The 72,089-nt window shown below is 41.6% G+C and overlaps 1 long non-coding RNA gene across 2 annotated transcripts; it reads right to left on the bottom strand.

Moving 5' to 3' along the window:
* Positions 1 to 28,099: 28,099 nt before the first annotated feature.
* Positions 28,100 to 70,155, bottom strand: LOC142017137 (uncharacterized). 2 transcript variants are annotated; one of them, XR_012646460.1, is made up of 3 exons: positions 69,986 to 70,155; positions 32,254 to 32,436; positions 28,100 to 29,166 (listed from the first exon to the last, which is right to left on the bottom strand). It is a non-coding gene; the product is annotated as an uncharacterized LOC142017137 (long non-coding RNA). The 2 variants fall into 2 exon arrangements; XR_012646461.1 differs by having other exon boundaries at positions 32,333 to 32,436.
* Between the last annotated feature and the right edge of the window lie 1,934 nt (positions 70,156 to 72,089).

The raw sequence follows: 72,089 nt of genomic DNA, 5'->3' as shown, positions 1-72,089 counted from the left end.
CAGGAAACTTGGCCACACCCATAATAAGTAGTTGTCTGGCTAACAAAAATCATGCTGGCTTATGGCAGCTATCAGATTAGAGAGCTTCCACCTGTACTAGTGTCTAATTATCGAAGAACACTAGCTACCATTTTGTTGGTAGACAGGTTCTTGGCCTGAGATCAAGGTTGATGATGATAAAATTATGATACAGCTGGGAGTCCTAATGTGCACAGCTGCAACACTCACATTACAGGAACTCTTCTGTATTTTCAAATAGTTTAATACAAAAGTGACAGACATGAACTCTGTGTGAGAGAGAGACCACAGAATGGATATGCAGAGATACATATACTCCTACCATCCCTTGCAAGAGGACCTGAAATTTTAGCTGACATTGTCTTTATCGCATTGAGCTTCCTCCTCATGACCTCTGTCCTCTCCAAGGGTTACATTTCTTTCCCCTATACTTCTCATAGGCTGGAATGAAACTTTTATAATCTTACACATGATATCTCATGCATATTCAGCAGAGGGTCCCCCCCTTTTTTTTGTAGTTCCTCATCCTACTAATGTAGAGGTGTCCTCCTATAGAGTCATATATTGACGTGTAGCTGCCATTTCAGCTCAGGATCTCCTCCCATATTCCCTTACCCTTGCTTAAGTGGATTTGGGTTGTGGATTTCATGGTCTTGTGAGGTAACATTCTCCCTCTACTATTCAGCAAGCATCTAGTTCCTAAGATCTAAAGGTAACCATTGATCTATGCCAAGGTTTACATCCTGCTTAACCAAACTTATGCTTGCTATTGCCTTGCTAATGTCTTAAATACAGTAGGTTTCTTGCATTGCAGCTCAATAATGAAGGCAAAGCTGTACATAAAGTAAAAAAAAAACACCTGTACTCCACAGGGCATATTAAAAAGCAATAACTGGAAAATGGGGGGGAAAAAATAAAGGAAACCAAGGATGAAGATCAGAAAACATTCCTTAGGTGGGAAGCATCTACTAGACTTGAAATAATCCCCCAGGGTCATTGAGGGTATTGTGACTATCCTGGCATTTGATTATCAGGAGACTTGTCTGCAGCAGAGCTGGGCAAAATCCACTTTAAAAATATGCCCTGTGTATTAGTCATGATGTGCCCCCATTTTTATCCATAAAAGGGGAGGGGAAAAATAACCCTTCTCTTCAATCCTATTGTCTACTTAGATTGTAGATTTGTTGGGGTGGAGGCTTAATGGGTGTTTGGTTTTTTTTTTTTTTTTTTTTTTTTTTTTTTACACGTCACTAAGCACAATAGGGTACTGAACTTAATTCGCATCTTTAGGTGCTATTGTAGTACATAGTATTTAAAAAAGTGGTGGAATTACCATCTGTTTTGAAAAGGGGCTGCATGAAGCCTTTATAAAAATTAATTGCTTTTCATTATGATTGCATGTATAAAGTGCCTCCTGTTGAGTACCTTGGACACTGTCCAAACATGTTAAAAGTTAGTACAATTGGAAAGCTTGTCAAAGTTGGCCAAAATACTGCCTCATACGTTTAATAAGAATATGAATATATTGTAGGGGAGAAATCCAGCATGGTTGGAGGTGTTGTGTTAATAGCGTTTCCATCTTCTCTTGAAGTGGAGAGGTGTGCCAAAGCTCCAGGCTGTGAGCAGGTGAAATGAAATACTAAGCTGAGAACTGTGAGTGACTCTACACCATTCTCTATTTCTTTTCTTTGCCTTTGATGCCTGCTAATCAACTGTCATCTCTGACACTGACCGGGGAGCTGTGCTGCAGCCAGAATTGGTTCTAGCGTAACTTGGTATTTGGACACACTTGTTTGTCCATACATGAGCTTCCCTGTGATGAGGAAGTTCACCCCACTCTAGTGAAGAAAGGGTTAAAGACCTTTTTTTTTTTTGTTGCCCCAACAGGCCATGCCCTTGACCCCTGCTGGGCATGCTCCCAGTCGCGGGAGCATTCTAAAGGAACCCGTTCAGTTAAGTTGCAGCTGACTGAGAAGGAGAGGGGTTATATGCAGCTCCATTGTGCCATGCAGCTGCAGGGTCTCCTAGCTGCCAGGGTTGAGCTTCCTACCTGCACAATGGGAACAGAAAAGGATGACTTTCTGTTACCAACAGACAACGTCCTTGCTACTGAAAGAGAAATGAGCTATATATGAAGAGCTCAACAAATGGGTGGTTCTTTGAAAGCAAATTCTAGTTAGTTGAAGACAAATGTGTTGGGTCAGTGTAAAGTTAAAACATGTACGTGACTTTGTTTCTTGGCAAGCACACAGCTAGTCCCAAAGTGTGGTGTGGGCAGGATAATCAAAGGGAAAAAGCTTCTGTGGTGCTGAAGGGGCTACTGTTATGCTGCTCTTTTGACCCAAGGAGCTCAGGGGTTTGTAGGCTGTTCCAGATGGAAAGAAATTGATGATGGAGGTTGGCATCTGTGATTAAAAATTCAGTCCTGTTTCCATGAGCATGTGAGGAACCAGACCTGTTCCAAAAATTTCTGCCAGACTTTTGTCTGGGCACTTTTTACATACCCACCCACTTTCCTACCTTTGTTTTGTTTTCAGCAAAAACCATTCACAAAAGAGCCCCAATGCTCAGTTTAGTTGAATCCCTGAATTGGCTCATAGGTCCCATTTTGTTAAGGATATGTCAGCACCCCAAGAAATATTTAGGTATCTTACAAGAAGGATGGGGTTAAATCCTATAATACTACTATATGTACTGTTATAAATATCCAAGATCAGCATCATTTTGTGGTGATCCAAGGAATAATTGCAGAGGGGTATCACTATAATTGGAGAAAAATCAGACTCGGACTGCCAAAGGGTTGCACTGTGAGTTGAATCAGACACTGGCTGTCTCCCCTACCCCCAAAAGTTCCTGTCCTGAATTCCTTTCTGCTATGAGCCTGCTAGAGGAGCAGGAATGGAAATGCAGGACTGCGAGATGCTGGGATTATGGATGAGTAGTTCCTTAGTTAAATAGATACTGTCAGACTAAAAATCATCCAAGAAACAGATTTAAAATATTTTCCATCTTTTGCGTGGTTTGGTTAGCTGGGTGAGTCTCGCTTTGGGACTACCAACCAATAGATCAATGATGATGATCATGATTGCAAACACTGCAGGTACTTGGTTACATTCAAAGTACAAACTGCCACTACAGCAAACATATGAACAGGTATTTTGAATGTGGTGATTATATTGTCATCAAACCTCTGTTCAGACCATAAGCCGGAGACTTTTATTGTTTAAATACTATGGGTGATGGGCAATAGTATAAAACTGTAGAGCAGAAGTTGATATTTAGACACTAATGCAGAAAACTGAAACACTTAGACATCAGCCTTCCTTGAGAGACTTCTGGTATGTCTTGTTTAGCGTTGATTCAGGAAAACTGCAAGCATCACTGCTTGTGGTGTCTTGCCCTTCGACCCCACAGAAGCCTCTATTGCTCATTGTATATACACAGAGTATGCCGTTGAGTGCTTTTTCTCCAGCATTTAGTTTCTTCTCTTCAATTTGTTTGCTGTTTATTTGGCACCTCATTTTACTAGAAATAAGGTTGGAGGCTGGATTGGAATGAGCAATGCATTGTGCTTCCTTGTGTGTTTCGGCTCACAATCCACTTGTTAGCAGGTAGAGTAGTATCAACAGTGTTTTGGCAGTGACTGCAATACCTCGTAAAGATGTCGGGCTAATTTGAGTAAACTTACTGAAAGACTTTGTTGCTTTGGCAACTCTTCAGCCATACTTCCTTCCAGCAGTGCTACACGATCTGAGTAAAGATGAGCTTGGATGGACCAGTGCAGTAAAGCATAGACAGGCTACAGAATGGTTGCCAGTGTGTTTAATCATAGACACTGATTTTGTTAAAATGACTATAGTGCCCAGAGCACTTGAGTTCTGTTACAAAGAGGAGCAATTGGCTTTTCTGTAACTTGAATGCCTTTGGTATTTGTGTGAAGGGAGGGGAACAATTTCTGGAAGAGATGATAGCTGTGGCACTTCCCCCACACCCCTATTAATGAGACCAGCAGGAAATATCCCCACCCCCAGAGCTGAGCAGATGGCTATCTAATAAAGCAAATTGTTCAGGAATATTGATCACATCTTCCCCAAAGCAGGAAAGCTCAACAAGCCAGCCACCTAATCTACTATCCTTTCTCTCAAGCTCTGGGACAGGAAGCAATTGGGAAAGAATAAATCCTCCAGCTGGTCCCGTCTCCTGAAGTGGATGCAACTGTGGTCCTGCTACTTGAACCTCTGCTTCCCCAGTGGAAGAACAGAGGCTGTGGAGAATGGGGTTGCAAGCATGAGCTCCTACGTCTATCCTGGCTGGAGACTACATCTGCAGGCAGCAGAACAGCCTGACTCTTATCCTACTTCATCCTCTCATTCCTTAGGAGGCAGTCTGCTGCCCTTCTGTCCTTTCTAGATGTCCAGAGCGATGATAGCGTGTCATCTTCCTTCATCCCAGAACTTTTGAAGGCTAGGGACAAGAAGTGAACGTTCTCTCAAATCCAGCTGTAGCCAAGTTTAGAACAGAGACTTTGCTTTTAGTTTAGTGCATTCTGTTATCTTAATATGAGAACTTTACAGAGCCAGAATAGTTGCAACAGTGGGTGCAGGAGAAGGAATAGGATCCCCTTATGTGTGACTAGAGGTGGCCGGTGGGTCAGCCACTCACCGGAAGGGATGTGTGTGTCTGTTTTCCCTCCCCACCTGAGTAGGGGAAACGCTGTGTAAAATATTCAAATGGTGAGCAGGGATAGTAGGAGATCTGAGGGCCTATCTCTACACCTAATGTGACTTGTGTAAGGAAGTTCCCCAAAAGCAGAATATCTTAAGGGCAACATTGCTAATATTTGTGGAACTGAATATTAAGACTCTGAACATTTTGGCCCCTTTATTATCCATGACTAAGCTGTGGTCTTAGGTTCTCTTTCCAGAAAACTGAAAGATGCAGCACACAGTGGACAACAGGTCAGATCACTCAGTGCCTGAGGGCCAAAATCCACCTCTTCTGCTCTGGGAGTTGCATATATGCACATAAGGGCACGCCCAAGTCCTTCAACAGCAGGAAAAGGAGACCTCATGAAGAACTTCACCAAATTTCCCTCTCCCCTCCACTTTAATGCAGATCACTTTTTGTGAAGGCTATTTTTTTCTTTAGACCTTACTGACTACGCAATAAATGATAACATGAAATCAAACATGACACCTTACATGCAGGACCTGACTCTGACAGATGGAGCTGTATTTAAATAGTTTCATGTTGCCAGTTCCAATAAAGTAAAATAGGCACACGCCAGCCTAATGGGAAAAGTCAAAATGTTTAGTTCTTGGAGGTGGACAAGGAAAGGGTAGCAGTTAAGAGCAGGGAGAAGAATTTGCATCTGATATAAGAACAAGCTTGTGACTAGAGGAACAATTATGGAGGAGGAAATTAAGGTATTTGTGGTGTATTGGCACTATCTATTGTCAAAGGCAACAAGAACATCTCCAGTCAAACAGGGTGAAAGGATAGTTTCATTTTACCAAGTATTACGGCATGGTGGTGACCTGGGTCTGGGTGTAGAATGGAAACTTCCAGGATCTTTACTTGCTCTGCAAAGTGGTGAATGTCACTTACTGAATTCAAGTATGTGGCTACATCTACTTTAGCCCCAAACTTCGAAATGGCCACGCAAATGGCCATTTCGAAGTTTACTAATGAAGCGCTGAAATGCATATTCAGCACTTCATTAGCATGCGGGCGGCCGCGGCACTTCGAAGTAGGCAGGGTCCTTTTGAAAAGGAGCCCTGTCGGGACGAGGCGCGCAGCGGTGAGGCACGTCAATTTCGAAGTCCCCTTATTCCCATGGGGACTTTGAAGTAGGCGGGGTCCTTTCGAAAAGGAGCCCCGTCGGGACGAGGCGCGTCAATTTCGAAGTGCTGCGGCTGCCCGCATGTTAATGAAGCGCTGAATATGCATTTCAGCGCTTCATTAGTAAACTTCGAAATGGCCATTTGCGTGGCCATTTTGAAGTTTGGGGCTAGTGTAGACACAGCCTGTATGTGTTATGAATCAGTATAGCACCATTGAAATCTAATGGGAATAGTTAGCTTTATAGTAGCTGGGCATCTGGCCCTCCAAGTCAAAGGCCAAGATTATCAAGCGCAACAAATGATTTTTTGTGGCCCTAACCTGTTAGTCCTGACGTTGAATTAACAGGAACTTTCTGAAGTGTTGGACTCAGGCTTCTCAGGGTCCATGTTGCTTGAACATTAGAACTGGCTTTGTTTTAAGCAGGGCAACCAGAGGAGAATGTCCTGTAACATCCTGAGGAGAAGACAAAAATTCACCTATAAAGAAGGAAGCGACCTTTCCTAGTGAATTTGCACAGATGACCACTTACACACCATTCTAATGCTGTTTTGTGAAAACTGCTGGAAATGATTCACTTGGAAAATCACTTAGTGAGAATCTCAAAGAAGCAAAAAATGCTCTCGCTTTGTAATGAAATGGTGTACTACTGGTGCTTTTAGACCTCCTCTTTAAGATGGTAATTCTTATATATTGGCGTGGCCAACTGGTTAGGGACAAAGAGCCAAGTAGGAAGAGTGCAAACAGCCATGTATTACTTTTTTTTAAAAATCCATATAGATGGCTCAATGCCCCCCTCCCCAACATCTCCCTCTCTCCTTGAGCCAGGCCCTCCCACTCTCTTGCTCAAACTTGGTGCCTGCCACTCAGCAGAGCCATTGCCACCACATGCTTCTCCCACCACGTGGTGGGGCACATGTCCTGAGCAGCAGATACTACTACTGATGTGCCGCTCTAAGGAGCAACCACATTTAATGGCTCAAAGAGGCACAAGTGGCTCAACAGCCAAGGGGCTGGCTACCCCCTTATACATCCTACCCCATAGTAGGGCATGAGTGTTGCCAACTCTTATGATTTATTTCATTTTATTTGATGGGGTTTTTTAAAGCCCCAAATCCATGTGATTATGGCTTGCCTGCTTCCTTCATCCCAGATCTTTAGAGGATCGGGACGGGAACGTAATCCCCCCTCAAATCCAAATGAAGCCGTCTTCAGGAGAACAGGGATTTCTCGTTAGTTTGCTGCATTAATAAAACAGTAAGTTTCTAGTCCCTGTGAGGAAAAAGCTTGAAAATGTGGGTCAGCTTGAACATTTAAAGCTCCAACACAGCAAGCAAATAAAGCCTTATCTTTTTTTAAAAAACATACAGCTTAAAATCAAGCATCTTATTTTTTGTGGGGCTCAGGAGCAGCAGGGGCTCCCTAAAAGTAGAGGAGCCACTGGTACCCAAATTGTGGTTCTACTGCCCCATTCCCACTTGCTGCCCTCCTCTTTTGTGGCATCCCGAGTGGGGCAGAAGCAGGTCTGTGCCCTGGGTTAAGTGTTAATTTGCAGTAACAAAAAACAAGGCCAGTCTCTCAAAGCCTATAAAAGTTTAATTTTAAAAGGGGATGATAACTGGTGGATACACTCCGGCATGCATTGATCTCCCCCTTAAGTCACATCATGACTGGCCTGTTTCCATCCTGATCTCCTGTCACTTGCATTTAAAAAAACAGTCCAGACTAGAACTCTTAATTTCCCCATTGAACAATCTGACACTACTTCATTGAAAACTCCTCTTCCCCCCCCACATTCATTCCTGCTCCTTTTATTTTTGACTTCTCCCAGTCCTTTTCTCCTTTCCTACCAATCATGCCACTTCTCCCTTTGTTCCCATAAATCACCCCTCATTCTGTTCCCAGTGGACTCTTTTGTCTATTACTTCCTTGCCAACCATCGGGGTCCATGACCTACTCCAATCCAATTTCTCATGCTGTTGCTAAATTCATCTGCCTGGGTTGCTGTTCCATCCCTGTAACCCTCCAGTTCCTTTGGGCTGCCTTTTTTGTCTTGCAGCAAGTTTGAAGTAAAGCACCTTCAGTGGTGCTCTCTCCTCTTGCACGCTATCATCTGCCAGCGATTGTGAACACTTCATCTTTTCCTTTTCCACCTTAAAAACCTGTAGCTAGTGTGCTTTCATTATACAAAGGAACCTGGTTCTCTGCTTTACAGTCCTTCCTCAGCACAGCTGACCTTCCACGACAAATCTTCCAACCCTTCTTGTATAGCTTGCGCAAGAATTTGTCTGTGCTGCGTTATTCTCAATACACCGTTCCCATGCAGGATTACTGTCCAGAACACCCTCTTTCTGTGGGTTTTCATATCTTTAAACTTACATAAACAGACATCAACCTTAACCTGACTTCTTATGACTTAGGTGTTTCCAGGGGATTTATTCATCTGTGAGAATTCCTATTTGCCCCTTTAATCCCTTTGGAATCAGAGAGGCAAACACAAGTCCTTTAACGTTCCTGGACTGGAAGTAACAAAGACCTGTTTAGTCTGGCATCTGGCTGCATAAGTGTGCATGTCTATGCTGGATCTTGACAGTCTATTAGACCTTACTTCAACTTGGATTGCTGTATAAACACACATGCTCACACAGAAACACCTTAGAATTAATAAGACTTGTCCTACATAAGCATAACCACTCCCGTGTTATGTTCTTTCCTTTCTCTTTTTGTAGTATGAGCTGTGAGAAATGAAGATTCAGAAGTAGGTCTCCAAGGAGGTACACTATATACTGTCTTAAGTTCACTTGGACTCCAACTTTCTCCTACAGATCTTCCCACACCCAGCTTACTGACCTTGTAGAGGAGATTTACTTTGCATCATTTACTTATCAAGGATCCTGAAGAAGGGGCAAGTTAGTACAGCACGAGGCTGCTTGATTCTTGATGTTTGGCCATAAAATGTGATTTATAAGAGCAATGTTTAGAAGCCTCTCAGTTTTATGCTATAGCTGCTTGTTTAAGAAGACACATTTCAGTATAACGGTGTTACACGTGGAAAGCAAAACATAATTGCTGCAGTAGTTATAGCTGCTCTCCTCTCCCACTCCTTACCCTGGCTTGGATTTCTCTTTATATGTATTAGAAATAAATTCAGCAGAAAGACTCCTGATTCCCTGTCATTGTGCTAAAAAGTGACAATCAGATAAATAAAAACAGGTGCTTTCATTCAACAGTGACAAGTTGAAGAGGCAAGGGGAGACAACACCATTTTCACAGTAACAAGTTAACAGAAACCAATGCAAAATGCAATATATAATCTTTCTCCCACAGCTTCATCTTGTCAAACTGGCACAGAACCATCATCTCGGAGGCTTTTCTTGTATCTGCTCATACATTACATCTGCTTATTATTAAACCAGACTTTTCTTTCAGAAATACTACATCGATTCATTTCTGTTCTATTCCTTTCACCTCTAAAATCACTCAACAGCAAAACTAATAAAAAGCTTTTTCTTGGACAAAATAAGAGACATTACACCTTTTGAAATCACCTAGTGCTTTCTGTCCTCCCACAGGATTTCTTGCTTCTATTGATACAAACTATAGAATAATTGAGGCTGAATTTCTAGCTTTCTTCAAACAGCTATTTCATCTCTGCTTTATCTTTGACAATATAGAACTGGCAGCTTTATTCATTATTACAAGATTGTAATACAATGGAATTGTACAATTGAATCTTCTAATAACCATTTCTTCCACAGGACAGCTTCGCTATAAGTAGAGGCTCATTATACCCAGAAAGGCACTTTACATTGCATTAAAACAATCTGTATGGCTTTCATATGTGACTCCATTAACTGAGTTTTGTTGTGTCAGTGTTCCCTTGAAGGGGATTTCATTGTATTGTTATCTAAGCATGAGCATATTATTTGACATGAATCAAACATGGCACACAAGATTTGACATCTTGGGTGTCAGAGATAAAAAGCAGCCATTGCGTGCTAGTCAATGGAAGACAGTTTAGCCGAAGACAGAATCTTAGTCCTACATAAGTGGCTGCTCAATTTAAGCTTTTACATTTTCTGGTGTCTGAGCTCTGCAAGATGCTGAGTACCTCCTGAGAAGTTGCTGAGGATCCTCAGATCCAGGAATTGCCTTCCAAGAGACCCTCAGCAATTTGACAAGATTGAGGTACACAAGGACTTAGGAGTAGATGATGATGGTAAAATGTCTCGGCTGCAAGGGGCCCTCCATTAGGCAAAGCAAATGGTGGGTATGTAGCACCTTGCATAATTGGCCCATTGCTATTTTGCAGCATTTGTGGGTGCATGCAAAATCTCTGAGCAAATTGCATTTAAATATGTAGGTTTTTTTCCCCCAATGCATTTTTATTTGCATGTGCAAACTGGATTGTCAGACTCCTAATTACCAAATTTACATTAACTATAATTATGTATGTATCCTAATAAGATATGGCATATGGAACGTAAGTGCCAAAGAAATTTGTGCAAAAATCAAAGACTAGTTTGAATCCCCAGGGAAAACTTAGCCCCCCGGGGGTCATCTACAGAGCTGTGTGTGATACTTTATTGAATATTCACTGGCTATGGTTATGCTAGCAAGTTTTGCTGGCAAAACCATGGTTTTGGCTGCAACTAGTGGAGCGTGCACACTCAAAATGGGGTTTGTCGACAGTATCTTGACAAAACACAGCACTTTTGCTGGCAGCGTTCTGCCTCAAAACCTTTGAGGCAGAACGCTGCCAGCGACAGATTCTGTCGACCAAAAAGCTCTGTGGAGGCTTGGGGATGAGGAGTCTTCTCTCAATGGACAGGGTGTTCACAACAATAGGCAGCCCTGTCTTCTGTGCTTCCTGCTTTTGCATGTGGCTGCACTCTGTCAACAGCAGTTTTGTCAGGAAATCTCTACCAACATTGACTTTTGTTGAAAAGATTGCTGTAGTGTAACAGTAGCCACGGAGTGTCTTAAACTGAGGAGAGCACAAGAGTTAATACAGCTTAGAAGTCACTCTTTTTAATTTCAGGTGAGTGAACTCTAGACACCAGTGTCTAAAAGAAGCTATCTTTAAAGATGTTCAGCTTTTGACTTTTTGCAGCCTCAAGTCCATGAAGAATGTCGAAGTGCAGTAATCAAACAATTCATGGAAAACTGTGTGGGCCACATCTTCAGGATTCCAAAATGTGATATTGACACAGGGCCACCTGGCTCTCTGAGATCAAAGCTTAAGTGTAAGGATTCAAACGCTACAAGGCTGTATGCCAGTGCATTGGCAACAAGGTTAAGAGGGGGCTGGCAATAAAATTGCACAATTTTTTGAAATATTGATTTTTTTTACAAACCTGACCTCCAAAATGGCTTCCCTTCCTGTGCCCCCATGTGGCGCCTGCTAATCATCTATCCTGGAACATACCCGGATTCTCTCATCTCTTTTACTTTTGTCATTTTATACCCTGATTAGATTAGACTTGGAAGAACGGGCCATGATCTGTCAGTTATGATGTGCCCTTGACTCCTCTTCCTTCAATTCTGAGTGTGTGCTGGCCCTTGAAGGACTGGGCCATGAAAGAATAAAGATCTCTTTCTTGGTGGTGGCAGGGCAAGATGCAGAGTACCCAGGCAGCTTAAATTAAAAAAGGGGACATGGCTCTCTGAGCTCCAGTGGAAACGCTAACGTTACAAAGTCTCATGTACCTTGTTTTAAAAGTTAGGTGATCATTGCTCTTTTCCAATAGAACTAACCCTAACTCAAAGGGAAGCCCAGCCTTGGGAACAAATTATTGTTCATTTCTAATTTTCTCCCATTCCTGTCTAGAGGATGCAGGGTGCTGTGCAAAGTTCCTTCTTCGTTCAAATGGAAACTGTTTTCCAATCAAATCTCTTGCTGTGTTCTTCCCCTGAGGCAGTCGATTTGATTAAAAGGCTGTACAAGTTAACACATATTGTAAAATATTCAGCAGGCTGAGGGAATCCGTAAGTGAATATAAAAACACAACTAAATAAATAAGGATTAGCTCCTTGTGAGTACATTAGCACACTAGTTGGAGATGGCAGTCTGAGTCTGTCAACACTTCCATTATAAACTGTGCCCTGAAGGTATTATCCAGGTATTAATTCATATTGAGTTATGACTTGGAATATGACTTATTTTAAGCTCAATGCAGATAAACAGACATGGGCAAAACACCTGTGTAAGGATGCCTTTAGTACAGCAGCTGGGCTCCTGGGGTACCTTTATAAACCTAGCCAAGCAAATGACCACTGATGGCTCCAAGTTCAAATCCAAGGACCAGGTTTATTTCAGCATAGGTATAGAATGCCACAACCGAAGTGAGATAAAAATAGGTCAATTTGGCTACAGTTACATTTACCCTGGCTTCCATCAGAGTATGCTCTCTGCTATCCAAGCTAAGACCCTACATTTGTCAATACACTCTCACTTTGGCTTTGTTGTGTAATGGATGTTTGTGACCAGTTATGACATTCTGCTTATTAGCAATAACCACTGTTAGTTTTAGTCGATGGGGACTTCCCTTGTGTTCCCTGACTATGGTTGGCAAACTGCCTCTTTCTTATACCCAGGTCAGGGCATGCCAAAAAACTGAATAATGGAATATTTAGTAAGCCAAAAAGTCTCCATTTACCTTTATGAAAAAGTCTTAGTGACCACAGTAAACTACACCAACGCTTCTGCTGCTTGTATATTGCTTCTGCATCTTGTTGTGTCTGATCAGCCCATATACCTCTATTAAATAAACAAAGGCCTTTACCATGTTATGTGAAGTAAGTTCACCTAATCATGGGCTCGCTTATTCCTTACAACCTGTATGCTGTTCCCGCTGTCCAAGCCTCATCACTTCCCAAGGAATAGCTGGGGTTTCTTAAGGTGACCATCTGTCCTGTTCTGGCCATGACAGTCCTATATTTCAGGCATTAGGAAGGCATCCAGACTTGACTTAAAAGGGCTAATTGTTCACAGCTGCAAGTACCAGGTGCTGTCTGGAGAGCCCATGTAGCACGTACTGACTGGCCAGGTGTGCAGACAGCAGCAGGAGAGGGAGCCAGCAGGGGCTGTGCTATAGGGTAAGGCAGAGTATGTTGGGGTGGGGGTAGTGTGTGTCCCCCACACTCCTCTTTGCTGTACCTCCAGCCAGGGAGACCTCAAGGCAGGGATTGTAGCACTGTTCCCAACTCCCTGTGGTTGGGGAAAGCTGGGAGCCATGTGTATGGGGCTGCAATGCTATTTCCCATGCCTTGTGGCATGGGGCAGGTAGGGTGCACCCCACCTGTGGTGCAGTAGCTTCCACAGGGCAAATGCCTCTGGAGCTTGGGTATTCTCCGGCAGGATATCAGCCCCAGTTGCCAGCAGCACAGGGAAGCCAGTTCCCAGCCCCCTGCAGTGTGGAACACTCTTTGGTGTGGGGTAGCTGTGGAGGAGCCCTCCTTGCTCCTCCCTGGGGCAGCAGCCTCAATGTGTCCCACTGCTTGGGACAGCCCTCGGGACAGCCCTCTCCCCCGCCCTGCCAGACCCCTTTTCTGCTGGGCTGCATTCCGGGTGCTCCATGGCTGGGCAGCTGCTCCTACAGTCAGAGAGGACCCCCGCAGGCCTGCAAGCCGCAGCCTTCATCTCCAGGGTCCCCTGCCCCTGCAAGTAACCTGCAGCTCCTATGCCCAGTGCCACAACAGAAAGGCAGCAGCCCCCCATTCAGTGCCCCGCTGCAGGACAATACCTGGAAGTGGCAGAGCTTAATCCTGCATTACCCATGTGCTCCCCATGAAGGAAAAGCTTCTGAAGCCCCTGGGACAGTCAGCACCAGATTAACCTCCTGGGGGCCTGGAGCCCAAACATTTATGTGGGCCTGTAGGGGGGCAATGCAGCATGGTGCAGAACCAAGAGGCAGGCCCTTCTGAAGAGCAGTAACCATTTACTTGTAAACATTTAATTTTTTTACCTATTATAAAAGTGTAATAGTCTTTTTAATGGGGGCTCAGTCAACAGTGTTATTTTCAATGGTTGTACGGCATAGGTCTGATTTTCATTGAACTTGCTGAAGTCCAAGCAATTTCAGCAGGTGTCCTGTATTTGGCACAGGGAAATACGGTTACCTTAGGTTTTCTTCAATGCCCCATGTCCTGTCTCCTGGGCCTAATTTCTCTCCATCAGCATTTGCTTCATGACCATGGAGTCTCCCCTCACACCTGGAGCAAGCTCTCCTTCCTCGGCTCTGGTAGTTAATCCGTTTCCTTCATATGGAGAGTTACTTTTTTCCCCTATTGCTCCAATCCTTTTCCCTGGAGGCTATTTGGCTGTCTACGCTACAGTGATCTGTCAACAGAAGTCACTGTCAGAAGATAACTTCCAACAAAACTTCTGTTGACCGATTGAGACCACACATGAAAGCGGATCACTGTTGATCTGCTCTGTCAACAGGGAGCAGCCAGATGGCCTGGCTGCGCTCTACACAGAGCAGCCAACCAGAAGCACAGCAGGCAGGGCTGCTAACTGTCTTGGAACCCCTGTCTGACAGAGGGCCCCCCGAGCATCAACAATGGCTTTCTGTCAACAGACTCTGTTGAGAAAGGTGTTCTCTCTTCTGGGGAAATGGCAGAACCCTGCCAACAGAATTATCGTGTTCTATTGACTTGGTGGCAACAGAACACAATTGTAATGTAGACACTGAGTTTTGTCACAAAACTCTAGCGTAGATGTAGCCTCTGAATGGAACTGACACTTTCTCCTGGGTTGAAGCCACTTAATTCTGGGGTGCTCTGCTTGAAATAAATGCTGTTCAGGTAATTCTCAATTATTCTTCATTGGGGGTGGGGGAATACCTGAAACCACCCCTAGAGCAAGTGGCTGATTCAGTATGCACTTAGGCATTGAATAATACAGTAATGTCATCAAACCAGTCACAGTTGATGTTTTACAGAGACAAAATTCCTAAAGTCAGTCTTACATGCTTACAAATAGTAGCTATGCTTCAGAAATGCAGCTTGCATTTTCCCATTTATTTTTTGCTGAATTATGTAGAACATCTGGTGGACTAGAAACTTAACACGAAGTATGCTTTCTTGCAAACGTGGAGCAGTTCAAATGCATCCTAAGAATATAGACTGCAGGTGTGATGTGCCTTTTATACTCCCTTCATAGCATATTTTACTTCTCTGAATACACCATTCCTATTAAATGCTCTGGATGATGGTTTCAGGATATACTCACATGTGTACCATGGTCTTGATCCTGAATGCTGGTGTTTTTTGCAGATGTAACCCTGGGCCCACATGCACTCCATGGATTTTGGTGTACCCATGCAAAATGTGTTGCAGGAGCAAGCTCCGATGTCAGATCTATTTTAAACAGTCCTAGAATGGTGGTGCTGTAACTCTTCTATTTTTTTTTTTTTTAAACCATTCTCTGCATTAATAAAACATGGCTGTATTTTTGAATGTATTCTGATAATTCCCGTGTAGGTCATGTGCCAAACACTTTTCCTTAATCTCTATTTTTACTGATGCTGTGAGCAGCCGAGGAAAAATTCAATGGCTGTAAAATGGGCACTCTGGTTTGGGGAATGGAAATCCAGGAAGTTTAGTATTCCCAGAGCTGTAATGGAAGTTTTGATGCAGGTTTGTTGGAAAGATTGTGATTGACAAGAGCTGGCTTACTGCACAGAGGTCTCACTGTTGCTTTCTTCAGGGCACATATCAGTACCATCTTTGGACAAACACCATCAATAATGAGCCCAGATTCTCTTCTGAAATTAATCTGCTGACATTGTCTTCTGGTTTGGATTAGTGACTATGCCCCTAAACACTGCCAGTGAACATGGCTGATACTCAGCCTGAGAGAACTTTATTCTGGACATTGCTCTGGAACCAAAGCTCAGTCCAGGCTACTGCAAAACTTGGTTGCCTCCAAATGTAGGGAGTTTAGCTTGTGTCTGGGTCCCAGCTATCCTGACTAATTGGCTATGTACCTTGCTTCACTGTATATCTTCTGGCTCTCCAACGGCAAAGTTTATATGTGCTTAGACTCCTTTACTCTCGCTTACATGTATCTAAAACATGTTTTTTCCATTAGATCTAATTTCTACCCAGTTCTGAGCTGCTATGAAGTACATCCATACAGTTTATGCTAATAATGATGTGACATCTTTTGAAAGCATAACATTTGCATTATTCTACAATTGCTGTTTAGTTACAAAATTGGTGTTGCTTAGCACGAGTGTTGGTTACCCACCAAAAACCTCCTCCCTTTACGATTTTTATTTTAGGAAACTGCATTCATAAAACTCCGACGGTTTCAGATTGCACCCGTACTGCTACTGAGACCGCTATAGTAATGTATGTCTAACAAGTCTTTTAAAACGAAACATTGTACCTTGAGCATCATGTCCTCTTGACATCTTCTAAATTTAAAAACATCAAGTAGATCCATGTGTAACTGTTTCAAATTTGAACAACTCCTTGCTTCTTTAGGTTATACCCTCAGGGTACTGGGATAAGCCTACTAGGGTAAACTGGCTTGTGCCAGTGTAATAGGAATTTGGATGATAAAGAATGGTGCTCACTCTGACACAGGTACAATGTATATGGATTTAACTAAGAAATAGAATTGAATTAAGGGAATGGGGAAAAAATAAAGCTCAATAACAGGAAAAATTTCCTGTCAAAGATCTGAAAACCGTTGCTAGGGTCCATTTACATCTTCATAGCGAGTCTGGAGAGGTGGGGTTTTTGTCATTTTGTTTTTAGGGATTTTCTGCCTGTAGGCATACCCCAGGGTAGGAATGGTCTGAACTACATCATCACCTTGAGTGGAAGCATCGGGAGGCAATATGTTAGACGCACACTTCTGGGGTACTTTGTCCTCCCTGAATCTTTGCTTTGGGTTTGAATTTGGGATTAATTTATTGCCTGCCTACATAGGAGAAATGGCAGACAACTTCTTACTCTGCCTTATCCACCTGCTCTTGGAAAGGAGAATAAATAAGTTTGCAAACTTCTTTCTCCCACCCGAAGTTAAGAGAGTCTCTTACTCCATACTCCCATCCAAGACGGAATGGTTCTTTCCCTAGGCCTAGATTGGAACTTGGACAATACTCCAGGGCAGATGAGTAAGAGTCCTTGCAAAGGCTATCTGCACCTTCTGATTCTGTGTTTATGTATATTCACTACAACTGACAAAAACAAATGCTTTAGGGATGGCATTGCCAACCACTGCCATACCACTATATCAATAGATAAAGAGAAATTTACATAAAATCTGTTAGCTGTCCTGCTTATTATTTCCCTCACAACAACACATTTCCCAGGACTCCTTCAAAGGCTTTGTTGCTCTGACCCTAATTCCTTATTCTCTCTTCTTGGTGTCTCATTGGCCTCATTAGGAGTGCAGATTTTTTCTTACTGCAATATGAAAGTTTTGGGTATTTTTGCTATATTGAGATTACCTCTGCCAAGCTAGACTCTTCGTGCTTGGCTGCACTGTACCATGTCAAGGGAGATCTATGTTTTCACGAGTTTTTCATGAAGAAGCTCTTATCAGTCTTTCAACAAGTTTGCATATATAAATTGAAGCAACAATGGTCAAATGACTTTGAGCAAGGCTGGGGCTTTCCCGTGATCCCAGCAAAGCTTCACTAATGCAGATTTTCATCTTGTATATTTTGCCCTGTTTTTGAACTTGTCATTTTGTATGACTGTATCATGCTTCCTAAATATGACTGTTCAAACATTAGAATCACAATGCTAGTCAGTGGTTATTATTAACTAATTCAAAGAATCAGTGTTTTTTCCAGACATTGCCATATGCTATAATACCAACAGCTGCCATCTCAGGGATGCAATTTTATGGGCTTTATTACTTACACCTGTGGTTTAGGTTCCTGGGTGTCTGATATGAAGCCTTTGCCAGGTACCCTATATTGCAAAACTGAATTTGGAATTTGCAGACATGTTTAGTAACTAGGATAATTACATAAGTGTGGGTAAATATGCCTGAGTTTTAATTCAACCCATGCCCCATTTCAGAATCCTGAAACTCACTGACACATCAGATGTGCTCATCTGCCCTTATGGTGCTTTTAGAGGACATCTGTGTCTACAACACAGCAATAATTGAGTAGAGGCTTCTACTAGTCTGAGTGAAAAAAATCTTTGTCAAACACTGTGAGGCTCTGAGGTCAAACTTGAAAGCAAAAGTGCGTGATATAGCCTGTTAATGGTATGATTCACTGCACAGTTAACTCAAGTTTGAGCCCGAAAAACCTTTAACCTGGGTTTGGAGGTGCTTTAAGCCTGGGCTAACCAACCCAGCTGCTGATTAATGCACTTTCACTGGACCTCATTTGTGTTGCAGTGAGGATGAAGCCAAAATAAATTGCTGAGTCCTTGAGTGCCTGGCCCACAATTTGCCTTTTGGAGCAGGGGAGAAGGTTCTCCTGTTCTTGTCTTAAGGAGGAATCCTAGAGCATCTCAATAGAGTAAAAGCTCAGTTATCCAGCGTCTGGATAGTTGGCACATTCAGTTAGCCAGCCCCACAACATGCCAGTTCACTCGCAGCTCTGCAGGGGGCCAGGGCTGGCTCTTCAGCCAGCAGTAGTGGGAGTGGGGCTGGCAGCCAGTTGTTTTGGTGAATGGCAGCAGGGCCTGTGGAGTGGGGCTGCCAGTCCTGCTCCAATATAAGTCACACTTAGTTATCTGGCACTGCCAATTCCCCAAGGGTGTCTGATAAAAGAGCTTTTTAGTATACAAAGAACCATGGGATATGACTTCTGGCTAGGCTAATGCACACGTTCAGACCTGGTATTGATCAGGCAGATTCAGTGCAGATGTAGCCTTACACACAAGTAGATTTGTTATGGTTGTATATATGTAGACACCAGTCGCTATCAATAAGGACGTTGCCTGATGCATCTAACACCGAACCCCACCCTGCCACATGCCTTAGAGCTCATTTTGTTTGGGATTTGAGCAGGGTTTGTAAAATACAGCTGGTATTTTTTTTGGCCAGTTGGGGGGATGACAGATGCCCTTTTAACCAAAATGAACACTCGCCAAAAACTGTAAAATGGAGTTTTATTTTCTGGCTTTCTCAAAAGTTGAATAATTTGATTTTTAAAGAAGTAGATGATATTGGCACAAGAATTTTTGAAACTCCTCCCCCGACCTTGTGAAAATAATGTGTTTTTTAACCAGTTCTAATTATGGATCCTCAGGTTGGTCAATAGTGTGACATGATCATTCATGCTGAGTCATTACTTTGTGGCTTAATTATTTTTGTACCTCTCCTTTTTCATTGCTAATAAAAGTGGCTTCAAAAATAGTGTGTAGCTTAGATTTGTAATCAACTGATTAACACTGTCTGGAACCATATAGTGGCAATTATTGCTTCCTTCTTCCTACATGTGCATAGTTGAATCCCTTTTTGACAGTTTAGTGTTTTCCCCAGTAGCTTTTTAACCTTCTCTCCCTTTTAGTACGCTATTCCCAGTTCCCCGAAACTCAGGATAACTGTTGTGTTGTGCCTTATGTGTTAAAGGTCACAGACCTCAAAGCCTTATGCTAACTCAGGCCTGCTGATTGGGGGTTTGGGTGGGGGGAAGGAGCAGTTGCATAGGGGCACAGCATTTCAGCTCTGGGCCCCTTTGAATTGCCATGGCAGCACTACTCTGCGTGGCTGTGGAGCAGGGGCAGGGCTGTAGACTGGGTGGTGCTAAGGGCTGACTGCCACAGGGCCTGTCCCTTCTGGGCACAGCACCGTACCCCCATCACTTTGCTCCATGGCTCATGGTGGCTGCCTGCCCGCCTCACTTGGCTAACTACTTGAGACGGTAGCTTACAAGAAACCAAAACCTTTGTTTCTTGTCTGTCTTGTAAGCAAAATAAAATTCTAAAGATGGATTTATGGGGTGCAGATTCCAGTATGAAGGCAGCTGGCAAAACAGGCTCTCATTAAAATCATCGGGCCAGATATGGAACTCCATTGAAGTCCCACTGAAGTCAAGTGAAAAGCTGGTTACATTTTACTTTGGTGGATCCCCCATTGTTACCAGTCTTAGCAGAAGTGAACCGATATTTTTGTCCTGAAAAGCCACAACAATGTAGCATTTAGCTTTGCTGGTGCCTGAATTTTGCACAGCAGTAATAGTACAGTAGCATTTTGAGAAAATAGTAAACTGTCCAAGTGTCTGGGAAGAATTTAATCTCCTTTCTGTTAATTTGTACTGCAGAACACTGAAATAATTTACAAGGTTGTGTTCCTCTTAACGTTGTAACACAGTAGACTTTTGATATGATATTAATAGCAAAATAATGCTATGGTTCTGCCTCTGGTTATGTGACTCAGATATATCCTATTTGGCTTTTTGTGCTTTATTCACATCAAAAGACAATTACATTTTGTGCAGACTTAATCCTGCCAGTTTAATGGGCATTTAAAACATGCCTTGCAACTTGTCGTTTTATTGATATTAACGGAGAAGTAGCCATGTTAGTCTATATTCTGAAAAACAGAACAGTAGTCATGTAGCACTTTAAAGACTAACAAAATGATTTATTAGTTGATTTTTATGGGTCATGCATTACAACGACTGCTTTCTTTCCTTTTGATATTCATAATTATCTCAGGCAAGACACTTAACACCCCTCACCCTCCTCTTTCAGTTCCATGTATTTGATTTGTCAGGTTTTACTGCAATTTTTTGGAGCTCTGTGCTATGTAACTGGGTCTGGACTAGAAATTCAATAATCTGTAAAAGTGCGTCTGTCCCACAAAATCACCTATTAAATCATTTTGGTAGTCTTTGAAGTGCTACATGACTGTTCTTTTACCATATTAATAAAAGAACAAATAAGTCATTTCTTCTAATGGGAGGCTTCTAATGATTTTTCATCCTTTTAATATTAGGAAGCCCTTCAATGACAATCTTTTATTTTTATTTAGAATTGTGAAATGAATACTGTGACGTGATCATAAAGTACGCAAATCTCGTTTTCATTACTCAGGGGTTGTTTCAACAAAATCAATGGAGCTGTTGTGAATACAACAAAAGGGATTGTGTCACTAAGTTTTCATGGAAAACTTTCTCAAATAGAGGTGATGCTGCTTTATGTAACATAGGTTTTCCTGTATTTCTCTTCCCCTGACTTTTAAGAGACACAGGTATGAGAACAGATGCAGGGATATATGTATTGATTCCTCAAGTCTGTAGCAGGAAGCCAAGTAGCAGCAGGAAAGCTCTAGCTAGAAATTGGACAGTAAAGGGGGACAGAGTGGATGAATTGAAGGAGGAAAAAGTGTTTTTCACTGGCAGAATTGAAAAGGGAGCTGTGATTTCTTGATCCTTGGTCCTCTGCTCTAATCAAGAGATGAGTGGGTTGGAACTATTTTCCATGAAAAAGTTCAGAGAAAATATTTTCCCAGTTTTTTTCAATGAAAACTGAACTCTTTTTCACAAGTAAGAAAAAAACTCTGATTCACTCACTTTTCAAAACGTGCAATGCATGAGCATGGTCTGTTGGGTTTTTACGTGGATTTTTCCTCTGTTTTCAGCTGCTTTGGTTTACCTTGGTTGTTTGAGAGCTTTGAAAGAAAGGAATGACCATTTTTAAAAAAAGTTCTTTTGAAAACATAACAAACTTTTTACACAGTTCTATGCTATGTGCCATTCTGGTGTGGGTGACAGTGTAATTCAGCACTTATTTCAGTTTGCAAACAGTAGCCATTCAGCCTAAATGAATTTGCAAAAGTATTTCAGGAGAAGAATGTGACATCCTCTAAGCTGAGCTAGATATTAATTTGATGTCATTCAAATGGCCAGGCTTGTCTAGTCAGAAGTTGCACACAGAATTCTGTTCAGTACCAATACCGAAAATAATGGTTAGTAATTTCATGTCGTCATCTACTGTAATTGCAGAATGTGAGGGAAATAAAGTTTGCAATATTTCATCATTAGAAATGATTAATGAAAAAGTTAACTTTTCTCTTTAAAGGCATGTCACATGGAAAACTTTATGGTGTAACTTTATTTTTGGAACAAATTTAAATCTTCTGATTTGACCATTTACAGTCCATGTATTCAAGCATCTGCCTTTCTTTTTTTGGTGTGTCCTTTACTGATATAAGCTTACTAACATTTTGTGTGTGTGTGACATAGATCAGTTCACTAGTACTACATCATTGAAACCAGAGGCAAACCCATCATAGGTTTCAGGCCTTTAGAACTGCACTAAGGCCACTAACCTACCCTTTTATCAGATGGTGACAAATTTTGGCCTTTGCTGTTGTAGGCCAGATTTTAGACCTGTGGTTAAAACAAATGCAATGGCTTCAGGTTTTAGGTGTCCAGATTCTGCCCTGAAAAGTGCAGCACATCTGCCTTTAGTTTTCCTTGCTTTTTAAAGACTTCTCAAACACCAAAAATTCACTGACCCTTTTGGAAATCTTGGTCGAAATACACTGGCATAATTCTATGAAAACCAGCAAAGTGTAATTTCCCTGTTTGTATGGATTTGGAGTTCATACAAGTAGATGTTAAAATAGATCCTGATCTTGCTGTTTGATATTAATGGCAAAATCATTTTGGCCTGATTCAACTACACTAAGGCCATTTTTCATTCCTCAAGTGCATAAAGGACAGCAACTGGTGATACATTTGTATCTACATTCATTTTAAGCTTTAGAGTGCTGTATAGCATAGTCTTGGCATAAATGAAAATTCAGACTCATTGGCTTAGTTGGGAGTTGGACTTAAGGGATGTTCGTGGGTGAATTACTTAAACTTATTCACCTGTGTATCCAAGCCTTCAGAAGAACAATATCAGCTATTTAGAGAATGTTGTACACGATAGAAAAGAGTGACTATTCTAAATTCCAAAAATCAGCAGGTGGGCAGCCAAATGATCATTTTAAAGTACCTGTTTTCCCTCTGACTGTATTGTGTTAAACTGCCTAGGGAAAGGTGTTGAAGAATTTCATCAGGAAGGTGGGGGAGGGAGGAATTGAACATATAGGCTATGTCTACAGTATGAGAAATTCAGATTTAAGGCAGTTAGCTTGATATTAAAATGTCACTGTCTTCACTAAAAATGCCATTAGCTCAATTTAGGGACCTCTACTATCTATATCATAATATCGTCTGAACCTGCTGGGTGTAGCATCAAGTTCGAATTTAAAATTTCAAATAAAGGCCACCGTGGAAGCACCATGTCTTTAATTTGAATTTATTAGCCTCCAGAAGTGTCCCATATGTGTCCCACAAAGCTACATGGTTCCCCTCCAGGTGTGACTGCTTCCTTCTCTGCTGCTCTCCAAGTGTGCAGAAAGCAGATCACAGGAAGCCTGCGAATTTGAATTCATTAGCACCCAGGCCTGGAAATATAAAATAATGCAATCTCCCATTTGTGTTTGTGTGGTCACTGGGTGCTCTGAATTCTGAGGGAGTGACATCAAACACCCACAAGCAACTGGGGCTAAGGCACTGTGGGATAGGTACCCACAGTGCATTGCCTTATTCAAGTTGAACTGCATGAGCAATGGGGGCACGGAAACTCGACACGGAGAGATGGAGGGTTGAATTTCCAGAAGGTTTGTGGACACTTAAATTCGAATTCTTAAGAACAAGGTTAAAAAATGGGATTTATTAAAAGTTGAATTCATCTCGTAGTGAAGACCTAGCCATATTCAGCTGTGCTTCAGAGATCTCACTTGGCTACTTCAGTGCCACTTGGACACAGCTTTAGACATAATTTAGACACATGGGGAATGGAAGTCTCCACAGGCTTGTAAAATTATTTAAACACAAAATACCCCCTCCTGCATAAAACTATTAAAAATATACTTGGTATAAGGTCACTAAACAAAACTACTTAGTTACATTGAAGACTGAAATGGGAATGAATTGCTGAAATACAAGACATGTCAAAGAAGTAACCAGACATACATTTCCTTTCCATGGTAACAAGTTGGGGGGAACAGACAGCATATCAACCATTCTGCTATACAGAGGCTTGTAGAAATGCCACTGAATCAATCCACTTAATCCCCTTAAGTACAAACATTATCACCTTGAACTCTAAAAGAACAAACAGAGCAGTTCAGCTCTCCCTGCTTTCAAACTGCCACCAGGCTGGGAATTCAGGAAAAGGAGATGGCAAATCCCATTATTTTTTAACTTTGTTTACCTCACATAATCCCATTAGTGACCCTTTTTTATGATCTAGCACAGCCTCATTTGATCTCACAACGGTGGCTGGCTGCACTGCTTGAGCATTATCACAACAAGGACTTTGCTACATCAATTCATGGTCAATGATCTAGTTAAGTAATACTGAACAAGATACTTGCAGAGGGGACAGACTATACATGGGAAAGGGTCTGACCTCCTCCTGGGTATCCTCCATCATGTTTCAGAGGACTTCCTGAGCACTGGGGTTCTGTGCATCTGGCATGAATAGGAAAGTGATGGGTGGGTTAAGGCCAGAAACAAGAGAGAGGGAAATATTGCTTTCTACACTGCCTTTTTTTTTGTGGTTTAATAAATAAAATTAAAAAAAAAAATAAAAAGCTGGCAACTCCCCGTCCCTATCCAATCATGCTGCTGAGCTGCTGGTACTCAGCACCGGCACGAAAAAAAGCACTGGCTTTCCATCACTCCCACGGAGTTTCCCACAGAAAGCTAATCTGCCTTTCAGCTGTAATATCTTTCTGCTTCTCCTGCACACATCAGGCTTGGGTTCTGTACTGCAAAGTCTTGCCCGGGGTCAGAATGACCACGGCCTCTGAGTGCTAGTATAATACAACCAATTAATGGAGCAGGTTTAAAAATTCTCATTGTCTTCAACCAAATTAATATATTACACATATATATTATAGTCCAACTCATTCAACCCCATTTAGCTTTTACTGAAGATTACGGAGTTAATTTCTTGAACTTCAAGTTTAAATGGGAGCTCTGCATGACTAAGGCCTGCAGGATTGTACTGCATGTAACTTACCAGGAAGATGGTTTGCTAAAAGTATATTTTTTGCCTCACTGCTGATAAGTGAACACAAACTAGGGGCAAGGTCAGTGGAGCCCCTTGTCTTTAACAGGTTCTATGTCTGTTTGGTCTATCGAGCGACTTCAAGAACAGAGAGGTAGCCATGTTAGTCTGTATCTTCAAGAACAACAAGAAGTCCTGTGGCACCTGATAGACTAACAGATATTTTGAAGCATAAGCTTTTGCAGGCAAAGACCTGCTTCATCAGATGCATCTTCATCTGAACCCCCTCCCCCACACTCATGCATCTGATGAAGCGGGTCTTTGCCCACGAAAGCTTAAGCTCCAAAATATCTGTTAGTCTGTAAGGTGCCACAAGCCTTCTTGTTCTTCTCAAAGCTGCAGACTAACACAGCTACCTCTCTGATACTTTAAAATAAGGGTTGGCTGATGGGGTTAAGTCACTAGAATCCTATAAGATTATTGCCATACTAAATATCAGGTTTCAAATTTCAGTGTGTGAAAAAGCACCATCTGAAACAGTGCAGATACTTTCCACAGTTGAAAAATTATTTTCTTGTCTTTCCCAACACAAATATGGCCAAACAGGAAATTACTCATTTTGCAACTGTTGAACAAACAGTAAATTTGCTTTAGGCTCAGAGGTAATCAGGGAAGACTTGAGCTCCGAAAAGGTGAATGTTTCAGCAAATTATAAGCTTATGAAAACAAGCACTATAATATAAATTGCCTTGTTGCTTTAACCATAGTGATGATATATTCTATGAAGTGTCTGCTGTAATTGCTGTTTCTTAGAGTAAGGCTGTCATAATAATCTATATCATTCATAAGAGGCCAATTTTTTTTCTTAAAAATATTCAGTCTGCTGTCCTGTTGGCCATTCGCATCACTGTCTAGGGCCTATAGCTTTCATAGATTGTTTTGCAGATATCTCTAGAAACCATGAAGTAGAAGAAATAAATTTGCATGTTTTCCTTTTTACCACTGCCACATAAAGAAAACATTGCTTATCCAGCCACAGTGAATGGCAGGCTGGCATATAATTTCCATATATATTCATTAAAGGGGTCTGTTTTAATATGTTCTGAATCATAGGTTGGTTTAAATCACCTTGGTCAAAGTATGCTTAAATGAAAAGAAAATACTGGGTAAGTGCACATTTGTTTCTTAGATGGTAAGGCCCCGATAAAGCAAAGCACTTAATCGTATGTTTAACACTAAGCATATGAGTAATCCTATTTACTTTAGTGAGAGTACTCACATAAATGTAAGCATGTACTTTGCTAAATTGGTATAAGGTGAGTCTCTCTTTAATTAGATATGTAGTCACACTAGTTATAGTGAGAGAGGTGTTTGCTCTATTTATAGACCCTTAATAACTTTCCAGGAAATAACTCACTCTGGTAGGTACATTTCTATTTTTATGCCTTTTTCTCAGCTGAAAGGTAGATATTTCCTGGAAGGCCTGGCTAATTTGTCTGCTTTGTCATTCAAGCACAAATACAGAAATGTTTTCTCAAGCAATAATACTGACGCTCTTTTGTGTCTAAAATAAAATCACTTTTATTTGAATACTTCAAAATTGTCTGCAGGCCTCAAAGATTTTGTGTGTGGTAGTGGGAGGAAAGCTTAGGAACTGAAAGATAATTCATATGTGGTTACACATTTACATCATCAAGGAAAACATTCATTCAGAGTTTGATCCCATGTTGAAATCAGTGAGTTTCTCCATGGGTTTCTGTGGGCTTTAGATAGAGCTTTCAGTGAAGTTATCCAGCTGTTCATGCCAGTAGACATGTATCTGCACCTTTTTGTTTTCCTGTGTGAAATGAGGTGGTGATCTTGGTCAAGGATTTTGCTGATAGGTATCTTTGTGGTTTTTGTTTTTGTTTAAACCAAGCCGCCAGTACAACTATCGTTGCTGCAGGTTGAGAGAAGTCAAGGAAAGTGAACTCACTTGATAACCTTTAGATCATGGCTCCCCAAACTGGGGGGCATGAAGAAACTCCAGGGGGCCATGAGGCAACCCAGCCCCCCCATCATCCTCTGCACCCTTTGCTTCTGGCTTTCAGCCCCTGACATTTTATGTGGGTGACCTGATACAGCTGTTATAAAAAGCAGGCAGCCAATGAAAACCCATGTGAAAAGGTGAGTGTGGGTTGGTGGGGGTGAGGAGAATGGGGTCAGATGACAGGGCTGGGAGTGTCTCGCTCAAGTAAAGGGGGATCGGTATGGGGTAAGAGTGGGGAGTTGGTGGTGCCTGGCTCTGTGGGAGGGGAGAGGCTCAGGCGGGTGGCTTGTGGGGCTCAGGTGGCCAGCCGGCTTGAAGGATTCACGGGCCTTGAGTGGCTGGCCCTAGCATCGCAGGGCTCAGGCAGGTGGCTGGCCCTAGCATCGCAGGGCTCAGGCAGGTGGCTGGCCCTAGCAGTGTGGGGCTCATGCTGGCGGGCAGGTGACTGGCTCCAGTAGCGTGGGGCTCAGGTGGCTTGGGCTGGTGGGTAGGTGGCTGGCCCCAATCATGTAGAGCTCAGGTGGATGGGCTGGTGGGCGGGCATCTGCCCTGGGCAGTGTGGGGCTTGGGCGGGTGGCTGGCCCCAGTGGTGCAGGGCTTGGGCAGGCACCTCTAGCAGTGCAGGTCTGAAGCGGGTGGCTGGCTGGCTGGCATGGGGCTCAGGCAGCTGCACCAGGCACCCTCAAGAGACCAAGAAAAATTATTTGATTAGTTTTTAATAACATTAATATATCAAGTTTTTGTGTTTATTTTAAATTACAAATTGAATTTTTTGTTAAAAAGGGGGTTGGATGATGGTAAAGAAGAAGTGTGGGGAGGCACGAGGGTTTCTCAGAAATCAAAAGTGGGGCATGATGCCAAAAGGTTTGGGAACTGCTGCTTTAAATACTCTGTTTCCACCGAGTGCTTAGGACTTCAGGGACTGTTTCTCTTCTGTTAAGAACTGCTGCTCCAAATAAAAGAATATTTTTACCTTTTTACGTTAGTGTTCCTTAGGCTCATGTGGCTTGTTCAATTCTTTGGTTTGTGTTTGTGTTCCCTGGAATCTTACCTTTTGGAAAGTTTCCAGAATTCAAATTAAATAAATGCAAATCTTTTTATTTATTTATTTTATTTATTTTTCATAAAAGAAATTAAATCATTCTCCACAATTAGGTTAACTGTATCTTCCTGTCCCAAATATGGGACAGGAAGATATGGCGGGGGAGGGTCAGGTCAGCTCCTCCAAGCCCCAGGGAGCCAGGAAGGAGGCAGTAGCCCCTGGTGCTCCTCAGAAGCCTCCGGCCATCCCATTTAGCCCCAGGGAAGCAGTAGCCACTGGTGCTCCCTGAGCCCCGGGAAAGCATCAGCTGCCCATGCTTCCCCAAGGCTCAGGGAAGTGACTCCCAGCAGCAGCTGCTCCTGCACAGCTGCTGGTGGAAAATGGGGTGTGGGGGGAATGGCCCAAATACAGGACAATTCATCCCTTTAAAAAATAAGTCAGGGTACCTTTTTGGCATCCCAAATATAGGACTGTCCCACCCAATATGGGACAGATGGTCACCCTATCCACAACTAGCATCTGGACAAGTGTGCCAATACAAATGACATACTCCCAGTATGCCTTGACCCCAAGTTGCATGGCTCTTCTTTGGGGAGTTAAAAGGATGGTTTTAAATCAGACATTTTCTGCTGATATTACCAGCCATAGTAGTGGTATATTTGGTGCAGTGTGAGGTTGTGTTCCCAATAGCAGTTCCAGGTTATCTACTCTCATATTTACTAGTTCTTACAATTACCACGACAACACAACTAAACTCCAGCAAGTTTTCACATCTTTTTTACAGGCACCTTATATTTCATAAATGATAAAATGGAAAACCAGGACATAGACACACAACAATTGCCAGAACATAGAAAGCCACACTTTTTAATTCAGCTTGTGTGATTCCATCCCGATTTTACTTTTTTCTTTCTAGTTGGAAGTGGATTAATGGATTTGTAGTTGGACCAACACAATGCCTTTATTGAGTAGTAAATGAATTACAATTTTTTTATCATTCAAGCTTGTATTGGCCATAGCTAATGTTGCTTCTGGGAGTAGGTCCTCTCCCTCTCCATTCTCCATGTCACGCAGCTGTGTTGGTTTTGGAATATTTGTAAAGACAAAATACGTCACTTCTTTTATGTCCGCATGATTTAAGAAGATTACCTCCGCTGAATCCAACTGGTCTTCACGTACTCTTTCAGTTGCAGGAATTCTCCCTTTACAGCCCTTATCTCAGTGGCTTGATAGCCTGCAAGGTAAATGCTTCATATTGCAACATCAGAATAAACCTGGCGGCAGAGAGAGGTCTCATTCAGGGGAATGGAATAGACCTCCATTCATTGTTTAAGATCAGATATAACACACCCATAGCTCCAGACCATGGAAGCTGGATGTATTTGTTAATTGAATATTGATCCTTAATTTGTATTATGGTGAGAGGAGGACAGGGATGTGGGGCAGGGGAGAGAGAATATCTTCCCCTGGATCCTATGTAAGGAAAGCAAGGGTGGAAAGATGTATTAAAAATCATTCACCCTGTCATGAGTCTGATTTCTTTTCTCCATTGGGTCCTTTTTAGATTGTATTTTACAATCCATGCCAAAGACCAATACTGGTCAAGACTTGTGCACAAATGAACCATAAACAGGAGGCTGCAAAAAGGCACTTGAGGCTACTGTAAATATATATTGTACTTTGTGCTCCTAAAATACTTACAGCCTATGATTTTACTGGGGTATGGTTTCATGATTGTACCATCTGCTCTGCTCTCACAACAGTTTCAATCTGCACCTCAGAGGTTTGAGGTGAACCAAAGTGCTCAAGCATCATTAACACAACTGGACTTGTGTTATCTGTCAGCATTTATCCAATCCTTGCCCTGCTGAGCCTGATTCTCTTCTCTCTTGAACTTCTTTCACACAGGTGAAACTGCATTGACTTTGGAGTTACTCCTGATTTACACTGTCAGAGGAAAATCAGATCCACCTGTGTTTATTTCTTTAAAATGCAAAATAATTGATCTTTTCATGTGTAGCACATGCCTGCCTTAGTGGCAGGAGAGCTTCCCTGAAGGCATCTTAGTAAGGGGAAGTAGGGGACTTTTTGACAGCACATCTTCAATGAGGGTACTTTCAGCCTCACTTTGATACGGTACAATAAGGGATACTTATCAGTCATTTTGACAGTGAAGTTCTTTGAGGGCTTTTGTGTAGTTGGACATTATTTCCCAGCCTCTTTTGAAGAGGCAGCGGGAAATTCAGGGATGAAGTGCAACAACCAAAAAGGCCATTAATCTTACAAATATTTTTCCAAGTAACAGAGATGGAGCCATGCTAGTCTATATACTATCAAAACAAAAAGCAGTCAAGTATCACTTTAAAGACTAACAAAATAATTTATTAGGTGAGCTTTTGTGGGACAGACCCACTTCTTCAGACCATAGCCATACCAGAACAGACTCAATATTTAAGGCATAAAATGCTACTTGACTGCTTTTTTGTTTTGATATTTTTCCAAATGTGTGCAATGCACAAAATTTCAATGAAACATTAAGTACAAAGAGCCCAATTTTTATCTCCTATTATGATAGTGTGGGCGGGTTACATTTGACACAAAGTGCTAACTTTAATAAAGGAGCCATTAAAATTGTTCTAACTCACATGAAATAACTCATTTACCAGTAATTCTCAAGGTTTGTTCTGAATTAAGAGGTAATGCTGGAATTTTAGGGAGCATGCCCCACAGACAAATGGCTTAATCCTTTAAAAAGTACAAAGCTCCATCTTAGCTGTGAAACCCAACCAGCACTTGCATAATTAGCAGAACTGATCCCAAATTGGAGTTTCCACACAGCATGGAATTCTGATGTTGCAACTTTTTTTTCCCCCCGAATGGAAACATAAGTCAAATATTTAAATCCATGGCAGGCACAGTGCATCATGAGGGATGTAGTCTGAGTGAAAGCCAGACTTTAGAAAAGCACAGAGACATAAGGCTCTGGTACTGCTATTCCCACAAGGTATCGTGGAAGTTAAGGTGGACAGAGGTTTTAATGAAATGAACCTCTGAAATGAGGTTTTAATCCACTTTAATGAAGTGTGATGTTTACATTGGAGATTGACCTGACCTGACCTGAAAATGAAATCTTGACATTTTCCTGAAGACAACTTGGATTTTTGGGGAAATTGAATTTTGTTTGGTCGGAAGTGGGAACACTTTTTTTTGTGGAAAATCCTCCAGCAACTCTACCAACCTGTTTTTAATTAGCCCAGTTGGGAATTGGAACATGGATGACAAATGTTGTTTATCTGAAGCGCCTCGCAGCCCAAGTCATGGACTAGATCCCATTGTGTTTAGGCACTGTACAAACAGATACCTGCCCCTAAAACTTGCTGAAAAGCAGAATGACACACTCCTTTATCCAAATAGGACTGTTTTGTCTGGGTTTAATTACGGGGTTTAATTAAAACCCAGACCAACTTGTAACTATTTTCATCTTATTGGATTAGGCCAGCCCTAATCATGAAAAAATAACAAAAACAGGTATATTGTTTCCCCTTCTACCATTTGGAATGTTTATCGCCTCAGAGATGTCTTTCCACATTTATTTATAAAAGCTCAGGAAAGCTTCGCTCAGCATTTTATCAACATACGTGGGCTCTTTCTTTGCTTCTATAAAGTCTCTATGGTCTATAATCTCTCTCTTTTATTCATAGTGTAGGATCCAAAGTCAGAAGGGATCAGTGTGATCATTTAGTCTGACTTCTAGCAGAGATCATAATGTTCTGTACATAATTCCTAGAACATACCCTTCAGAAAACCTACCATACTTAAATGAAAATTGCCAGTGACAGACTATATACCATAAACCTTGGGTAAACTAACCACTGGAACAATGACCAGAACTGTTACAATTTACTATATCTCCTCTTTAAATTTCCAGCCATTGGATCATGTTACACTTTGACTAGGTTGAAGAGGACATTATCAAATATTTGTTCCCCGTGCAGGGACTTAACACACTTGAGGCATGAAAGAACCATCTGCACATGGCAGACTGCAGAACCTCACCCACCCACTCTTGTAATAGGCCCATAACATCTGTCTGAATTAGCGATGTCCTAAAATCTTGACTCAAATACTTGAAGCTACAGGAAACCCAGCATTTATTGTAATTAAAACTAGCAAGTAACTTGCACCCATGCTTTACAGAAAGGTGGAAAACCTACAGGGTGTCTTTCACTTGATCGGATCAAAAATTCCTTCCTGATCCCAAATATTTAAACTGATCAAATCACCCCTTAATTTTCTCGTTTATTAAGTTAAATAGACTAACCTCTGTCTGTGATTATAAGGTGTCTTTTCTACTCTTCTAATTATTCTTGGGACTTTTCCTTGAAACTTCTTCAACTTACCAGCACCCTTCAGGTGTGGACACCAGAAATGACAGTATTCCAGCAGAGGTTGCACCAGTGCAAAATAGAGGTCAAATAACCAGTCTACTTCTTCTAGAGATTCCCTGTTGATGCAAGGATACCGTTAGCCCTTTTGGATCCAGGGTTGTACTGGGAGCTCATGCTCAGACAGCAATCCACCAAGACACCCAAATATTTTTCAAAATCAGTGCTTTGCAAGGTAATCTCTGTCTGGTAAATAAGGCTCATATTAATTTGTGGATATATAGATTTAGCTGTAAAAAATACAATGTTTGCTTGTGTCCATCTTGCCAAGTGATGCAGATTGCTCCACATTAGTAATTGGTCCACTTCATTACTTACCATTCCTCCAATTTTTGTTGTCTGGAAACTTTATTGATTTTGTTCTCTTCCAGGTCCTTGATAAAATGGCACTAGGCCCTATTCTAGTAAAGTTTCTGACCCCATTAGAAACATACCCACTGGATAGTCTTTAAAAGTAGCTAAAAAGGGACTCATCCACCTACTACTCCATTTAATAAGTGCCATATTAATTTTTGATTCCAGTTTTTTAATCGAATGGTCATATAATACCAAGTCAAATGCCTTAGATGTTTATTACATCACTGTTTTTAAACAAAGATACTGAGTGAGTCTGCTAGAATCCATTTTCTATAAACCTGTGTTGATTGTCCTTAATTATACTACTCTCCTTTTATTTTCTAAGTCAAATCCAGTATCAGCTGCTTCATTATCTTACATTGGATTGATGCCAGATTGATAGGTCTATAATAGTTTTAATCATCCTGTTTACTCCTTTTAAAAAATGTTTGCATGTTTAGGCTTCTCCTAGTGTTCTGGAACTTCTCTAATTTTCCAAGGCTTAAATTCACCATTAATACGCCAAGTGCTCCTTTGCCAACTCTTCAAAAACTCTTGGATGCTAGTTATATGGGTCTGCAGATTTAAAAATGTCTAACATCCTCCTATGATGCTACCTGAATAGAGAAAAGTTGTATGAATACAGCATTTATTTTTCCGTAAAATAAAAGGATTTATTACACATTTCTGCCTTATTCATAATTTTGTCTTTTTCCATTTATCAAGGGACCACTTTATTTAAGAACCAACATGGCCATGTCTACACTAGTCCAAATCTTTGAAATGGCCATGCAAATGGCCATTTCGAAGATTACTAATGAGGTGCTGAAATACATATTCAGCACCTCGTTAGCATGCTGGTGGCCGTGGCTCTTCGAAATTGCCGCGTTTTGCTGCCACATGGCTCATTCAGACGGGGCTCCTTTTTGCAAGGACCCCAGGAACTTTGAAATCCCCTAGGAATAAGGGGATTTCAAAGTTCCTGGGGTCCTCTCAAAAAGGAGCCTTGTCTGGATGAGACGTGCGGCAGGAAGCTGCGGCAAGTTCGAAGAGCCATGGCCGCTGGCATGCTAATGAGGCACTAAATATGTATTAGATGTATTTACATGGACATTTTGAAGATTTGGACTCTAGTAGATGCCACCCATGAGTTTTTGGTAGTTGTCAAGCAAACACCTCATGACATTTTATTATGGCCAGTGATTATAAGATTATTGTTTGTAAGATCAGCTTTTTCAAGGGAACATGGAGTAAAAAGATTGCATGAATGTTCTGAGAGCTGAACTCCTGAATTTCTTGACCCAGAAATGTGATTATATTCCATAGTCGCTGAAACCAGGAACAAATGTAAAGCTCCATGACCAGAAATCTGCCTTTAGTCCTGTAATAACTACAATACTAGTGAAAAATATGTCCCCAGTATGTGATAGAAGTTGCCACTCACTTCTGTGGAGGCCAGCTGCAATACATCTAATGCCTTGGCTGGTGAAAAGGAAAGATTGTTCTGTCTCCCTGTTATTTCTAAGGCAGCAAAGCCCCATCACAAGCTTCAGCCAGTCGTCGTTGACTCTGGCTGGCTTGTGTTTAACGCTTTTTTGTTTGAGGGTGTGCGTAATTACTAGAAAGTCTGCTTGTGTATCTGCTTTCCACATAGTGGAAATATGCATTTGTCCATTACTGATAGCTTGTCTTTTCTTTCTTCTTTTTTTTTTTTTTTGGTCTTTATGCTTATACTCCATTCTCACGCTATCTAATCAAGCTACAACTGCAAAACATCATGTGTTTCAAAGATGGACTTTAGTTCGATCTCCAGTTAAATGACTTGTAGAAGAGAATAATTTGCTTGATTTGATTGAAACTGGCAGTGCCATAATGGCTGATTGCAGGCTCAATATCAAATGTGTTTTACATCATAGGCCAACAAATGAATTTTCCTGTATCAGACCTTTATCCCAAGAGGCAACAAAGTATTCGGCAAAAAATGCTTCCATGAAATATCAAGTGGGGGAGAGGTACATGACATTCAAAATAACGTGAAATATTACTAGTCTAAGGCCCCATTCTGATCACATACTACTAACAGTGCATTATATGCTGATCAATTTATGCTCCCAGTTGGCTTATATTCCCACTGTTTGTCAGATGAAATTGTGGCAAATCAAATCTCTTAGTCTGCAAGGGTGTTAGAAGTACTCCAACAGTGAAGACAATGATATAAATTTCTACAAATGTGTAATCTATTTCACTGGCTTTTTAGCTTTGTGTATCCATGGACAGAAGATTCCTCTCTGTGCTGTAACTTTAGCTGTGGGGAGCACGTGATACTTGGTTTAAAGGCACATTTAGGATGCAGTTTACAGTTGGGTGGCAGCATTAATGACTATTTTTAGTCAGGTCTAATTTGTATGGGACGGACCTGATAGGCCAGTCAATATGCTACTATATACCCACCACTCTGAGGTTCTTTCATGTAAGTGTTGCAATAGATTGCTCTGCTTTGGACAGCAATCTCTGATGTAGAAGGAGTAGGCAGATTGCCTTGTGATCCTCACGTGCCTGTGTTTGCCAATCCTTCTCTTTCTTAGTGGGCACCTCAGTCACAGTCTAAGCCACCTGGAACTGGAGAAGCACAGCACTGAACCCACAGCTGCAGGCAGCTGCAGAAGTAAAAACAGCATCAAAGGCCAGTACTGGGGACGTGGCTCTGCAGAGCCTCAAAAGGGAATATCTCCAATCCAGAGAATCCATCGTAATGCAGTCATAAAGACCTAAGTCAGCTGAAGCTTTGAGCTTGAATGTAACCCATTATTTGCTCACAGTGAGGGACCTCCTCAGTTCTGATGTCTTTTGGTGTTGGTTGTGGAATATTTTTTCACGCCTGGATCTGCCCTCTATATCAATCATATGCCCAAAGAATCCTTGTAGGATTAGTCACAGTTTACTTCATTTACTTCAGAAACTTAATTACTGTAGAACTTGTTTTACCCATACTTTAGGGGCCTGCTTGTGTAGATCTGCACAGCTCTATTGTTTTCAACTCCGTCTCTGTTTCATCTGAAGAGATTCTACCTACAGCTCTTCTGCCAGACTTCCTGTTGTGGATTTAAAGAAATGTATCTTCATAATCATCACCTATATTTATGTAGGGTACTGCATTGTCCTGATCCATGCTTTTATTACCATAGGCACATGATTTTAGAATATTAATGCAACATCTGGTTTCAGATATTGGCCTTAACACCGCATGTTCCATGTGGTGTATTTGAAAACATGCCAGTCACTGAAAGACCCTTGTTTGTTTGTTCTGAGCTGGTTAGCATTGTGCTGTCTATCCATGAGTCCATCTCCCACCAAGGAGTTGTCCTCATCACTGTGTCATGTGAGTGATTTGCTGTTTTACACCTTGTTGATTGCAGTCATGGTGATGTGATTGAAAGAACCATTTCAGCTCTCTCGATTTGGCAATAACTTTTAGTCTGTTGGTGGCATATCTCTCTGTCATGCTGTTATAGAGATTTTTCCCATTCATCACAGCAACAGGCCACTGCAAATATGTAATTCACTCCTTTCATGAAGGTTTCAGCGATGAATGGCAAGGTCACAGCATCTGGAGGTGTACAGAAGATTTGTCACTTTGGGCTGTAAAATATAGGAGTCCTTAAAGGTTAATCTTGCAGTGCGCTGACTCCATGTACAGTTACGGACAAGCTCTCCTTCCTCTTTGTGCAGTGTTTTCATACTGCTCCCAACAGCCAGTAATGGAAATGGCATTTTATATGTCTCCTACATGATCCCACCCATTTACATCCTCCTCACATCTGTCCGCCACATCTGCATTCAGTTAATGAAACAACAAACACTACAGAACAAATACCCATCAGAATCACATTAACAAATCAAAATTACTGGACAAACCAGTGTCCATTCAATTGACATTTTACTTGCCTTTCCCATGTTATCACTAACACACTGCAGGACTTACTATTTTAGTCTATCTCAAATTTCTTTGAGGGGTAGCCAGGTTAGCCTATATCTTCACAAGTAACTAGCAGACCAGTGCACCTTAAATTAACACATTTATTACGTAAAGAACTTTCATGGCTGAGATAGTCCCCTAATCTGAAGAAGTGGGTTTTACCCCTGAAAGCTCATCATCTAACAAACTTGTTAGTCTTTAAGGTGCTACAGGACTGCATGTTACTGTTTCATCATATATTTCTTTTGTTATAATTCCAGCTTCTAGTTGTCTCGTCTCTAGAAGAGACTGTGATAACACATTGCTGTTTAAAAATGATGGGCCAAGCTGTTGCAAAAAAAATGAGTGCCTGGAATATAACAAGGTTTGTGGGATGACATTTAGCCTGTACATCTTGAGTATCACATGTGCAGTGAAGTCTAGTGCTTGATTCGTCCCTACAATAGGACTGTAAACATCAATGGGCCAATGTTGTGATGGAAGAAATAAGTGGTAATTCTGAAAGAGATGTGGACACATGGAAACCACGTTAATCCTGATAAATATTGAGCTGGGGCCAGGAGCAGGGCCATGGGTGGGGCTGGATGTGAATGGTGGGAGGGAAGGGCTGAGGCTGCAGTGTGAGATGTGTCTGCAACAGAGGGCTGGGAGCTGTGCCCTCATTCAGGTGCAGCTTCACTCCCAGAATTGCCCCCCTGGGAAGAGAGCTGCAGCCAGGAGGTGAATATGGGGCAGGCCTTAATAGTGCTTCCTCCCTGTCCCCTCGGGAACGGGGTCCTCTGGATGGATCTTCACACTCCTACAAGTCTGCTGTTAATGTCCCAGGTAACTGAGCTACACATTCTAGAATTGCAAGTCCTGGGTTCAGCCCTTGCATGGATGACTCTGCATTATAGAGGGAACATTGGTCATCAGCATATGCACTGATGTTGGTAGAAAAAGTACAAAAAGGTCTGCAACACTCTCTGAATTGGAAAGCTAGTCAGGAGTTGTGAAAATGCTCTGAATAATTTTCCCACTGTTCTCCCTCCTCAGATCTACAGGACAATGAAGTTAAAACAAGAGCTGTCTTTTTTCAAAGACAGAAATGTGGGCTGATTATTTTTAAATTGTGCTTCATTTTGCAAACTGTTAATTTCATACCAGTTGTAACTCTTTCATAAAAACTTAACTGAGGTTACTACAGTTTATTTCTTAATTAAGTCCCAGTTCTGTTATCCTTCCATGTTTGGAAATTTAATTGGAGTCAAAGGAAGGATAAGGGGTTGATTGACTAAGACCAGATTTGTTAATATGAGAGAGAGCACCGAGAATCCAACACAGCTACCTTTTAATCTGTATTGCACAAATGAGCCAGCACTAGTCATACGTATGAGTTTAAGTAACAAAAGGAGAGGAAATAAATTTTTTTTGCAGATAAAATTCTCCTATTTCCAGGAGAGCAAAAGAACATGAACTCATGTTTATAAATGACAGCATCCGCAGAGAAAGCAGTGGCTGAACAGGACTTCTGTAGCAAATGATGGGATTGTCTAGATGATATAGCAGGCTGCAGTATTTTTGGATAATTAGGACTGCTGTGACACTGAGGTTAATAGAAATTGAAATAGGAAACAGAGCCTGGATTGCAACACAGAGTACAGGTAGTGAGGCAGTAAATGCTGAATATTATATGATGGTTTTTTTTCATTTTGCAGGGGGAGTGTAAACTCGAGCATGGAGTGGGAGGGTTTTCATAAAGAACTAACATGCTACTGGCAGGTAAACATTTTTTAAATGGAGCATAACAGTGGTAGGAAAGTTGGCAAATGGAAAAGTGTGCATTTATGTTTTTGCTCCTCATTTCCTGTGCACAATTCCTGGAAGGGTCTGAGGCCAATTCCTGAACTTTGTTCAGGTATAACTCCTACTCAGCTTTATGGGCATTTTGACTGAGCATGACCCCAGGATTTTGTGCTCTGGAAACTAGATTTTTCTAAAAAAGTAAAAGGTTGCATAGTCAAGATAAAAAAAAATTGCCGCTATCTAAAAAATAATAGTGTAGGAAGGATTTGGTTTGGTTTGGCAAGTACTCTCATATCTTTGTGATAACTTAGCTTTCTCTCAATGGAGTTCTCTTTCCTATGAGGCCTTATTAATGTCTTTTTAATGACTATTTTGTAGATTAAGATAAGGTTTTATGATTCTAACCATAGGTTTTTATAATCGGCATTGTGAAAGATCTTTACTTGTCTGTCAATTAGCCAGCTTGATATGAAATGGAGTACTGACTGAGTTGGATTTCCCTAGGTGAGCATTTTTAAATACAAATCTTCTTTTTGAAAGGTAGAAGCTGCTGCTTCATTTAAAAACACAACCACTCTGGGTGCTATGTGTGAGAAGTCTAGTTTTCCTCAGCATTTTACACTTAAAAAAACAAAAACAAACAAAACTACATCAACCAAAAGGCTTAGAGATTATACCCAATCTAACACAGATGATTTGGCAGCTGTAAGGTATTGAACAAGCCTTTGCTACGATGAGTCAATATCTGGATGGCGGTCTGTTTCGAGCGGAGTTCCGCAAGGCTCGATTCTGGGGCCGGTGTTATTCAACATCTTTATTAATGACCTGGATGAGGGACTGGATTGCACCCTCAGCAAGTTTGCAGATGACACAAAACTAGGGGGAGAGGTAGATTCATTGGAGGGTAGAGAGAGAATCCAGAGGGACCTGGATAAATTGGAGGACTGGGCCAAAAGAAATGTGATGCAGTTCAATAAGGAGAAGTGCAGAGTCCTGCACCTGGGGCGGAAGAATCCCAAGCATTGTTACAGGCTGGGGACTGACTGGCTCAGCAGCGGTACGATGGAAAGGGACCTAGGGGTTATGGTGAATGAAAGGCTGATATGAGTTAACAGTGTGCCCTTGTAGCCAAGAAGGCTAACGGCATACCAGGGTGCATTAAGAGGAGCATTTCCAGCAGATCTAGAGAAGTAGTTATTCCTCTTTATTCAGCACTGGTGAGGCCACATCTGGAATATTGTGCCCAATTTTGGGCCCCCCAGTATAAAAAGGATGTGGATTTGCTGGAGCAGGTTCAGCGAAGGGCAACAAAAATGATTAAGGGGCTGGAGCACAAGACCTATGAGGATGGGCTGAGGGATTTGGGCTTGTTTAGTTTACAGAAGAGAAGACTTAGAGGTGATTTAATAGCAGCCTTCAACTTCCTGAAGGGGAGCTCTATAAAGAAGGATGAGAAATTGTTCTCAGTGGTGTCAGATGGCAGAACAAGGAGTAATGGGCTGAAGTTGAAGACCCAGTGTGATACTAGATGCGCTTAATAAAAGGATTGGGCCCAAATCCCTGATAGTATTTAAATGCTTAAATACCAGATTTAAAACTTAAAATCAGGGGCTGGCAAGGCACAGCCTACTGCTTGGTTCTGGCCCGCCAAGCCTTTTGATCCTGCTCCATCAGGACCCTAAGATGGGCTTCTTGCCTGCAACAGCCATGGGCTGCTCAAATCCACTTTAGGTGGCAACCAGCCAATGGGAGCTGTGCTGATTGGATTGGGGGCAGGGGCAGCACATGAAGTCTCCCCCCCACAGGTGCATATGGTGCACAGAGGGAGCCTCCAGCTGTTCAGAGCTTCCTGGGACTGCAACAGGCACAGACCCTTCCTCAGGCTGCCTAGGTAAGCACCTCATGGCCAAATCCTGTCTCTAGCATCCCCCCCTTCATACTCCCAAACTTCCTGCCCCAGGTCTCCAACCACACTGTCTGTACCTTCCCCCCCACAGGTCACAATTCCTTCCCAGACCCTGCACCCCATCTTGCATGTCTCCCCCAGTTCAGACTTCTCTTCTGCACCCCTACACCTCCCCACCCTAAACCCCAATCTCCTGCCCCAGGTCACAATCCCCCACTTCACCCAAACTCCATATATGGAGATACACATCTCACAGAGCTGGAAGGGACCTTGGGAGGTCATCTAGTCCAGTCCCCCGCCCTCTTGGGAGGACCAAGCACCATGCTTTTTTTTTCTTCCCCTTTTTAAATCTATTTTGCCTGAGATTCCTAAATGGCTCCTTTAAGGATTGAACTCACAACTCCAGATTTAGCAGCTCAATGCTCAAACCACTGAGCTACCCCTCCCCAAAGGGATGGCCAGGTCCCTGGTAGGGAATTGAACCTCAGTCTCCCACATGGCAGGCAGGGATAATCACCACTATACTAATGAGGAAAGGAGGAGAGGCATTTTAGACCCCCACCCCTTCTCTTGCATCCCATCTCATCCCATCCCTTCCCCAGAGCTCCCTTCTGTACTTAACCTCTGTCCTAGACCCCACACCCTTTCCATAGAAAAGTGTGGCCCTTGAGCACTTACTAAAATCTTGGAGTAGCCCCCCACATCAAAAATATTGCCCACCCCTGCCTAAAACAGTCTTAGGTACCACAATGATCCACAGCCTGCATGTTCAGCTGCCAAGTAACCCTCTAGATGCCAGAATACAGGACTGGAGTGTAGGATATTATGAAACAGGGGCTCCTTCTCTTATTGAAGCCACTACCCTGTTGTGTGATCTATTAATTGGGCCACAGAGTGAGACTGACTCTCATCTGGTGGCTCGGATACCCACTTAGGTGTTGGGAGACAGTGGTTCAATTCCTTTGGTTCCTCAGTAGAAGTGTGAGGGAAATTAACAGGTGTTGCTCACATCCTGGGTGAGCAACCTTAACCACTGGGCTAGACATTAGAAGGGAGGCCTTCTTATTCTCTTTGACCCTGCTAGCTGTTTTGTGTGGAGTTAAGGCAGGTGCCAAAACAGGGCCATTTGGGGATTACGGGGCTCTCTGAAGTGCTGTTAAACTAGTGCCCATTGTCAGCCCAGGGCGGGGCATCAACTTTTTAAGAGATGTGATTATTAACCAAAAAAAAAACCTTCAGCAACGTACTCATAAAATATTTTTGAAAGACATTTTAAACTAACGTCTTGCCGACTAATACAGTAAAGCCAGAACCTGGTAATATGTGCCTGGGGTTTCTAAATGCTTGTTAGAGTGGCTCCATTACCACTGCTAAGAGATCTGGCAGGCTTTTTCACTTAAGTTAACTGGATCCTCTCTGGAGTTAGACTCTGCGAGCTGCAGTAGCCACAGAACAGGGACAGGATGAAGCAGGTGGGTGGATATTAATACGCTCCCACCCCCGAAAAAAAATTAGGTGCCATGCCCAGATGCATATTCTGCTTATGGGTAAAGCAGCATCTGACATTTAATTCACTAAGCCTCTCAAACTATTTTTAGGCTACAATGTAAATGTTCTTATCTGTTTCACCCACTGAATATATTTAATCTTGCAGTGTCAACCAGTCTTAGGAGAGCACCTATTCAAGCAGAAACAAGCTATTGACTCAAAATGCTTGTAAGGAAGACATGTGTCTTTAAGAAGTTTCCTGTTTTTCCTACAGTATAAAGGAGAAGTCTGACAGGAGAGAGAGATGTGGCAAAATATACTTAATTTTGTAAACTTATTTATAATTGTCTATAGCAGAACAATGAACCAGATCCTTCAAGTTCCTTTTAAGCTGGCAAAATGAATGTAAAGGGTCTGCTAGTCTAATTTAAATCACCTCTACATTTAGCCTTCACTTTCCTCTTTGACTGTGTTTCCAAAGTTCAAGATTCTTCCAGGTCTGATGTCAGCTGATACGTTGCCTGTATCGCAATCCTTGTCAGGCTGTCTTTCACAGGGAAAGCTCAGGTGGGACAGAAGGTCCCAAAAGAGCTACAGCTTTCCTGTTATGCTCGCAGTAAGCTTGGAAGGAAGAGTGAGGAATATTCAATTGCTGCATTGTCCCTGATTGGATCAGAAATATGCACTGTTCAGGTGAAAATCAGTTCCCTGCAGAAGACTAGCACTCGATCTAGACAATGCTTTAGTACCTCTTAAACCCTCACAATAGGGTTGGATAGGGATTTTACATGTGCTGGCTTTTCTGTGGAGCCTTCAGTTTGGCCTGAAAGGTGGGGAGTGGTGGGGGAGAACAAAGAGGGACAATAGGCAGGAGTATTTAGGATATTCAATACCTTGAAGATGTTGGAGCAGAAGGCATATGAATTTGTTTAGTAAATAAAAATGTGGATTTGTATTTTCTCATGCATTTCATAGGAAGTATAGTACAACAGGAAATCAATGGAAGTGAAAATGCCAAATAGGAGAAATTGCAGAAAAATACCAGGCTGCAGTACAGTATCTAGTTCAAACTGAAAAACAAATGCAACTGGTAGGTAATGTATTGGGTTTCTTTTCTACATATTTTAGGATCACCTTTTTTTGTATTGTATGCTATTTTTCTCTGTTTATTTTGGCAATTTGTTACTGTCTTGACACAGTGAATGCACGGACGTTCTGCCTGACTGGCTTTTGATGCTGTTTCTCTTAAATCTCTTTATTTTTGGATTAGAGTTTTTCTGAAACATCTTATTTTGCACTGCACCCATCAACTGCTACTTTTCTGTTCAGAATCTCATCTGTTTCATTTTACTTCTACTGAATTGTTCTGCTCCATGACACTACATTTTTTTTAAACTTGTTATAATTGGAGATACACATCTCCTAGAACTGGAAAGGACCTTGGGAGATCATCTAGTCCAGTCCCCTACCCTCTTTGCAGGATCAAGCACCATCCCTGACATCTATTTGCCCAATCCCTAAATTGCCTCCTCAAGGATTGAAAGCACAACCCTGGATATAAATCCTATGTGGCTAATCCTTGCAACAAACCATTTATTTCTATTTCACTCTAAAACGTTCACTTTTACTGATGGTTCTGAATCATCTTCCTAGATCTACCACCAGCTTCAAGGCTACATGTGTCCTATAAGAAGAATAAAAAGAATTTAATACTTTTGTTTACTTAAAGGACCTGAGGTTGTTTTTAAAAATTATTTGGTTTCACTCTATAAATTCATGTCTTGTGTACCCTTATTCTGCTGGAAGACACTGTGGGTGACTGGAGAAATGGCACTAAAATATATGAAAATGATGCTACACTCTTAATAGCCAGGGAAAATTTAGTTTTATTCAACCTTTCTTGTTTGTATTTGTTACTGGTCTTCCCTGAAAACACATTGGAGATCAAATGTCTCTATTAGAAGTCAACATGCAGACATTCAATTATTATAATTTATTTGTTTTCTGGTAGCAGCTCCCTAAGGAGTTTACAATCGAAAGAGACAAGGCATACAAGGGAATTACGACTCTGTTTTTTGATTCAGGGAGCTACAAAACAGAAGGATTAAGTTTAATTCACTGGATTACAAGTCCTGTACTGTAACCGCAGGAGCATACTCCTTTAGCATGAGAAAGTTCAGTCATTTTTGCTGGAGGTCTCAAATATCTCTAACTAGAATCCTCCTCAGGTATATCGTGGCAGAAGTGGTGCAGCGGCACTGGGACTACGCTCAGAGTGGGGTTCAGCCTGGACTATGGCTTCTGCTCCACTCAGCAGTAAGGTCCTGCCCCTATTTGCTTTTCTCTACTCTCTCTGTGGATCTTCCTCTCCCCATCGCTGCTTTCTTCTCTTGACTGACACTTTCCCGTGCAAGCAGCAGGCTGGGCCTGCTGTGGAAGAGGTCAAATGGGGGTGAGGCCTTGTGGGGGGATGGAGACATAGTCTGAGTACTGGAGCCCACATAGGGTTAATTTACCCCTGACTAGAATTGCTATGCCTGATTATTCTAAAGTTAATAAGAACAGTCTTATTAACTAACAGAAAAATTCTGCATAATTTTTAAAAGGTGCTTTATGTATGAGGACAACTAGTGTCCCTTCTAATTTCCCCATCCGTGTGCAGAATAATTATGTTCCCCACCTGCAGAAACAAAACCTGGCTGTGGACAATCTGCTAATCATCCGGACAGCATCTGACTCTCTCCTGAGCATCTGCCCAAGCACCCAGTTTGCATGGAACACTGAGGACATCCCTATTATGTTTCTTGAGTGTACCCAAGGACTGGAAGACAGTTACCATAACGCCAATATTTAAAAAGGGCTCTTGAGGTGACCCTGACAATTACAGACCAGTAAGTCTAATGTCAGTACTGGGCAAATTAGTGGGAAACAATAGTAAAGAATAAAATTGTCAGACATGTTGAAGAACATAATTTGTTGGGCAAAAGTCAACATGGTTTCTGTAAAGGGAAATCATGTCTTACTAATCTATTAGAGTTCTTTGAAGGGCTTAACAAACATGCAGACAAGGGGGATCCAGTAGATATAGTGTACTTAGATTTCCAGAAAGCCTTTGACAAGTCTTTCACCAAAGGCTCTTGTGTAAATTAGGTTGTCATAGGATATGAGGGAAGATCCTTTTCATGGATTGAGAACTAGTTAAAAGACAGGAAACAAAGGGTAGGAATTAATGGTAAATATTCTGAATGGAGAAGGGTAACTAGTGGTGTTCCCCAAAGGTCAGTCCTGGGACCAATCCTGTTCAACTTGTTCATCAGTGATCTAGAGAAAGGGGTAAGCAGTGAGGTGGCAAAGTTTGCAGATGATACCAAGCTGTTCAGGATAGTCAAAACCAAAGTAGATTGTGAAGAACTTCAAAAAGATCTCACCAAACTGAGTGACTGGGAAACAAAATGGCAAACAAAATTTAATGTGGAAAAGTGTGAAGTAATGTGGAAAAGTGTGAAATAATAACCCCAACTATAGCTACAATATGATGGGGGCTAATTTAGCTACAGCTAATTAGGAAAGAGATCTTGGGGTTATGGTGGATATCTCTGCAAACATCCATGCAGTTGTGCAGCAGCAGTCAAAAAGGGAAATAGGAGGTCAGGAATTATTAAAAAAGGGATAGAAAGTAAGACAAAATATTTTACTGCCCCTATAAAAAAAAAACCTATGGTACACCCACATCTTGAATATTGAGTACAGATATGGTCTCCTCACTTCAACAAAGATATTTTGCCATTAGAAAAGGTTCAGAAAAGGGCACCTAAAATGATTAGGGGTTTGGGATGGGTCCCATGTGAGGAGAGGTTAAAGAGACTGGGACTTTTCAGTTTAGAAAAGAGGAGACTGATGGGGGATTTGGTAGAGGTATATAAAATCATGGACATTGTGGAGAGAGTGAATAAAGAAAAGTTTGTACTTGTTTCCATAATATAAGAACTAGAAAACACCGAATGAAATTAATGGGAAGCAAGTTTTAAAGTAATAAAAGCATTCTTTTTCACACAGCGCACAGTGAATCTGTGGGACTGCTTGCCAGAGGAGGCTGTGAAGGCTAGGATTATAACAGAGTTAAAAAAAGAGCTAGATAAATTCATGGAGGTTAGGTCCATGAAAGGGGCTAGAAATGGAGTCCCTGGCCTCTGTTTGTCAAAGGCTGGAGATGGATGGCAGTAGACAAGTTGCTTGATCATTGTCTTCGGTCCACTCCCTCTGGGGCACCTGGCACTGGCCACTTTTGGCAGACAGGATACGGAGCTAGGTGGACCTTTGGTCTGACCCAGTAATGCCCATTCTTATGTTCTTATTGAGTACAGGTCTGCACATGATCACCTAAGTGAAGTACATGTTGCTGTGACTAAATGTGGGTCTGCTTGATACATGTATATATTTGGCTAAACAGCTACAAAATTCAAATCTGGCTGCCAGAACTGGTTATGCAAACCTCTCACTTGTGTATAGCCTGTGGATAATTTAAAACTGCCTAAATGCTCATTAAGGAAGATAAATGTGAGGAAACTTTGGTCTATGGTGTGTCTTTTTACAAACCATCTTTTAAAAAAATATGAAGACATAGTGTAGCCCAAGCAGTTCAGCAGTGATAGTGTTATAAGTAAAGGGTCAAGGGGCAAGGAATGTGTATCAGAAATGCAAGAGACCTACAGCCTTAAACCTATAAGGATAGCTTAAACAATTGGCATAAATATAAGGTTATTGCCTGAGTAGGACCAGTTGCACAATAAGTTTGCATACGTAAGCAAAGTAATAGTGAGCTTAAGTCACAAGATGCCATGTAGCTTTGTTCATAGTTTTGTAGTAATTGCAGATGTCACACATTGTTTAAATGCCATCACAAGATGCTAGTAAATATCTTGGAATATCTTTAGTTAGGGACATCAATGGATGCCTCATGGGGTTGCCAGCTTCCCAATCCCACAAACTGAATGCCCCTGCTCTGCCCTTTCTCTGAGGTGTGTCTGCTCACTTTCACCATACTGGGGCAGGAGTTGAAGGGGTAAGAGCTTTGCCTGGGAGTGTGGGCTCTGCATGGGAACAGAAATGAGGATTTCTGGGACCGGAAGGGAGCTTTGGGCTGGAGAAGGAGATTCTGGTGCAGATGGAGATGTGGGCTCCATCTGTGGTGGGGCTGGAGAAGAGGAGTTGGGTATGCAAGAGGGGGCTCAGGGATGGGGCAGAGTGTTGGGGTGCAGGAGGGGGCATGGGGTTCAGACTAGATTTTGGCCTGGGGCAGGAGGTTGGGGTATATGACAGGGTTTGTGGTGGGGGCTGTGGTGGGGCAACACTCACCTCAAGTGGCTTCTGGCAGGTAGTGCAGCAAGGCTAGGGCAGGCTGCCTGCCTGAGCTCTGTGTGGTTCCTGGAAGCAACCAGCATATCCAGCTCCTAGGTGCGGTGATGGCCAGACAGCTCTATGTGCAGGTGCTGCCTCCCAGCTCCCATTAGCTGCTGTTCCTGAGTAGTGGGAGCTGCAGAGCTAGTGTTTGGAGTGGGGGAGGAGCTCATAACGCTTCCATGGGTTCACCCCAGTGCCTAGGGCTTATGGGGACATTCTGGCTGTTTTTGGGACCCAGGTAGAGCCAAGGCTGGGAGCTTGCCTTAGCTCCCTACAAGACTGACCAGACTTTTAATGGTCTCATCAGCAGCGCTGACCAGGGCCACTCAGTTCCTTTTTAGATTAGGTATTCTTGTCAATAACCAGGCACTTGGCAACCCTAATAACTGACCACAAGAATGCATGGTAACAGACTGACTACGCTAATAAGCTTGAGGTAAAAGGATTATTAACCTTCACGAGGAGGGCACCCCTTTATTAACAGGGAGAGAAATTACAAAGAAAAGGGGCTGCAACACTTACTGAATATGCATTAAGTATTATGCATAAAATCATGCATTATGCATAAAATTACTTCAGTCTGTGTGCCTGCGGACATATTGGGATGATGGCTACTGGTGATAATTGTGAAGGGTAAGATGAGGTGGTTGATAAGTTGATACTAATATCTCAGGCTATGGTTACACTAGCAAGTTTTGCCAGCAAAGCCCTGATTTTTGACAGCAAGGGTGTGTCTACACTAGCCAGCTACTTCGAAGTAGCTGGTGCAATGTCGAAATAGCACTCGTCACGTCTACACGCGACGTGCGCTATTTCGACGTTGAAATCGACATTAGGCAGCAAGATGTCGAAATCGCTATTCCTATCTGAAGATGGGAATAGCGCCCTACTTCAATGTTGAATGTCAAAGTAGGGCATGTGTAGATGATCCATGTCCCGCTACATCGAAATAGTGGGGTCCGCCATGGTGGCCATCAGCTGAGGGGTTGAGAAATGCTCTGTCCAGCCCCTGCAGGGCTCTATGGTTGCCACCTGCAGCAGCCCTAGCCCAGGGCTTCTGGATGCTCCTACTGCTGCCGTAGCTGGGGGTCCATGCTGTGTGCACGGGGTCTGCAACCAGTTGTCGGCTCTGTGGACTTTGTGCTGTGCAGGCTGTGTGTGTCTGGGAGGCGGCCTTTAAGGGAGAGGCTTGCTCTTGCTCCAGAAGGGCTAGTGAAGCCTGTGACCCCGTCTGCAGGCTTCACTGGCCCCTTATTTCGACAGGGAGTGCTTGTGTGTGTAGATGCTCCGCATTTCCATCCGGGGCAGTTCCTTTTGACATTCCCCGTTGCTACTTCGACGTTGAACATCGGCAGCACCAGCCCTGGAGGATGTGTAGATGATACTCATCGAAGTAGCCTATTTCGATGTTCTTACTTCAAAATAGTCTACTTCAACGTAGTGTGCTAGTGTAGACGTAGCCCAAAACTGGTAGAGCATGCACACACAATGCATTTTGTTGACAGTATCTGGACAAAACACAGCACTTTGGCTGGCAGCGTTCTGCCTCAAAGCTTTGAAACGTAACGCTGCTGTTGACAGAGTCCATTGACAAAAAAGCTACATGGCCACTCAGCTGGGGTGAGGGGAGGGCTTCTCTCAACAGACAGGACATCCACAACACCAGGCAGCCCTGTCCACTGTGCTTCCAGGTGCCTGTTTTGTCGAGAGAGCAGCCGGGCAGTCCGGCTGCTTTGTCGACAGAGTTGAGCATGCTTGCAGTTGGCTTGTGTGTGTGGCTGCCCTCTGTCAACAGAAGTTTTGTCGGGAAAACTCTTGCAATGGTTTCTGTTGACAGGGCTCTGTAGTGTAACCATAGCCTCAGTTTTCGGCAAGAGATGTTGTAAGTATATGACTCCATGCCTCTGACGAAGCTTTTACACATGAATGTTTACACCTAAATAAATCTGTTAGTTTATAAGGTGCCTCATTGTCTTTGTAAGTATGGGAATACTCAGCTCATTCTGTATCACCTCTACTTGGCTTGCTGGGTTGGAGCTCTTGTGAGTAAACAAACTAATAAAAGTATTATAAATTTGTGACTTCTAAGTGTTTCACCTGTACACTTTGCATAGTAATGCTGTTAATACTGGGACTAATCTTGTTGCAAAAGTCCACCAAATTTCAGAGCCCTAACGGGAAATTCAGTTAGTCATACAATAAATGAGGCAACATCATTTTAAACTTTGTGATTCTGAGAGCTGGCCCTGCATAGCACAGATCCTTCTTAAAGCTACTGCTGGGCATCTAAATTGTACCACAGATGCAGGGGTCTTTAATGGGCTTGTGTGGCACAAACAGACTAATGCACCAGAGAATCTGATCCATTGAGATAAAATAGGGACAGATGGTGGTGACAGAAACTTGCAGAAAAAATACATGAAATCTAAAGTCTTCATTCTTAAGCACCTGGCTTAGAAGGAATAGAGAAATAATGAAATTGCTAGAATGGTGATATTTAGTCAAACTTCTTTATCTCTCAAAATCTGACTTAATCTCAAATTAATACATTCCCAAAATATTTAAGTCTTATGGAAATTTAAAATCCTCTTTGTCATGAGAGAGATTTTAGTTATGCAGACTATTTGCTTCCATGGTAGCAGTTTGTTTTCCCTACAGTCTGTCTCTTTGCTCTGAGACATTATTAAAACTATAATTTCCCTTTACCTTGGCCGTGTCTACACTATCCAAAAACTTCAAAATGGCCATGCAAATGGCCATTTCGAAGTTTACTAATGAAGCGCTGAAATACATATTCAGCGCCTCATTAGCATGCGGGCAGCCGCGGCGCTTCAAAATTGGCGCGGCTTGTCCAGAGGGGGCTCCTTTTCGAAAGGACCCTGCCTACTTCGAAGTCCCCTTATTCCTATGAGCAGATGGGAATATGGGGACTTCGAAGTAGGCGGGGTCCTTTTGAAAAGGAGCCATGTCTGGATGAGCCGCGCGGTGGTGAGCCGCATCAATTTCGAAGTGCCACGGCCACCCACATGCTAATGAGGCGTTGAATATGTATTTCAGCGCTTCATTAGTAAACTTCGAAATGGCCATTTGCATGGCCATTTCGAAGTTTTTGGATAGTGTAGACATGGCCCTTATGTGAAAGGCTAAAGGTGGCTATTTGCATCAACTACAGCTGGGCAAATAATTGAAAGAATATTCATCTCACAAACTTTGCCTTTGTTACTGTCCTCTGTCTGTCTGTCTGCAAGTAGCTTATCTTTTAAAAAATATTCACAAAACATTGTCTACAATTAATACTTGGTCTATAGATGGCTTGTGAGCTGTTCACTGAGAACAGTGCTGTTCCAAAATCAAGGTGTGAAGGCTGATGGTTTTTCAGAGGACAGCTAGATCACAAGGTATAATTCCTTTTTTTTCTAATTGAATAAGTATAGTTCTTTGAACCAGATCATGGAAATCTTTGGGGTTTCGATTAAGATATTTTGAAATAATTTTTGAAAATTTCACTTAGATAGCAGCAAACTTTGTATTTTATGTTTTTAGCCCTTTCTCCAGGGTTTGAAGAAGTGGGGTAACATGAAGGTAGAAATAAAAAGGAGGGAAGCGCAAAAGTAAGGAAAAACAGGATTTTTCAGACCAAATGTGTGAGCCTTTTTGTGAGTATTTCACTTTGAAAATTTTAATAAAGCGATTTTTTGATTGGAAATTTGTTTTGGTTAAAAAAGTATTTTTATTGGAAAAACGCCCTAAATAAATTTCAAAAAAACTTTCAACTGGAAATTCAACCATCTCTGTTTGCAAGTTTCAGGTATAGGCTACATGTGTCCATTGTGCAAAAAAAAATTATTCATGTATGGAATATTTGTCTCAAACTGCAGTCTGAACCTCCTATGTGTAATATCTTGGTCACACTGAAGTCAGTGACGAAACTCTTTGAGTTAAGTAAATTAATGACCCTCTTCAGCTTATGTGATCACTTCTTACACAAAGAATGTCAAAGCGATCGTTCCTATTGTACAAATGAAGCACAGAGATTTCTGCAAGGTCAGGCAGGATGCCTGCAGGAGGGAAGGCAGGGAACCCCCATCTTCTATGAGTAAGGCTTGTAGTCTAACCCCTGGACCATCCTTCAGTTCATTGGAGCCAGTGTTAAATCCAATACATTTTACTGCTGCTGCAGTGTTTTTTTTCATCCCTTCACCCCAAAAAGTATAAGTGAATGTAGCAGTCCTGGGTCATAGTGTATTCAAATGTGTACAGGTGGAACCTTTTTAGTCTGGCGCACTCTCTTGTCCAACAATATCTATGGTCTGGCATGATTCTAGTTAGCTAGATACCTTCTTATCATGGGTGTGGCCCAGATTCCCACAGTTCTATAAAGATTGTTTACATGCCTAAGTCCTGGCTCTGCATTCTGTGATGTTTAGCTCTAATTTACCCCTAAATATCTAACAGCCCAGTGAGCAGTGGAAGTGTTGATAATGCTGCTAAACAATGTTGACCACCTGTGGTTTGGCAAATTCTCTGGTTTGGCCCCAACCTCAATTTGAAAGATGTGCCATATTTTTACGAGCCTTTAAGCCACAAAAGTCCAGAGGCTGTGTGTTTTCACTGGAGTTGTAACACTGTAGGTAAATATCATCTGGAAGAGGGCTGTATTTCTTGTAATGCCTTTTTGTTGTTAATAACTTGTGTTTAGAAGAAAAGGAAATATAATCCCAGTTTCCTTCTTTTATCTTTATATGCTCTTTTCAGGAACTCAGTCACCCCTTTCTGTTTCATTTCTTTTTATTTATCTTGTGTTAAGAGTTAAAAGTAAAATAAAATAGATTTTCTTATTTCTCTGGCTCCCTTTTTGTGCTGCTGTATCAATCCCTGGTGGCCTATTATCTGAAGTAGAGCATCTCTTGCTCTTGAGTTGCCAGCTCTTTCCGAGTAACTCCTGAAGTTCTCTTTGAAGTAACAGTAAGAAATAACTACAGTAGATAAGTGTCCTGTTCTGAGTTTTTGTGTGTCAGAGATGAACATTCAACCATGTAGCAATGAAGATCTGTTAAGACCTGGGTGAAATCTTGTTCTGGGTTGTAAAAACAATATTGAGATTGAACACATGCTTCCATTAACATGATTGACAATAAATTAACCACAAACTCCCACACGGGGTGAAGGAAGCATGTCAAATTACCCAGGGACTGTGTGGGTAGAAGGATTTTTTTCTGAGTAATTGTTTGGGGAGTAGCAGGTTGGAGAACACACAAACAGAGAGCCTGGAGGAATCCCAGAAGAAGTCTTCACCTTGAGAAACACAGAAGTTCTGGGTAAAGGTAGCAGCTGACGCTTTTGCCTGTGTAAGCAAAAAAACCCACTCCTTTTGCCTGTGGTTCCTCCTGTGTCTGGAGAAGCAGGCCTCTGTGTATTCCTTGTGAATAAACAAGATGGCATCAAAGAAAATACCAGACTTCATTATCAACTGGAACATTTTCAAGGCCCTGAACTTTGCCTAACTTCGCCGGCCAAAAGAGGTAACATGAGGCTATATAATTTCTACATGTTTTTGGCTTTTTCCATAAATCTATGGCACATTCTGGCAAACTGTTGCTAAGCATATTCTAGGTTGTGCCTTGGTTGTGAGCCTCTTGAAATAAATGACTTTCAGAATTAAACAATCTCTTTCTGCTTAGTTTGTTGCTTGCTCTTTCAGAAAGCATAAAATCCTCAGAACTGCAGAACATGAGTATGCTTATAATTGAAATCCATCTGTCCAGCATCACAGTTACTAGGATACATAAGCAAGTGGTATATGTATCCAAGCTCCAATTTATTTGTGGATAATAAGATCCTTGACATGTCATAATGTAACAGATTATGCAACAAAAACACTTGTAGTTTATAATATGGCTATCTCCACATTTACAAATGTGTCCTCCTTTTGGTTTCATAATTCAAACATTTCTGGCTCTGACTTTGTTGAGCAGTAATTGAATTTTTAGCCATTTGCTATGTTTCAGGGTTCAAGGTTGTTTTATAGTTTTGCAAAATAATTAGTCAATACAAACCTTTCTCATTGTAAAGATTTTACTGAATTTTCAAACTGGTAATTAAATTTAGATTTGAGATAAAGTGGAGACCATAAACATACAGTGACTGCTATGACTTTTCTTTGGCTAAGTCGGCTCATTTCAGCAAATCATAATGTTTCATAAAACTTTAATTTCATACAAGCTTTGAGTGTCACCTAGCAGTTTTGCATTCTGTTACCAGATGCCAGACTCCCACAATCTTCAATATAGGAACCAGATTGCTGACACTTACCACTCTAGCTACTCTAGAGCTACATTGAACTGGTGTTGAAATGGAGCAAATATAATCCTTTACTCTGAGCAAGCTGACCTGTGAACAATGTGTTCAGTTGTTTGGAAAGAGACAGTTTTGCTAATCCATGAATTAGACATCTCTAGCCAACTTGTAAGAAACTGCCCATGATGCCACCATTCTAGGGGTGGTAAGAACCACCTCAGTTAAAAAGGGATTTCGGGAGGCTTTATTTGAGCCAAAACCCTGGTGGTAGTTGTGGTTCTCTGGAATCCTCTGCTTCACTACCTAGTGACAACAAGAGTAGTTGTCTGTAGCAGCGTCACCAAATTACACTTCTCAGAAGTGACCAAATGATACCTGAATCTTAAATTCCATCGTCTACCATATTTGTCTTTCAGTTTAGCTCTTGCAGCAGAATCTGGAATTTTTCCTATTTGCCCTACTTAGAATTTTTTCGTTGCAGTGATTTCCTTTTCCAAGTGCACTAGAAATAGTACATGCCCGTATTTTTACTAGAGGGGAAAAAATGCTTACATGTGTGATGTTTGGCCTTGTCTCCACGAGGGTGATATTTATAACTGTAACTTCCAGTGACAAGTTGTGTTGGCGGTTTAGGGCAGATTCCACTGACCTTTTCCATAGCAATGGAAGGATTTATGACCGCTCACTCAGTAGAGCAGTGACATTATTTCAGTGGTGGTTGTATCTCTGATGTTGAGAACCTAATCCTGATTCAGGTCTTTTGTATTTTGGAATTTTTTGGAACTGAAGCAGTGTGTCTAAGCAGTACATTGTTTCACTCTTCTTTCTTGACTGTGGGCAATATAATTGTGACAATTGTAGCTATATAGCTTCTTCTTGTAGTTAAATGGAAAATAAATGTATGCATCCTGCCACACTCCTATTCCTAATTTCCTCCTACCCCTACATCCCTATTCCCCTGAAAATGCAGGAAGTGTACATTTGAATGACAAGTAGAAATCTGAATCAACAAAATTGAATGCCATTTTCTACACTTTGCCTGTGACCCCTGCTTAAGTCATTTTCAGCGTTGGTGGAATGTTTCCTTCCTTGCTTGCTTAAAGTGCTGGTCCTAGTTGTTTCTCAGTACGGTGAAGAGAGCAATGGGGCTCAATGTGAGGAATCTTTCTTCTGTGCCCTCCATGAGGATAGGATCCAAAGACTCGATTGATTACCATATGGTTTTGAATTAGGCCTTACTGAGGGGATTAGAGGAAAGTTGTCAGCCAGGTTGAGAGGACTGGTATTTTCTCTCAGTCTTGCTCTGGAAGGCTCCCATGAGTTCGCCATGGCCCTGTTTGCAAAGACTGCACCTTTAGTTGTGCTACGTCACTCTCTGCTGTAACAGGATACCTCCTGGATGTGGCTCATTTTGAATTCCCTCCTAAGCAGCCCTCGTCCTGTCCCTGCCCTGCCCCGCCCCAAAATGGTTCAGTGGTGCTTCCTTGCAGAATGCAGCATTTGAACAAATATCATACTATTTCCACCTGCATGGTCCCTTAGGTCTTTAAAACACTTAATAATATGGCCCCTGACTATGTTCATGATGTCTTTTGTCTCTGGTGCCCTATTCGTGGTGGGACCTCTTTGAAGTCCCTGCAGTTCTGTGAGTGTATACATTTTCTTAAGTCAGGAAGGGGTTCTACCTTCATGTTGCATCTTTTGACCCATAGCCCTACAATTTTTCATTTTTTATAATTACTTTTCACCATATTTCAAAATTTGTTTCTGCTTCTTTCTATGTGAAACCAACCCCGGACACTTTCATCTTCTACTTTCTCTGCTCCCAGTGATTTCTCTTTGGATTTTCAGTGCATGGTGGATTTGATTAGTGAGGGATACAAACCCCAGACTGAACTGCCCCAAGTGGGTCATTCACAATTTGAACCTACAGCCAACTTGGGATGTGATCGCCTATGATTATTTTTCAGCAAATGAAGTCTCTTAAGTCCAAGTAGCCCTACCTCCCATGTGTTCAATTCCATCTGTGGGTCTGAAATTTGGGGCTTGAACGCACCTCTAGTTTTCATTGCAATTTATTACTGACTTTATTAGGAAGCTCCGAATAATGCTGGATTTAGCAGTGTGTGCTATAAATAACGTTCACAATCAATAAATATTCCTGTGTTAGTCTAATGCAGACTGTGGTCAAGGAGGTAGGTGGGGGACCAAACCTGGACTTTTGAAGCTAAGTTTATTATCTGCTATTGCAGGAACTAAAAGTCAGATGGCTTTTAGTCCATGGAAGAATCTCTTACAGCCTTGGCTATGGGCCATTGGAGGGAGGCAGGGTGCCATACCAAGCAGGCATGGGTTACATTAGCACTGCAATACTGTCTAAAACTTTAGCTTAGATCAATTAAAATTGCTGTAAGGCATACCAATTGCTTTTAAAACTGGGATTGTATCTTTCCAGGTGCCACACTAATCAGTTTTTTTTGTCAAGCCAGTATCCTGACATAAATCAGAAGGCAGCTAACATAGCTGGAATTGGTGCACTGTTACAAGCAAAACTGGGTATTTCCTCCATCATCATTTTTGAAGTCTAAATAGAATATGGCAGCTGAATCTAGACAGTGTGAAAAGCCTTCAGTTATTTGTGAATAATCAGATTCCCATGCTCAGCAACAAAGTTACTTACTGTTTTAATGAGTATATTAAATGGGTAGGTCTGAAAATACTTTTTCCAGTATTGTTGGGTTTGTAGAAAAGCTATTTTTGTTTTATTCCTGGTAGGCTTACCTACCACAGATCAACATGAGAGTAGAGGCAGTAACTCCCAGAGCTTCATAATGGTCCACTCTGCTAGGTAGTTCGTTACTTCTTCTGTCTTGTATTTTGTTCTCTTTGGCTTGTGTTAAAGGGACATTCCTCTAGCATAGATCACAAGATAAATGGTGACTTGCCTACTGCTGCATTTACTGTGGGTTAGCAAATAGTGTAGGGTCCATGCTTTAAGAGAGAATTTCTGCAGAAAAGCTTGCGCTATAAAATCACCTTTACTTTTTCTATGTTTTTTCCACTGGTACATCTGTACAGTTCTCTAGGTACAAACCCTATAGGCTATTATGAACCTTTATCCTTTATAACAGTGGCTCAAGGAGCATTACTGAAACATTAAAGAGACATTCGTTTAATCATCAAAGGACAAATATGACAGTGCAGTAGACAGTCTTTTAAGAGCTTGCATAATGTCATGCAAATTCAATGTCCATTCATTTAATTTTGCCTCAGCAGGACACTAACTTCTTCTGCAGCATGCAGGATGAAACATAAATAACCTTTGTCATCTTCAGAAAAGGTACTTGCTGAGAAGTACTATATTCAGAATCTTCCTGAGCAAATTATGAATAATTTAGTTGTTATACTCCAGGGTTCTGACTTCTTGGCTTCAGCATGCTTTTTAGACATATGCTGAGCTACTCAAAAGTAATTGAGGTACTTGGAGACTACTCCTATTAACCAGAAGCTTGCTTTACTTTGTTTCTATTTTCTTTCCAATAAACTTAAATGAAATGCTCGGCGGCCACCCACCGTCAGAACACCTGGTTATGTCATGGTAGTGGAGGGGGATTTTGAGAGCAGTGGGAAATCTGTAATCTGGCTCCTTTTAGTGGAGCAACCAAAATGGATAGCCATTTATTTCCTGTGCCTTTCTGTTGGTGGCTTCCCTTGCTTCCCATTCATTCCAGGTTCTAGTTCACAGCTGCTTTGATTAAGTCTGATTCTCTGATCACTTACATTCACGTAAGTCTTGAAGTCCCCTGCAGTCAATATCTTAACACCAGTATAAGAAGAGAGCCAGATCCTCTTGGTTTAACAACCCTCAGTTGATTTTTATCAGAATTAGTTTCTAATTCCATCTCCATTCCCTTCCTTCCACTAGAATTGTACAATTCTTCTCACCCCCTCCCCCACTGTCTGTTAACTGGTAGCATGACGGAGCACTTCCCTTCTATACCCTCTAACCTTTGCAGCAATATATCTCTGACTTATTTGCTTCTCTTTCAGCTGATGATTGCAAATGACAACATCTTGCCTTTCTCTTACCATTCTCATTGTGATTTGTTATCACACTGATTCTATTTCTATTATGTTAGCACATCTAATTGTCCTAGCATGAACTTTGCCCAGGACTAAAATATGTGCATGATCAAGCTTTTGTAGGGCAAGAAGGGACACTGGTAGTAGTGGTGTCGAATGCAAAGAAATATGGGTGAAATAAATGAACCTGTATTTTTGAAATGTTATGACCAAATTAAAGCAAAATGTTTAAGTAAGGACTGAGTCTCTTTTGACTGTAAAGCTTCCCCAAATCCCTGTGAAGCTTGTGCCCTGTTGACTTCCATAAAGTGTCTTGTATCAAGATTAAAGATAGATACTGTATATTGTTTTCTTCCTACTTAGGTGATTAGCTGCTGCCAGAGATTTCACATGTTGGCTAGTCAACAGGGAGACTGCTGGACATCTGAATGAGTCCCCAGATCTTTTTATTTACTTGTTATTGACTTTTAAATTTTCTGTGGCACTTCGATTAGATCTTATCCAAAAAATTTGGACCTTGACAGAAAATTGACCACTCCTGTCCTTTGTCCTTGCATATGTGTGGCTTTGCACTGCAAGGAAGCATTTAAAACAAGTTTTTCGTGACTGAAATTTGATGGAGGTATATTTCCTCTAGTATTTTTGGGAAATGGCATGGATGCTTAGCTCTTTAATAAGCTGACATTTCTGTAGGACTTCAGACTCTATCAAGGCTGTACGCTGATGGATCAATGATGTGAAGTCCAAATCCATGTCCAGCTCACCTTCTTCAGGGTGTTTGCCATAGGTCTGGAAATGAGCTCAAACCTTGGCTGTGGGTGTTGTCTGGTGTGTTTTTCCACGCCCCCCACTCTCTCTGGTGACATTTAGCTGATATGATTGTCGAGGCCAAGATAAGCCATTTTCCTGTCCCAGACAAGCTTCAAACCGTACCAGTTCCCCTCTTCCTTGCAACCACTCTATCTCAATTAATTAATTTAAAGTAACATTTGACACTAGTCTCGCTCTTAAATTAACCATGTGTCCCTTTTATTTAGTTTTCCTTTGCTGGACTTTCTCCATTTCCCCACACTCCATTTTGTTTCCTCTGCATATGTTGGTAACCTATCACTGTTTCTCCTCAATCTGACTTTTGTATGAGGTGTAGCAGTGGAGATTACTCCCCTTTTCTCTAACCCCTTTCTTTCCTTCCTTTTTCATTGATCTTTTTTGAGATTTCTTTCTTCTTCTCCTCATCTTCATCTCATCTCTCCTCTCACCTTTCCATATTTCCAGGCTCCTCATCAGCCCTCAGCTTCTTCTTTGCTCTCTTCTAAATGATTCCTTCCAATTTTTCTTCCAGTCTTCCCCCCCAACTTACAAACATCAGTCTTTCATACTGCCAATGCTCCCCTTTGCCAAATAACAGCAGCAATTTCCAGTCATTCATTCTTGTCCTCTTCTTTCCTCCCCCTACCATCTGGCACATTATCTCCTGGAATCTCCCCCTAATAGTTCATTGCCTTCAGATGGTAGAGCGGATGGTATGAGACAGAGCAAGTGAGTGGGTGACTGCGAGTTTCCATAGGGTGTTACAGGAATTTTTTCTTTACTCTAGGTCCCTGATGATTGACCAGAGTTATTCTCTTCTTCCCATCTACCAAGAACCAACACAAGTTTCTTACCCTTCCTTATGCCCATAGAGGTTGCACAGCTAATGTTCATCAGATATTTGGGCTCCAGTCCTGCTTTAAGCAGGGAGTTTGGATTGAATGACCTCTGGAGGTGTTTTCAACTCTGATTTGTGATTTATTTATTTTTTTCTGATGAACAGGCACTATGCAATATGAGGACAAATCAAACCGTTAGTACCCACTACATAATCACTAGCACCACAGTACTGAGGTACGAATAAGAACTGTGTAACCAGTGAGACAGAAGAATTAAGTTCTAGTTGGCTTATGTCCTAGATATGTGGCCAGGAAGTCATGAACAGAGCAAGGCAATAAATCCAATGAAAAATCCATCAAAGGCCTGAGTTTGACAACCCCATGTTAGCTTTTCTCATGAGAGAGATGTCACTTTCAAATGGCTATCACAAAAGATCTAGAATAGATGACCTATGAGGGAAGATTGAAAGAACTGGGTTTATTTAGTCTGTAAAAGAGAAGACTGAGTGAAGATATAATGGCTTTCAAGTAAATAACAGGTTGTTAAAGGAGGATGGAGAAAAAACTATTCTCCTTAACCAGAACCATCCCTAGGGAGGTCCAGGGCCTGGAAAACCTGCCCCCCTGTCATAAACCCTCACAGTCCCACCTCTTCCCCAAGACCTTGCCCCTCACCTCTTCTCTCTTGAGTGATGCTGGGAGCCAGCAATTTGGGGCAGAGTGGAACAGAGATTGTGGTGCTGCTACTACCCCTATGTCACCTATCTCCCTGAGGAGAAGCAGAGAAAGTGATGCAGCTGCTAACCTCCACAGTGCCCAGGCCTTGTGTACCCAGGAAGCATAAGCCCCTGAAAAGGCAGGGTGTGAGGGAACTGCCCCAAACCCTATGGACTGGCATGGCTATACCCTTAACCTCTGGTAAGAAAGAAGTAATGGACTTGAATTGTAGGAAATGAGGTTTAGGTTGGACGTTAGCAAAATTGTCCTAACTATCAAGGCGGCTAACTGCTGGAATAAATTGCCAAGGGAAGTTGTGAAATCTCCATCATTAGATACTTTTAAGAGCAGGTTCCAGTTGTATGATTATATGGAAACTTACCCTTGTAGTTGTGGAACTAACCCATTAATAGCCAGTAGTTCAGCTTAAATCTCATCCAAAACTTAAAAAGGGTTTATATTCCCGTCTCCAGTTTTGTCCCATCTCTATTTTATACTAAAGTTACAGCATTTTAAAACAAGTGACAAATATGTGTTACATTCTCTATTTGGTGTTCTTTTGTCATCGACATAGAGTAGAAAAATGAATCTAAAATCACGTCATAGATAGTTGGAGGGCAAATTTCAAAGGAAAGAAAAGTGCCTTTTATTTTTAAATTCATTTTGCCTTTGCAGCACTCCATACCTATTCTGTGTTGACAATTAGACGCATTTTTCTCAGCACAGAGCAAAATCTTTTATTTGCCTCTAGCCCTTTCAATTTTTCATTACAATCACTGCATTTTCTCCTTGACGCAAACAAGTCAATGTAAGCATGGCTGGCAGGCTAAAATGATTATGGGATAATTTGTGTTTGCCAGACCAAACAAAATCAATCACTATTGTTTAGGGACCACAGCATTAAATGGCTGAGAGATATATTTGTGGACTCTTTCAAAGTAGGTTTTTCAGCACAGATAAGGGAGTAGGCTGCCTAACACCCTGAGGTGCAGTTTGTAATTTTCAAATTTACACAATAATATGAGGAATGCTTTTGGAGGGAGTCATCTGTGTCAGGTATTTTTTTTTTTTTTTGTAAAATAAACTAAAAATATCCTGACTGAAATCATCACTACAGTTATATGGTATATTCCTCTTGGGCAAGAATGCATCATGAATTCATGTATGAAATTGAAAGCACACTTATTTGTTGTGAAAAATGTTATTTCTTACCAATGAAATGTGAGTCAGAGTGGAATAGATTAATTCATATTTGCTTCATTGAAATGTGTGTAACGCTCAGCGAATGTTTCTGAAGCTCTTGCTATTCCTCCCGGCCCCTTTTCATGTTAAAAGCCTTCTAACTTCAGAAATGACGTCTGCTCTTGGAGTTGTCTGAGATTCTTTTTCTGTCGGAGATGCCATAGTCAACTGGCTGAATTGTGTTGTGGAAACTTGCGGGACAGGCGAGGGAAACTTGGGACCTGGTTTGCCACCGCTTTTTTTCCCCCCTGGTTCACAGTACAGTCTTCACTAAGACCGCTGCTTCCTCCTCTTAAATGTACAGTGTAAGTTCTTTTGCACAGGGACTGTGTTCTTGTTGTATATCTGAACAGTGCCAAGCTACCACCGCAAAACTGCTGCCAGTTGCACCTCGCTCTCATCTGGCCCTCTTAGGATATGCCCAGTTCCGAAAGAGGGAATTGGCCAGATGAAGAGGAATCCCCCCAGCCTGCTGCCCCTACCTGCTGGTAGCTCTGTGCCCCAGTGATCCCCTGCTTCTGCCACCCCACCTTGAGTCCCTGATGCCTGTTTACCTTCAGCCCAATCCCAGATGTGGCTGGGCTGCTGGCCATGGCCCCTGCTGCTGGCCTTGCAAAGGCTGGTTCCATCCACAGCTGGCTTGACAGTGCAGCCCTGGCCCGGTTGGTGCTATTCCCAGCAAAAGAGCCCTCCCAGGGTCCCCTGCTAACATCCTCATGGCCCAGGACTCTCTGGTTCTGTAAAATCCATGGGCCTAGCAGACCACAGAATGCCAGGTTTGGACAGTGGAATCTATAGTAATTATTATAGTGCCCAGGACAATATTACAGCATATAGTAAGTATCCTTGGACTAAGGAGTTTACTATCGTAATAGTCAAGCCAGGAAGGAGCTGCAGACAAGGTATACTACTATTCCATTTGATAAGTGGGGAACCTGAGGCACAGCAAAGTTGAGGAATTGGCCAAGAGCTATCACTGATATTATGTGACTAAATCACCTAGTTAACCAGGAATATGTCAATCGCAGTGTTCTGCACAAGATCACACAAGAGGATGGACTTAAACCTCCTGAATCCACATGTGCTGAGTCCCTTCCAGCCTAGTTCCCAATCTACAAGAACGTCCTTCCTATTTTCCTAGATTAAAATCAATGTTCAGATGGTGAAAATGACTCCAGTAAATTTTAACAGGGTACACGTTAAAAATCATAATGGAGAAGGGAAAGCAATACAAAGTGTACTGCAGGGAGCAATCCTGCACTGACTGGGATTGAAGTGGATGATCCTTCCTATCTCTTGTTTCTGTGATTTGGTGGCATTTTGACTAGGTGATATTTCCAAGAAAGGTCCCTAAAATGCTACCTCCCATTTAAAAAATATATTTTAAAATTAACTCTGCCAGATGCTAATTTTCTCAGTACTGTCAAATCTATCAAAACCTTGCATTATGAACTCTGGGTCCAATAGAGAGCATTCATGTGATTTATGGAAAATCAAAGCATGGATCCATCATTGTTTTAAAGATTGATGCCAGCTGTAAAAGACTGATCTCTGCTTTGATCATCTGTTGCTCTTTCTTTGCGTGAGCTCTGCTGAAGATTAGCTAACTTGTCTTCCGTTAATCGCTTTGCATAAAAAATATGTTAAAAGGGATCTTAAAGCTTTTCAGTTGCTCTTTTCCATGCCTCATTCAAAAAATCAAGGAAGGTAATTCAACAGCAGTTGAGAAATGGTTCTTTGACCTTTTAAAAATTACTGAATATAATCCTCTTGGCTCAAAAGAGTCTAGAGCTGAAAAGGGTTTAGGACAACAGCAGATTTAAGTCTTTCACCCAGAATTTTGCAATTGTGTCCCAGTGATTGAATGAGTATTTACTTCCCGCCCCCCCTTGCTTAAGTAAGTTTAGTTCTTGAAATACAATAGGCTGGTATGTCTGAAGATTAAAGTCAACTGTTTATGTAAAGATCAGACTTGGAAAGGCGGCTGACTGTGATCTTCACTACCTGTTCCCCCTGTGACGGTAATCTTTGCTATTCAGTCCCACATTGACTGTCGCAACTCTAACCTGGTATGAGATAGCAACTTACATTCCATGGTGATTTAATTCTTAGTGTCTCTAATACAGAAGTGGGAAACCTCTGGCATGTCGACATGTGGTTCATTGGAATTAGTCCCTGGCAGGCCATCAAATGGTGTGTTTAACTGAGCATCTGCAGGTATGGAGCCCTGAAGTTCCCAGTGGCCATGGCTTGCCATTCGCAGCCAACAGGAGTTGTCAGAACCTGTGGCCTGGCCTATGCCAGTTCTTGCAGATCCCATTGGCTGGGAATGGTGAAATGCAGCCAAGGGCTACGTCTACACGTGAAGCCTACATCGAAGTAGCCTATTTCGACGTGGAGACATTGAAATAGGCTATTTCGATGAATAACGTCTACATGTCCTCCAGGGCTGGCAACGTCGATGTTGAACATCGACGTTGCGCAGCACAACATCGAAATAAGCGCAGCGAGGGAACGTCTACACGCCAAAGTAGCACACATCGAAATAAGGGTGCCAGGCACAGCTGCAGACAGGGTCACAGGGCGGACTCAACAGCAAGCCGCTCCCTCAAAGGGCGCCTCCCAGACACACTTGCACTAAACAACACAAGATCCACAGAGCCGACAACTGGTTGCAGACCCTGTGCATGCAGCACAGACCCCCATCTGCAGCAGCAGCAGCCAGAAGCCCTGGGCTAAGGGCTGCTGCACACGGTGACCATAGATCCCCATAGGGGCTGGAGAGAGAGCGTCTCTCAACCCCTCAGCTGATGGCTGCCATGGAGGACCCTGCAATTTCGATGTTGCGGGACGCGCAACGACTACACATTCCCTACTTCAACGTTGCACATCGAAGTAGGGCGCTATTCCCATCCCCTCATGGGGTTAGCGACTTCGACGTCTCGCCACCTAATGTCAATGTTAACATCGAAATAGCGCCCAACACGTGTAGCCATGACGGGCGCTATTTCGAAGTTAGTGCCACTACTTCGAAGTAGCGTGCACGTGTAGACACGGCTAAGGAGAGCTGTGAGTAGCTATTCCTCAGATGCTTCGGTAAGCAAACTGGGTAAATGGGTAAGGAACTGGGTCTTATCCATGACAGCTCCATTACATAATTAACTAAATTTATTAGTCATTTAGGTGCAACAGGACCACTTGTTCATACTCAGATTAGTTGACAACGGTTGGCTGACAGATAGGGAGGATATATCTAGCAGAGTCCTGCAGATGTCTTGGGTACAGTTCAATACTTTCATTAATGCCTTAGATAATGGAGGAGAGAGTAAGCCTCTAAGATTTTCTAATTAACACCACACTGGGAGGGGTTGCAAGCACTTCAGAGGAAAGGATTAGAATTCAAAATGGCATTGATAAATTGGAGAATTTTGTTCTGAAATCAACAAAATGCAATTTTAAAAAGGACAAGTGCAAAGTTCCATATGCAGGAAGGAAAAATCAAATACACCACTACAAAATGGGCACAAACAGGCTAGGCAGCAGTACTGAAGAAATGGTTCTGGGGGTCATAGTGGATCGAAAACTGAAACAATGTAATGTGTTTTTTTTTCATAAAAGGCAAATGTCATTTTGGAGTATATGAAATGGGATATTGTATATAAGATATGGAAGGTAATAGTTCCATTCTACTCTGAACCTGAACTGAGGCCTCAGCTGAAGTATTGTCTATTTCCTCACTCTAAGAAATATTGGACAAACTGGTGAGAGTCCAGAGAATGTCAACAAAGCTGATAAAAGTTCAGAAAACCTGAACTACAGGGAAAAGTTTTAAAAACAACATGCATGTGTTTAGTCTTCAGAAAAGTAGACTGGGGTCAGGGAGGGGGAGCTGAGAAGACCTCAGACATATGTTAAGGACTGTTATAAAAAGTTTGAACTATTCACAATTGTCCACTGAAGGTATGACAAGAATTACTTGGTTTACCATGCAATCAGAGAGATTCAGGTTATATTAGAAAAACTTTCAAATTGTATGTCAAATAAAAGTGCTGGAATAAGTTACCATGGGAGATTATGAAATAACCATCACTCAAGTTTAAAAGCAGGTTAGACAAATACCTTTTTAGTCACATATTTTACCTTAATCTGTGAAAGTGACGACTATAGTCTGTCTATAACAAGTGATATTCATTTTAAGCCTAGTCTGTGTTTCCGGCTTTCTAGGTCCCCTAGAATACAGGATTCATGACCCTGAGCTCTCTCCCCAACTTAGTATCCTGTATTCTTTGCTGCCTGTCAGTATCCCTCAGTGATACAATGCTTACGATACTGAACTGTGTGTGTGATTATTTTTCTACCACAGTTGGGCTGGATTCTCATGCACTTGAATGAAGTCACTCCAGTTTTAAACCAATGTGACCTGAGATGAGATTCTGAAACCTTGCAGTGCACTTTTTACCTGGGAGGTGTGCATGTATGTGTAATTCTGGACCTCTTGAGGTCACTGGGAGTTTTTCCATTAGCTACAATGGGATCAGGCTTTCACCCAGGGTGCAGAACTCCATTTGAGATGGATTTATAGGGTTCTTTGATTTTTTTTCACAGTGATATAGGCTTTAAAGAGGAGACAGACTGGAGAAAGAAGCAGGGGGAGAAGTCAAGGGTGCATAAGAAAACAGAAAAATCAAGTTGTGAGAGTTTGCATTTCTGTGACAGCTGTAATGATAGCACTATGATTTAATAAGCTTACAAAGTGCCGTATGTCACTTTCCTGTTGCACACTGATGTAGTAATTCAAGGGAAAATGGTATTATTGAAATGTCATATTCTTAGGATGAGCTACTCGGAAGTAAGCAACCAGAAAAGGCTTCTTGATAACATGACATTAGCAAATGAAAAAAAAAATAAAAAAGCTAAAAAAAATTGCCATTGCCTAGCGTATTTGGTTTGTTGCAATACATGATTCTAAGCAACTGTCCTGAAAGATATGGTTTCTCTAGCAATAATAGGCAGTGTCACTGTGTCCTGTTACATCAATAGTTTATAGCATATTATGTGTATGTGGCACTGTATGAAAACAAAAAGAAGAAATATTGATGAATTTTGAGTCTGTGTTCTAAATAGGTTTGAATGTCTTAATTTAAGATATGCAAATTGATCTAAATTTGCATAGTGTCTTCACCAGGTTTATGTGCAATTTTCACCTTAAAACATACCCACAATAACCTTTGTCACCCATAATTCATTTCCCATTGGGTTATTGCTAAAGCTAGCATAATATCCATTTCATAATGACATCTATGGCAGCAGAGCCACCTGCCCCTAAGCATGTTTGGGTTTATCCATTCAAGGAGACTCTTTCAAATTAAAGAATTAGCAGCATGAACCTCTGTGTTGTACACAGTAGTTGCTGCAGGGAATGGTAACATTCTGGAATTAAAAACCTTGCTACTTTCAGTTCCATTCCAATTTAATTGGGTGAGTTGGAGTTTGGTTGCTCATTCATGGAGTGAATCAAGATATGGGTCATACAGAAATAGCTCAGATTTGCTTCACTGGGAGTCTGAAGATAGAAAGTTGGGTTTTGGTGAAATTCGTGTTAGGAAGAAACAAGTGACTTTGTGGGCAGGAGATTGTGAGGTCTAATGAGAAAAATTCTCTGAGGCTTTGGACTGTGGTTTAGGCCTAAAACATACCTTGACTTTATAATTTTTGTGGATATTGTTCCTATGTAATGCATCCTGATGTGATATCAGGATGATGGTCTGCAGAGGATACTAGGCTGGTTTAGCTGTGAGATTTAGGATTGAAGACCTCATAGAAAAAACAGAGTAGACAATGGTTAGGTTACAAAAAACAACCACAGAAAGCAGTCAATAGACAAAGAAGTATGACTTAAGACTTAAAACTAAAAGATTTTGTCCCTTCTTGACATGCTAGAATGTACTGCCTTAAGAACTGAAGGGTTTGTAAGTGAATCAGTGTTGCTGCAACAGGTAGAATGACCAGAGCTGGAGTGGGGAAAAAAATGTTACTTGAAAAATTTTTACAGGTGGAGTGAAGTTGAATGTGTGTGAGCTTGGAGATGGTGCAGAGAAATAAGAAGAATAGATCACCTGAAGTATCGATAGATTTGTTTAAGGCTCGGGGTGGTCTGGATTTGTAGGAGTTTTAGGGAACGTTTCTGGCAGGGACAGTTTTCACAAGTTTGCAGTTCCATGAATCTCTTTATTTTTCAATTTGCTTCAGAGGCAGAAGTGAACCTTGATCCAAATTGATAAGTTTTAAACTTCCAGTGATTTTTCAAGTGGCTTGGACTCTCTTCCTTGCCTTCAGCTATTCTCAGAAAGTCTCAGGCTTGATGCCTTTGGCAGGCCTGTTATGAGCCACTGTCATCTTGGCTGTTCAAAAGGCAGCCATATAGCTCCCTCCAGTCCCATTTATTCAGTAGACCAGCAACTAAGTTTGTCTGCTTTAAAGAGAACCACTTTCCTCTGGGGAATGAGTGTGCTAGCCACCATCTGACACGGACCTCTGGGTTATGCAAGCAAATTGCTTCAGATGGGAACCAAAGAACACTCCTACAGTTCTACTCTTGTCTGTTTTTAACACTTGGGGGTCAGTTGCAGTTATTGGGTTGCTTTTGATTATGAGCCTACCTCCAAGTTCAGTAAGACTTGATGATGAGTTGTTGGCCTGGTTGCAGCTGACTTAAAGAGGTTCATCAGGCATGGATTTGTAATAAAACTTGGACATCTCCTAACTTTTGCTGATTGGAGGAAAATCTCAGCTCATCCTCAAAATACAGAAGTGTAGTTCTTTGTTCCCTTCCTTTGCTATCTGGACACTAAAACATTTAAGGAACTTTCTCAGAGTACTGCTGATCATATAGCACATCACAGGGGTCTGTAACGACCTGAGAATCCTTAGGATTTTACAAGTGTCTGGGGATTGGAGAAAACAATTTCTTTGACAGTTTCTGCATCCGTCACTGCAAACAAGTATCTAGAAAGCTCCATTTTCAATTGCATATATAGAGGCATACAGTTACATGTTCGATGTAATCTAATTATTTTTCTCCTTCCCACCACTAATTTTTTTATTTTTTATCCTGTGTGTGTGTGTGTGTGTGTGTGTGTGTGTGTTTCAAAATGCTAAGTGCTGTTGTTTCATCTTGGTTTGAGAAGCCACCCCTCTGTTCTTCATGTCCTTGAACATATAACCTTGCTTCAATTTACTTCAATTGTATTCATGGAATTACTATAATTAGAGTATGCTCAAAGCTTTAGACCTAGTTAGGGCTCAGCAATAAACTATCTCCATGGCTGTCTGGCCTAGTAGCCTGTACAATAATGGAGCCTAATACTCATATTTTTAGGAGACAATGAAAAGGTCTCCTTGATTGACACAAGCTGCTGCCTTCCCCACTCCATGCCTTTCTATTGTTCAGGAGTAATTTGAAATAAATATCTTTAGAATAATACAATAAATGTATCTAATTAGACTGGAAATCTTGTTACTCTAAGATATAACTAAAAGCAGCTGAGTTTTAAAGTTGTTATGAACAAGGAGGCTTTAAGGATAAATGATGAAGTGTTGCTTAACTTTTTTTTAAAAACACTGTTTTGATGAAAAATGGCTTTTCTTCATCCAATCAAGCATATCAAGAAGAAATGTCACTTCTCAACTCAATTTTGGAGAATTTGTGCACAAACAAAAACCTGACATTCTTCTGTTTTTTTAAATGAAAACCCCAAAAGCTTTTTCGTTTAAGGTTTTGCAAAAAATGATTTATGTCTGTAAAAACTTTTCACAGGCACAAAAGAACATATCGCAGCCTGCTTTAGTGATGAGGCATATTCAAGCATGGAATGATTTTGTGCAAGGTCACGTAGATCCTAGAGGATGCTCCTTGGTGACCATCAGTGTTCCTCCTAATCTTTCCCAGCCCTGTGCAGAATAATTTTATGTGCAATGAAGCATGTGCACTACTAGGAGAAAGGAAAAACTCAGCTGTGAACACTCTGCTCATCAGCTGATTAGCATTTGACTCTCTCTCCTGAGAGGCATCACAAGCATTCAGCTTACAGAGCTCACTGGTGACCACCCACTAGAACTGCTGCATGGGGAATAAAATCCTCTGTGCTCTGGATACCAAGCATGTTTCAAGCCCCCGGTGCCTGAGGCTATGCCTAACTTGCTGAGAACTGTTGGCAAAAGATATACAAATTGCTCAACATGTTTGCATATCTTTTTGCCAACAGTTCTGTTGTGAGAAGCTTTCCTGACATTTGGCCTGTCTGCATGAGGCCAAATATCAGGAAAAATCCACTCTGAGACAGCCATTTCTTGTGGGGTGGGGGGGGGAGGAGAGGGGAGGGGTGATGGTTTGGGGCTATTTTGTGTTCAGCCCCCCCAGAATATGTAAAAAATTGCCATGTGGTCCCTGATGAGAAAAGGTTTGACATCCCTGTGATAGAAAATTAACGTCCCATCCTCTGGCAAATTCTCTCACTCGGCACTGGTTGGGTCCCAAGGGAGTGAGATGAGGCAGTTCCACTTTATTAATGATACAGAAATAAATTAGTGAAAAAACCCATTAAAGCATTATAAAGTATTAAAGCTTCCATTTTAACAGCATCCCTTGTTTCCTTTCTCTTTAACTAGAGCGGGAGTCTGAAGAAGGAAAGACCACCCTTGTCTGAGAGTCTTAGTTGGTGGTAACTTACCCTTTGGGGGGAAAAGAAGCTGTTAGCAGCAGTTCCAGCTCCTCTTGGCTATTGCTGCTGTTGGAGTCCAATCTCATTTCTTGGCAAACAAGGCTCACGCAAAAGAGAAACGAATAACAAAGATAGAAATGCAAATTCTGTCTCTGGAGCTGACTCTCATTTGCAGCCTCCCAGCTGGAGAAACTGTTTCCGCACATTCTTATCAGTCACTCTGAAACCTGGCAGACTTATACCACAATTAGTCTGTTTAAGGAATCACATGTAGCTGCCACTCTCATCACAGGCTTGAAGAAGTGTTGCAAAATGTGTGTGGCTGATTACACAGAAGGAAAGTGGAGAGAGAGAGGAAAGAGGGAAAATAAGGAAGGGAAAGAACAGGACACAAGGGGCCTGGATGGGGAGAGGTGGAGAGAGTGTGTCTCATCCAACAGTGTGTTCAGGATTCAGCTGGTGCTGGTGGAATGGTGATACCATCTGACTTCCTGTCTGTGCTCTGGTCAAGACACTTCTCTGGATTAGGGCAAAGAAGCTCTGGTGTCCCAGGAGATAGCAATGTTGATGTCCATGATGATAAAGCTCATTCAAGTAGTCCATTTTGCTCCTCAAAATGACTGTCTTTAAGGATCCAAAACACAAGCGTGGGGGGAAATCGCCTATCCCTTTGTTACTTTGTCAGTCACACCAGTTCCATTCGTCGTTCTTAGACTGCTCTTGTTTACCAGGCGTGGTCTTAACACCATCCTTGTATTATATCACAGGCTCTCTTTGTCTGGACTACAGTCTGTCTCTTTTTGGCATCTCTTCCATTCAGCATTTGGCTCAACATCTTATGAGCTTCCTTTTTTTTTTTTTTTTAACAGATGAACTCATACTTAGTATAGATCCAATTATCACACAACACTTTAAGAATGGTTAGGTGGCCCCAAGAATGTATATTTCACACATACTCAGTTTCTTCATTCAGAAACCATCAATAAAAGAGCTCTGTCAGGTGAGATTATTCATGTGGAAGAACACATCAGAAGAATCAGGAGCTCTTTTGTCAGGCATGTGAATGTAACATTGTCCATGCAAACACTCAGGACAGGAAAGTACAGTAAAGTGTAGTTTTTTTTTTTTGTTTTTTTTTTTAAAGTATGACTTTCTTCAGAAGGTGGGGAGACTGGCAGAATATCAGTTTTCTGAGATTCTTTATAATTAAAGAGAAAATTGAGGGAAAAGTTAACTAACCTGTGGATATCAATGTGTTCTTTTTCTGTTCAATATTAAGGATGTCTTTCTTTACCCAAAGTTAAAAGAAAATAATAAAAAGGAAGTTTTATACTTAAAGAAGTTTGAAGTATTTGAGCTAAGTGACTTTGCTTATCAAGTACAACTGTGCAGCAGCATTGCGATGGCTACAAAATAGGCAAGCAGATAAGACACAATCTTTACTGAAAATTTCCCAGAACAGTAAATTGGTTCTTATTATTTCTTTTCTTTTATTTTTGTGTTTTATAAGGAAGGATTTAGAAAGAAATTGAAGCTTTTTGGGGGGAGAAGAGGAAGTGATGACATTTCAACCTAGCATTCTTGAGAATAAAGGTTTACAAGTGAAAAGACTTTCAAGAAGTGTAGACAAGGAAAGGAGCTAAGAAAAATAAAAGCACTTAAAATGATTTCTTTTATTACCTGTGAAGTGGTGCAACATGGTGGCTAGTGATGTTTCTCTTTCTTTCCCTGCAATTGTACATTCCCTGGTCTGTGTCATTTTGCTTTCATAGGTTCAAATGTCACAAACTTTATGTACAGAATTGTTGCTTACAATGAGATGCTACTTTCACATAAACACCTTTTGATCTGGGAGCGTGAGAGAATGAATTGTTGTCAGTCAAAATTCTATACAGTATAACGCATAATGGTCACCCCTTCAGAAGTATATTATAATGTAAAAGGTAATAAAAATGGAATCCACTATGAAGTTGTAGCAAGATACAATAATTGCTGTTCCAATTATAGACACTAGGCAGCATGGAAGTTTATGGGATTCAAATGCTTAAAATTAATCACATGTACTTAAATTTTTGCCAAATTAAGGCCAGAGTTCCTTCTGATCTGTAGAAAG

Source organism: Carettochelys insculpta, chromosome 8 (genome assembly GCF_033958435.1).
Source record: "Carettochelys insculpta isolate YL-2023 chromosome 8, ASM3395843v1, whole genome shotgun sequence".
In the NCBI taxonomy this organism is placed as follows: domain Eukaryota; kingdom Metazoa; phylum Chordata; order Testudines; family Carettochelyidae; genus Carettochelys; species Carettochelys insculpta.
This window is presented reverse-complemented; position numbering and strand designations above follow the sequence as displayed.